Genomic DNA, 72,089 nt, shown 5'->3' on the forward strand with positions numbered 1-72,089 from the left:
CTCGCAAATAATTGCTCAGCCACCACCTCGCCGCGTCCAAGAAAAGCCGAAAGAGAGTGTGTGTGTGTTTGAGAGAAAAAGAAAGAGAAAGAGAGAAAGGTGACCAGCCGACTGGCGCAGCGGGTCCGGACGGAGTCGAGGCGCTGCGTCTCAGCCTCCAGCCCGGGCAACCCCGAGCCGGAGCAGCGCCGCTGTCTCCTTCCTCGGGGCGGGTGGGGGGTGGGGGCGAGCCTGGGCCCGTGGCTGGCTGGCTGGGCTCAGTTCCTGGGCGTGGCCGGAGTAGCGGAGGGAAGTTGAGGCAAAGTTGCCAGAATCGCCTACTCGGCGCTGCTCCCAGGCCCCCGGCCGCTTGCCCGCCTTTCCCTCGCCGCCCCCTTCGGATCCCCGCCGCCAGCCTCCCGCGCCGTCCGTCGAAGCCTCCACCTCCTCCTCCCCAGCCATGGCTGAAGAGAAGCCGCAGGTCGAGCTGTTCGTCAAGGTAAGCCGGCGGAGAGGGAACACGGGAGGGGAGGGAGGGACCTCTCTTGCGTTTTATTGCGGGAGGCGAGCGGGCGGGCGCCGTAAGAGAAGAACGGGAGCGTTTCAGTGGGGTCTCTAACACCCCCAGCCCCCTTTCCTTACATAGAATAAACCACGATTAACTCTTTATCTTGGGAAAGGGGGGGAGTTGAGAAGCGGGAAACCTTGTCTGTCTCTCTCTCTCTCTCCCGCCCACTTCCTCTCCGCTTGAGTAAAGGGGAGCCAAAAACCGAAAAAAAGAGAAAAGTAGCACGCGCGGGCGTATGTCTCTGTGTATGTGTGAGTTTATTATTATGGTTTAAACTTCCCTTAGCAGACTTGGCTTTAGCTTTGCTTGCGATGCCTCGGTTCGGGAGCGCGATCCGGGTTTCAAGGGGAAGGGGCGGATGGCTGGGGGAATTGGGCGAGGGGTGGGGGATCGATCGGAAGTCTCAAGGGAAGTCAGAGGAGACCCGCCGGCTCGCCTCGATCCCGGGGATCCCCGATCTTGGGCGTGATCAGGTCGGAATTCGACCCCGACGCTCCTTTTGATTCCACTTCCGATATGTCAAGTCTTGGCACGGGCGACGATCGGATTTGGAAGGGAGTGTGCGGAATCCCGGAAAGACAAAAGTGAAACAAAAGACGAGCGTGTGGCATCTTTAAGAACGGAGCAATTCAATTCAATTCGAAATAGAGCTGGAAGGGACCTTGGAGGTCTTCTAGACCAACCCCCGGTTCAAGCAGGAGACCCGCCTAGACTATTTCAGACAAGTAGCAGCCCAGTCTCTTCTTAAAAGCCTCCAGTGATGAAGCACCCACAACTTCTGAAGGCAAAGCTGTTCCATTGGTGGATTGTCCTCATTGTTAGGAAGTTTCTCCTTAATTCCAGGTTGCTCCTCTCCTTGATTAGTTTCCATCCATTGTTTCTTGCTTGCCTTCTGGTGTTTTGGAAAATAAGTTTACCACCATCCCCTCTTCTTTGTGGCAGCCCCTCAAATACTGGAATACTGCTATCATGTCTCCCCTAGTCCTTTTTTTCTCTGGATTAGCCATCCCCAATTCCTGCAATTGTTCTTCATATGTTTTTGTCCCCAGACCCTTAATCATCTTAGTTGCTCTTCTCTGCACTTTTTCCAAAGTCTCAACATATTTTTTTTAATGTGATGACCAAAACTGGGATGCTGTATTCCAGGTGTCCTCAACCCCCTACGTGTCAGTCCTTTTCTTTGCTGGTGATAAAAATCCTCCTTTTAGCTCACTTGGGCTAACAGGATGGGTGTTTCAGTGAGCTACCTCAGTTGAGAGCCTAACTTTGGGAAGTAAAGAGCGATCTTTTTTTTTAAAAAAAAATCCTTTTCTAAAACCCTGGTTTAGCTTGCTTCAGAAGGATGTCTCTCAGATGTTGCGGACTACAACTCCCATCATCTGATGAGATTTTTGTAATCTAACACATCTTTCCTGAGCCAGGGTAGTATATGGTGGTGGATGGGTGAGTGTGTGGAGGAGACAGTTTTGACATTTATTGCTGAATTTAGACTTGCTCGAGTTGAGGTTAACCTTACGGCAAATCTAGACAGCATACTAAAAAGCAGAGCCATCACCCTGCCAACAAAAGGGTGTACAGTCAAGGCTGTGGTTTTCCCAGTTGCAATGTATGTCTGTGAAAGTGGGACCATAAGAAAGGCTGAGCGCCAAAGAATGGAGGTCTTTAAATTCTGGTGCTGGAGAAGACTCCTGCGAGTCCCTTGGACTGCAAGGCAGTCAAACTGATCAGTCCTAGAGGAGATCAACCCGGATTGCTCTTTAGAAGGCCAGATCCTGAAGAGGAAACTCAAATACTTTGGCCACCTAAGGAGAAGGGAGGACTCACTGGAGAAGAGCCTAATGTTGGGAATGATCGAGGGCAAAAGAAGAAGGGGACGACAGAGAATGAGGTGGCTGGATGGAGTCACAGTAGGCATGAGCTTAAATGGTCTCCGGGGAATGGTAGAGGACAGGAAGGCCTGGAGGAACGTTGTCCACGGGGTCGAGATAGGTCGGACATGATTTTGCAACTAACAACAAGGCTCTTTATTGGAATAAAAGGAGTTAAGTTTTAGGATTCAGCAAGACTCATTGTGGCTTGTTAAAACAACTTCTGGTGACTTGGGGGGCGGGGAGTAAACACCACCCTCCAAAACGTGGAAGAGGATGAAAATGGTGGAGACTAAACAGACATTCCAACTTTATTGGAAACCTCACTAAACTTAAATAAATGAAGTACAGTTAAGACAGTTTTCCCTTTGTTTTTAACAATTTCCTTCTGCCAAATAATTATTGGCAACTTGGCTTCTGGGTGCTGAATTGAAGGCTTGGCAAGCAGCCACCCATAACTTGGCCTTCTGCATTTCTGTTCTACCATACTGTCAATTTAGGAAAAAAGTTTTAAGTTCGAATGAATCATCGGCTCTTAAGCCTTGACATTTTTCTCTCGCTCTCTCATACTTCATTTCCTTCCTCTTGAAGTGCATACCAATGAACCAAGAAAGGAGAATTTAAAATCTCTTGCATGGTTTGTGGCTGGGAGGGTGGGGTACTCGGATTTAGCTGGTGCCTTTTTAGACTACTGTATAGACTGCTTGTGGTGCCTTTAAGAAAGGTTTTGCAGAAAGGAGCTTTAAAAGAGTTGCTTTCAATGAGATGAATGACTATACAAATTCGATAAATTAATAAAACAAATAGATAACTCCTCTGTGCCTCTTTCTAAAAGCTAGGTTCCCTTCAGTCTTTCAAATTACAGGTTTTCTGAATGTGACTTTTAAAAGGTTTCTACCCTCCCTTTTCATCTGACAAGTGCCTACTTATCTAAATAAATGCATGATTAACAAAAAACACTTAAAGCACAGTTAAAATAATAAATACCTGTACAATCAAACCATTGGCAAAATAAAACAGTGTCATCGCAAGCCATTCATCCGTTCCTTCTATTCATTCATTTTCATTCATTCAAAACATATATTAAGCATATATAAACATATATTATGTAGAGCCATTAAGAACCTGGCATCAAAGTCATTTAAAATATTTATATCATGACTGTTAAAACAACATCAATAATAAAACAATATAATGCATATTATGTTGCTTTATTATTTATGTAGTTTTAACTGTTAGTTGCGATATAAATATTTTAAATAACTTAAATGCACATAATGATATGATGATATCATATATCATATCATATATCATATCATATCTACATACAATATGATGCAAACATGATGTAAACCTACAGTATTGTTCCAGTTAACAACTGACACATTTTGCGCCATTCAGATTAATTCTACAGGTAGCCCTCAGAAAGCACTTGGCCATAATTTAGCTCAGTGGTAGTCAACCTGGTTCCTACCGCCCACTAGTGGGCGTTCCAGCTTTCATGGTGGGAGGTAGGGGTTTTGTCCGATACTAAAGCATTTTCCTTTTTTAAAATTTAATTGACTTAAAAAAAAAAGTCATAGCATTATTTAAAAACATTTTCATTAGGTTTTCATAAAATCACAATTACTGTGGAACCGGTGGGCGGTTAGAAAATTTTACTACTAACAGAGATACAAAAGTGGGCGGTAGGTATAAAAAGGTTGACTACCCCTGATTTAGTTGTATGTGAATTTGGTTGCCTCATCTCAATTAACAGAGTAGCAGAGTTTCAATGGACCTTGGCGTTCATGTACTCCAACTCTCTGCTCAAGCAGGAGGCCTTATACCATTTCAGACAAATAGCCGTCCAGTCTCTTCTTGAAAGCCTCCAGTGATGAAACAATTGGTACACTTTTTAAATGTATCAATTGATATACAATTGCTACACTAAACACAACTGTGCAGATACTTTGTCATCAATGGCATCTGACGATCCAGAGACAGGTGAAGATGAAGGAAGACTTCCTGAATGCTACCTGCTATTTGAGGATGCTCCTTCAGAAAGTTTAAAAATTATGAGTTTGGGGAAGACCAAGGCAGAAGGAATGCCTATATTTCTGATCCAGCTTGATATTTGCATTCTTCAAAAGGCTGAGAACCAAATCTGAACCCACAGAGAAAAAATCCTATGTTAAGCCACACTATTTTTCCTGGCAGTTTATTGGTTGGTTCTTTACTTATGCCAGCCCATAGATGGCTAACATGTGGTACAGGGTAGAGAAGCTTGTAGGATATTTGGAGAACAGTAGAAGTTTTCTTGATGACTTGCAGTGTGTGTTTGACTTACGAATGAATCACTTACTTATGAATCAGATTCATTAATCTGTCCAGTATAGATTTGTGTCCTTGGGCTCCACTGTAATACAATTAGTTTAATGTTTGCTTGGTGCATGGTGTGAATCCAAACTTTGCTATTTGAAAACTGTGGTTTGAATTTTGGGTGATGCATGGAGTTGGACAGCGGGAAGTTACTCCATAAACCACCGTGGACTTCTTAGATTTGGTGGTATTATAAGCAGAGTAATCCATGACTAAATTAGTCATACCTTGATGCATTGTGTAAAGTCTTTTACTGGAGGATGTGTAGGGACTTAGTCCAGAATGAGCCTTTCCTTGAGTCAACTTTTAGTGAAGGTACTACAAAATGAAATTAAAAGACACGTGCTCCTGGGAAGGAAAGCTGTGGCAAATCTAGTTAAGGCTACGGTTTTCCCAGTGGCAATGTATGGCTGGGGAAGAGCCGAGGTGGCGCAGTGGTTAAATGCAGCACTGCAGGCTACTGCTAGATCAGCAGTTCAGTGGTTCAAATCCCACCGGCTCAGGGTTGACTCAGCCTTCCATCCTTCCGAGGTGGGTAAAATGAGGACCCAGATTGTTGGGGGCAATATGCTGACTCTCTGTAAACCGCTTAGAGAGGGCTGAAAGCCCTATGAAGCAGTATATAAGTCTACTGCTATTGCTATTGGGGAAGTTGGACCATAAAGGAAGGCTGAGCACCAAAGAATTGAGGCCTTTAAGCTATGGTGCTGGAGAAGACTCCTGCAAGTCCCTTGGACTGCAAGGCAATCAAACTGGTCAGTCCTAGAGGAGATCAACCCTGACTGCTCTTTAGAAAGCCAGATCCTGAAGATGAAACTCAAATACTTTGGCCACCTAAGGAGAAGGAAGGACTCACTGGAGAAGAGCCTCATGCTGGGAAAGATTGAGGGCAAAAGAAGAAGGGGATGACAGAGAATGAGGTGGGTGGATGGAGTCACCGAAGCAGTCATCGTGAGCTTAAATGGACTCCAGAGGATGATAGAGGACAAGAAGGCCTGGAGGAACATTGTCCATGGGGTTATGATGGGTCAGACACGACTTTGTAACTAACAGCAAGAACACTAGAAATGAGGTCTTTTTCCAGAAAACCAAAAGTTTTTCTGGAGTGCTACATATCTCTTTGATGGTCAACTCCCCAGAAGGAGTTTCTTTCCAAGTTTCCATCCTTTCTCTTTACACCTGCCATCCCTCCTTATCCTATTTTTGGGCAAACTCAGAGGACCATTTTTTTCAAACTTGCTTTTCCCCCTAATGTGTTAGAGAGAGGAAGGAACGGGTTTGCTACGGTCTTGCAGAAGGAATACAAACTGTGAATGAACTTTCAGGGTAAATGTAAAGGTTTCCCTCACACATATGTGCTAGTCGTTCCCGACTCTAAGGGGCAGTGCTCATCTCCGTTTCAAAGCCAAAAAGCCAGTGCTGTCTGAAGATGTCTCCATGGTCATGTGGCCGGCATGATTAAATGCCGAATGCCCACGGTATGCTGTTACCTTCCCCCCAAAGGTGGTGCCTATTTTTCTACTTGCATTTTTATGTGCTTTCGACTTGCTAGGTTGGCAGAAGCTGGGACAATTAACGGGAGCTCACCCTGCTACGCGGTACTAGGGATTTGAACTACCGAACTGCTGACCTTGTGATCAACAAGCTCAGCATCTTAGCCATTGAGCCACTGCGTCCCTAACTTTCAGGTAGCTGAAGGGAAATGTGTTCCCGAGAATTTGTGGCCTCTTTTAATTCATTCCCCTCTTCTGAGTTTCTGTCTGTATTTGACCCTTAAAGGACATTGTCCTTGGGAGAAGCACTCATGAAATATATGTAATGAAGGCAAACATACCTATCCCAGGATAATGTTGCAGGATCCAGTCAGTCTCGATCCCTGGGACCAGAGGGTTTGTTCTTCCAAGCTTTCAGACTCGTGCTGGAGGTCATGCTTGAGAAACTTCTCAATCTGCAGGATATGCTGATTCTGGAGATTGAGAAATTCCCTGAGGATAAGCTCCAGCATGAATCCGAAAGCTTGGAAGAGCAAAGGGTTCTGATTCAGATTGGATCCTGAAATGTACGTGTTTTGAGACTGCTTCATTCTTTTCAATCTTAAAAAAGGCTGGAATGGGTGGAGCAGAAAGTGACAGTGACATAATGCCCCTTGATGCCAGGGCAAGTCACCGTACTTTGTGCAAAGGCTGGTTTGGGCGTTTCCACCCGAGCATTTCCTCATTTGTTACTGATCAGCACTCCGACAATAGTTCTTTTTTCCTTTGCAAACTGCATGGTGATTTTGAGCAGCAGTAATTTATCCTCCCCTCCCTTATCATGGATGTTTCAGGTCCTGAGTGACAATTTGGAATAATTGCTGAAGACTTGAGTTTGCTTTGCTGTGGGGGGACTATGGATAGTCCTTGACTTAACGACCACAATTGAGCCCCAAATTTCTGTTGCTGAGCAAGATACTTTCGTGGTTCAGAGGGTTTTGCTCCGTTTTAAGACCTTTCTTGCCACAGTTGTTAAGTGAATCATTGCAGTTGTTAAGTTAGTAATACGGTTGTTAAGTGAATCTGATTTCTCCATTGACTTTGTTTTGTCAGAAGGTCGCAAAACTGGTTCTCCGAACTGCTTAGAAAGTTACCAACCGGTTCTCCCGAATAGGTGCGAACCGGCTGAATCCCACCACTGCAATAAGGATTGAAAAAGGTACAGGTGTTGAATTTGCTTCACAATATTTTGCAAATTTTTTAAAAAAAAGAGTTAAAAAGCATTGATGAGACATGGACAGGTAGTCCTCGACTTCCAACAGTTCACTTAGCGACCGTTCAAACTTACAACATCAGTGAAAAAAATGACTTACAACCATTTTCCTTACTCACTCACGTTGCAACACCCCCATGATCAAAATTTACATGCTTGGGCAACCAACTCATGTTTATGCAGTTGTCCTGGGGTGACGTGAACGTCTTTTGCGACCATCTGACAAGCAAAGTCAATGGGTAAACCAGACTCGCTTTGAGGTCATGTTACTAACTTAACAATTGCAATGATTCACTTAATGGTGGCAGGGAAAGGTTGTAAAATGGGATGAAATTCATTTAACAAATGTCTCGTTTGCCAACATAAATTTTGGGTTCAATTATGGTCATAACTTAAGGACTACCTGTAGTCTGCTTAGATTTCTCTACTCTTCTTTGGAACATCTTGGTATTATTATTCTTTAGGCCTCCTGCCAGAGGGTGAATATTAATTCTGTTTACTTTGGAGATTAAAGATTAATTTATAACCAGATTTTTTACATGGGTGTGGATCTGCCTGCTCTTTCCTTCTCACATCCATTGTTTTGAGCATGGATCTTATTCAGGCCCAGAATGTGTCCCATGGTGTAAATTTAAAATTCAGCTGGTCTTCCAGCTTCTACATATAAACCATTCTCTAAGTGTCTATGGAGATTCTCAGTCACCCACATCATGGTTGCCCCAAAGTTGCTTTTTCAAGAGGCAAGTGGACTTTCTGGGTTTTCTTTGAAGATGTTTCACTTCTCATTCAAAAAGCTTCTTCAGCTCAAGAAAAAGCACCATTGGGAAAAACATTCTCTAGTCGATATGGCTTCCCAAGCTTGGCAGCATGACTGGCTAGGGAATTCTGGAAGTTGGGAGTCCACTTGTCTTAAAATTGCCAAGTTTGGGAAACCACTCTCTAGCGGAAAAGAGCCTGCTGTTGTGGCCCACCAATGGCCAGCAAAGTGGCAGAAGTTTTGAACAGAGAGGAGGTTGTGAAGGAACATGAGCCAGTCCTGGAGTCTGGGGAAGGCTCTGATGAGGGCTCTGTGTCGGAGGCAGAGAGGGGGCCAGAGTATGCCAGTTGTCAGCTGCCTTCAGAGTCAGACATCAGTGAGGCAGACGAACAGCTGGAGCCTGTTCCCAATGTGTGCATGCGCAGAGTTGCCAGATGAAGGGAACAGCTAAAGAACAGGGGTCGACTTGGGAGAAAGGCCACAGGTGAACAATGAATGGCTCCTCCCAGAGGAAATAAAAGAGGAGCAAAAGGGGAGTGGAGTTTGCAGGAGACAGTTAGTTCGCTTAATTGGTTCGTGACTCTCCGAGACTCCTTGCCAGATTTTGCAGATATTGGCCTGGCAGCTCTCCAAGCCAGATAAGGTCTGTGACTGTAAATCCTCCCTTGAAAGACTTTGCTGGATGTGAATGAGAAGAATTCACAGTAAATTAATAAAAGGGTTTTTTTTTGTCGGGACAAGGAGTTTGCTTCATGTTCTTGGGAAGTCTAGGTCAGAACACCTGCCCCTTCTCAAGGCCATTAGCTCCAGTGTAGCCCAGAAAGCTTCCATAATGATGCTATTTTTGATGTAAGTTCCTTCTTACATCTCTAACTCTTTGATCAAACTAGATAGAAGATTGATCCTCTGTTTGATCCTCTATCAAATTTAAGCTTTTGCTTTCAACATTTCTCTCTGGAAAACCCCCATTCATTCACTTTTCTCAGGGACCACATTTTAATTCTCATTGAAATGCACACTCTTTATGTTAGAAAAAAGATGAACGAGGACAGGAGCACATTGTATAAAATCGTGCATGGTATGGAGAATTTTTCCCTCTCTTCCCCTAAGCACTAGGACAGATGAAGCTGATTAGAAAGCACTTCTCCATCCAGTGCACAGTTAGTCTTTGTAATTCATTGCCGCAAGCCATGGGGATGATCCTTAACCTGAAAGCTCTTAAAGGGGGTTGGATGAATTCATGGAGGGCAGATCTATCAAAAGCTGTTGGTCTTGAAGACTCTATGGAATCTCTTGTTAGGGGATTGTGTGTCTTCAAATTCCAGTTCTTGGAGAATAGTGGCGTAAGAGGGCTTATGTCTTAGTCTTGAGTCCCTAATGGCATCTAGTTGGCCATGAATGGAGGTTGGTCACTCTAGGTCCTCCAGAGGCATTTAATTGGCTACTTTAGGTCCTCTAAAGGCATCTAATTGGCCATGAATAGAGGTCGGCCACTCTAGGTCCTCAAAAGGCATCTAATTGGCCATGAAAAGAGGTTGGCCACTCTAGATTCTCCAAAGGCATTTAATTGGCTACTCTAGGTCCTCTAAAGGCATCTAATTGGCCACTCTAGGTTCTCCAAAGTCACCTTGTGGGCCATTCTAGGTCCTCCAAAGGTAACTTGTTGGCCATGAATGGAACTCACTTCTCAAAGCAAAGTGCTGGGCTTATTCTTACGTTATTTGGTTAAGGCCAAATTTGCATTTTACACATAATTTGGTGTCTATAGTAGCTCACCGGTAGCTTATGGAAATAGTAGTGTTCCATTCCCCCTAGGAGACTTAGTTTGTTTCCATATTACAGTTGTTTCTGTTCTATGGGCAGATAAATGGAACATTAATCACAAGACAAAATAACTAAAGAATGGCCGTTCTTCCTTGACCATTACTGAACATGAATTGGCTGACAGAGAGGTGATGAATTGTCCATCTGGCCTCCAATTCAGCAAAAGAGGCCGCCCTTTTCTTCTCTGCCTTTGAAGGAAAGATGCTTCTTTTCGAGAGTGGAAAACATATGTTGCTTCTTAGCATATAAATAATATATTTTGTGGGCTTGAACGGTCGGCATACTTTATTTATAGGTTGCCCAGGGCTGATTTATGAATTATCTTTCTGATAAACTCTTATTCACCTTTTGCTAATTTGCCTTCTGACATCCCAGGGGAGAGTGCAATGGTGATTGGGGTAGTGAATCTTTTTCCACTTAAATCCCCAAAGCGCATGTAAATTTTGGTGCTTTCATTTAGTTCTGGAAGCAGAAAAGTGACTTAGGAACTAGAAGAGTTCCTTAAATCAGAATCTGTCACCCTCCAGGAATCATAGCTAATGACAAGAGGAGACAAGTTTCTCATCTCTGCTCATTACATTGGGATGAGTATTGCTTGTGAACATAGTTACCAATCACATTAAGCCGTAATAATGGCTCGTTTTAAATAAAAGCCGTTTATCTGGAACGTAGCCAATTGTGGCTGCTTTAATGCCAGGGTTGTATTTTTATATATAAGCGTTCTGATGCTCTTTCGTAGTTAAAATTAAGCAGGCATCCAACGTGGCTTGCCATGGGAAGATCGCTTAAAACCCTCTTTCAAATGTTATAGCATGGCAGTACATAATTTAGAATGGATCCCACAGTAAAATAAAACACTAATTTAGTGTTTTAGAAAGAATGCTGCTCCTGCTTACTTTCTGCTTTTGGGTTTATAGTCTAGGCCAGGGATTTCTAATCTTGGTAACGTTAAGATGTACGGAGTTCAATTCCCAGGATTTTGGCTAGACGGCTGGGGAATTCTGGGAATTGAAGTCCACATGTTTTAAAAGTTGCCAAGATTGGGAACGCCTGATCTAGACCCGTCTTTCTCAAACTCAGCAATTTTAAGTGGCTCAGTTCCCAGGACACTCCAGTCAGCATGTTGGTTCTGTAGTGGTGCATTGGTTAGAATGTAGCATTGCAGGCAAATTCTGCCCGCTGCCAAGAGTTTGATCCTGACCCAGTTCAAGGCTGACTCAGCCTTGTATCCTTCTGAGGTCGTTAAAATGAGGATCCAGGTTGTTGGAGTCAATATGTTGGCTCTGTAAACCGCTTAGAGAGGGCTGCAAAGCACTGTGAAGCGGTATATAACTCAAAAGTGCTAAGTGCCAAATCACCACAGTGACTTTGCATGTTGGAAGCGGCTGGAAATATCATAAATTATAATCAAATAGCCATAGGACACTCTACGCAAGCTGGTTGCCAAGTGCTCAAACTGCAAACGTATAACCACTGTAATCGCTTTATAGTTGATAGTCATCATAACTTTGAAGATGGGTTGTAAGTTACCTTTTTTTTAGCACTGTTGGGGCTCCAAATTATCTTTAAATAAACGGTCGTAAGCAGGGGGGGGTTCCTACGGGAACCGGTACCGGTTAACTTCACGCACATTTTGCTTGCACACTGCTTGCTTTGCGTACACCCCACCTGCACTTTGCTCGCACATGCGCAGTTTACTGTAAATAGTTCTGTGCATGCACGAGGACCATTAAAAGCTAATAAAAATATGACAATGGAGACCAGAACCGGTTCGGGGGCATGGCCAGCCTGAGTGGCTGCCGGTTCTGCGACCCAATCCAGATTACCACAACCGGTTCAGCCGAACTGGGAGCAACCGACCTCTGGACGTAAGTAAGTCAACAACTACTATACCTGAGGACTACTTGTAATTTAAGAAACTTTAATGGGAGAGATTAATTTTCAGCCAGGTCTTTGATTCATTCCAGGTCTATTGTATACCAAGAGCCTGGTGGCATAGTGGTTAGAATGCAGCATTGCAGGTTGACTCTGCTGACTGCCAGGAGTTCGATTCTGAAAGGACTCAAAGTTGTGTCAGGCTTCCCACCTTCGGAGATTGGTAAAATGAGGCTCCAGATTGCTGACTCAGTAAATCGCTTAGAGAGGGCTGTAAAATCTATCGCTTATTACTGCATTCTATACAAATATATCTCCCAGATGAGAGATATCTTAACAGTAGCTGTCCTGGTGTTAAACAGTAAGCCAGAAGGACTGATTTTTATTTCACTTTGATGTAAAGTTTTGTGGTTTTTCCCCACTCCTGTGATGAAAGAGCAGGCTTAAATCTGCGTTCAAAATTGGGAAGCTTTAAATCTCACCCAGTAATTACCTTGAAGGGCAGCAGCCCACAGTATTTATAAACATACAAATTGCTGAGTGGAAAGTTTCTATCAAGTAATATCAAGAAATGATGACATTTCTCAGAAATTAACTCTTGGGTTGAGCAATAAAATCATCAGAAGATTGAGAAACAGATTCTTGGGAACGTGCTGTTGACAGAAAGATGGCAGGTAGTGAAAGTAGAATACCTTCAAAAGGTATCTATCATATGTAGGCCAGGCTAAAATTTGCATGTCTTTTTCTTACTCAGATTTGAAAGCTGAGTAGCAAGTAGAATACCTCTGCACCAACTTAAAACTGTTAAATGCAAATCGGTAATAGTATTAAGTATTTGCATTCCTCAGAGGTTGTGAAGAGGAGCTGAAAAGGAGTGGTGTGATGAGCTGGAGGGCATCTCTGGGTTGTGTTGCATACTGCAGTTTTAACAAATTGTTATTGCGAGTGACTCTTCTTAAATAGGAAATTATGCTTTTTCTGTGACGCTTTTGGAAATGTATTTCCTTAACAGTAACTTAAGGGCTTCATTAAGTACCGGGGCATTTGATACGGCAGGATGTGTGGGATTTGGTTATTTGTTAAAGCTAATTTAGGCATGTTTGCTCAATGAAATTTGTATATATGTATGCAGGCTTCATATATTTGGAAACGTGCATAAATTTGGTGGGTCCCAGCAAGCAGGTGTTCCCGGCTTCCGCTGTGTCTGGAATGTTTTCTCCATTATTTTATTTATTTAATTAAATGTATATGATGTCCTTCTCATGGGGTCTTAATGGGCATTAAGAGCCGTGGCGCAGTGGTTAGAATGCAGTATTGCATGCTAATTTTGCCGACTGCCAGCAGTTCGATCCTGACCGGCTCAAGGTTGACTCAGCCTTCCCTCTGTCTGAGGTTGGTAAAATGAGGACCCAGATTGTTTGGGGGCCATATGCTGACTCTGTAAACCCCTTAGAGAGGGCCCTAAAGCACTGTGAAGCGGTATAGAAGTTTAAGTGCCATTGCTATTGATATATTCACTCTGTACCTCTATATTTTACTTTTTAATATATTTTAATTGTAATCATGATTGCATTCATATAACTTGTTTTTTATTTGATCGTTGTATACGTCTTGTGAAATTTGATAAATAATAAATAAATCATACTGCTTAGGAACAGAAAATCTTTGGAGGCTCTCCATCTATCCTATTCATATCATTCGTCTGGATCAGCATTTTACCCCTGAGTTAAAATCCTTTGTTATGAGGACGCAGATTAATTTGCATTATTTCTTTGTACTTGTGAGACCTGCAGCTGAGGGTGGGTGGGTGGAGGAAATCTCCCCTGGTGCTTGATAAGAGGTTTGTAGTTCATAGTGCCTCCATTTCCATATTCACAATGCTTGGAAATCTCGTATAGGGGAGCCAGAGGGTGGTATTCGCTCACCTTCGCTACCGGTTTGCAAATGTGCCTCTTGAAAAAGCACCTTTGGGACATCATGACAAAGATATTCAAAGGTGGGGGGGGGGGAAAGGATGTGATTTCTCCTGGTCGTGTTTACTGAAATAACATGTGTTTCCTGTGAGTATTTGTTGGGAATATCCTCATGACCCCAGAAGGACATTTTACCATCTACTGCTTCACATAAGAAAAATGAAAATAGAACCAAGGATCTCTTTGTTTTGCCTTCCTTGTGCCGTATGTTTCTTTGTTTTCAGCAAAATCCTCTGTCCTCCACTGAACACAGCTTCCTGTTTGGGGTGGGATAAGGGGAAAGAAGCCAAATATTTACAGGTGTTAATTAGCTTAACAGTATGAGGGTGTTTTGGTCATGCTCGCCGGCCATGCTTGTAGCAAAGGACCCTGATCAGTGGTCCATGCTTGTGCAAATCTTTACCAGGCCATCCCAGTGTCGTCAACATGCGAGGATTCAGGTTTCTTCGGAGCTCATCGGCCAACCAGATGGCCACCTAGCTGTTGGTGTTGGGATCTGGAGACCAGAATATGTAGAAGGCCCTGATGGGTGGCTGAGATCTCAGGGTGGGACCTCACGCTTGGCATGAGAAGGCTTCTACAAGACAGTCACCTGCCTTACCAGTTCGGCAACCACACATTGGAGAGGGAGGGACTTCAATCCCAAAGATCTCCAGCTTAAAAGAATACTACGGATGGATAAAAAGCTTGTGAGAGGGTTCATGACTTGGGAGACATGGTAACAAGGTCAGCCAATGAAGAGACATGGCCACTGGGTCAGCCAATGAGGCCGTTTGGAAACAGAAATAGTATTTGCTGGAGACAGCTAGGAGCCTGGGCGTGGCTTAGCTTACCTTCTGTACTAAAGCTTTGAGTCTGTGCTGAGCTCTAAACTAGTCTGCTGTTCTGAACTAAAACTTAAACTCTTCTCTCCTCTTCCTGTGTTTGCTTGTATTTACTACCACGTTGGAAAACCTGCTTTTGGTTTGTATATTTACTTCATGTAAATATTTTATATATAAAGAGAAGTTAATGAATCCTGCTGAATCAGTTACCTGTGTGTGCTTTCTGGATGTGATTGCTGCAACAAACTCTGACAAAAGTGGCCATAAGTCAAGGACTACCCTGAACTTATAACAGTTCACCATTACAACGGCACTGAAAAAAGTGACTTATGACCATTTTTCACACTTATGACCATTGCAGCATCCCCATGGTTGCGTGATTTACATTTGGATGCTCGGCAAGTGACTCAGATTTATGACGGTTGCAGCATTCCCGGGATCATGTAATCCCCTTTTGCGACCTTCTGACAAGCAAAGTCAATGGGAAAACCCGGATTCACTTAACAGTCGTGTTACTAACTGCAGTAATTCATTTAGCAAATGTGGCAAGAAAAGTCATAAAATGGGACAAAAACTCACCTAGCAGATTTCTCAGCAACATAAATTTTGGGCTGAATTGTGATCATAAGTTAGAGGTCGACCTGTACAGAATTGCACTAAATGCACTATTAACAACTGTCTTGCTTAGCAATAGAAATGTTGAGCTGGATTGTGGTCATAACTCGAGGACTATCTGTATTTAATTTGGAGACGCCATGCATTGATACCACCTTTTTATGGAGCTTCTGTCTGTTACTCTCATCTATTCACTCCCATTCTTTACAGAGTCAGCATATTGCCCCCAACAATCCCCATTTTACCCACCTGGGAAGGACGGAAGGCTGAATCAACCTTGAGCCTAGTGAGAATCGAACTGCCAAATTGCAGGCAGTCAGCAGAAGTAGCCTGCAATACTGCATTCTAACTACCGCACCACCTCGTCTCTTAGTGTTATTAATAATCACTTCTGCTTTTTAACGCATATGGACAGTTACCTACTAAGCAGGTAAATGTAGATCATAAAGTTCTCCTGCATAATTTTGGTGTTGGGGCCCTTTTATCACATCATGCATATTTCTTTTTCAATTGGGCTGAAGTCAGTTGTATCATTGCATTCATTAATTTTAAAGCAATCTTTTAATTACCACAAAATTACCTCCGGCAATAGTTTTGCAAAATGTGTATTAGAGAAATATCACCGTGATAAAACAGTTATTTTATAATGTTATGGTAGTAGAATGTTTGCAGTATTTCAGTGGTATTTCATTAATCCCATTTTTTTTTAAAAAGTCATAGCTGGAAAAAATATAAACTACCAGGTAGTCCTTGACTTATGACCACAATTGAGCCCAAAATTTATGTTGTTAAATGAGTGGTTAAGTGAGTTTGCCCCATTTTACGATTTTTCTCGCCACATTTGTTAAGTGAATCACAGCAGTTCTTATATTGGGAACACAGTTGTTAAGTGAATCTGGTTTCCCCATTGACTTTACTTCTCAGAAGATTGAAAAAGGGATCACATGATCCTGGGACACTTCAACCGTCATAAATGTGAGTCGGTTGTCAAGTATCCGAATATAAATCACATGACCCTTGCGGATGATGCAACAGTCGTAAGTACGAAAAAGGGTCATATGTCACTTTCTTCAGTGCCATCGTAACTTTGAATGGCCACTAAATGAACTGCTGTAAGTCGAGGACCACCTGTAATTACGTAAATAACAAACTGATCCTACGTCAAAAGATAGAGTCCATCTGTCTTATAACATCAAATTTCTTTTAGCCATCTGTACAGTAGCAACTAAATCCTGCCAGATGACCCGGTTAGAAGTTGAAAAGAAGATGACTCTATGGGGGAAAATATGCAGTTTTTCTCCTCGGTATAGTAAATCAGTTGTAATTTTACTTGTCAAACAGCAAAGGAAGAAGGATTAGTGGTAGGAACAACCGGGTGTGGTTCTATCTAGTCAATGGAAAACATGTGTGCGATATGTAAGATTTAGCCTGTCATTTTCTTATAGAAGTGAATTCCAGAGTGATGTGCCACTGTAAAAACAAACAGCCACTGTCACAAAATAACAAAAAAGCAAAAACAAGAAAGGAAGCATAAAATCGAAAGGAGTTGACACCAATGAAGAACATCTCCAACAGCGGTGGCATTCACTTACCTTCCCTACTAGTTCGCAGATGTGAGCACTTGCTCTCTTCGCTCTCATGTGCCTTGCCTGCGCGTGCACACTGCCTTCTGCGCGTGCACCAGTGGTGGGTTCCAGGCGGTACGGCCCGGTACAACTGTACCGGAAATAGCTGGAAGCAGCGGCCACTGCATCTGTACGGTGGCTCGTTTGGCCCACTCGCCCGGGTTCCGTCCTGGTTTTTGAAGCAAACGGGCCAATTGCGCACGCGCGCACAGCACCCAGTGCCTGCGTGACCTCTGCCGAGCAGCTGGGTGTCGCAGGATGGTGGCGTGCGCATGCATGCACAGAGCACATGCCTGACTAGAATGCCTGGCCCCGTGTGTAGCATACTGGTTGTGACAGGATCCGGAACACACCCCTGACATGCGCAGTGCTTTCACATTACATTGGGGCGGGGTGGTGGTGGCCTCCCACAGCCGCCACTATCAGTTCACCCGAACTGTAGAAAACTGGCTGAATACCACCTCTGATCTCCAACCAGTTGGAAATCTAATACACAGGTAGTCCTTGAATTGCAACAGTTCACTTAGTGATCGTTCAAAGTTACATCTGGCACCGAAAAAAGTGACTTATTACCATTTTCACACTTACAACGGTTGTAGCATCCCCATGGCCACATGATTTGCATTCGGATACTTGACAAGCAGTTCATATTTATGACCGCTGCAGTGTCCTGAGAGCATGCGATTCCCGTTTTGCGCCCTTCTGGGAAGCAAAGTCATTGGGGAAGCCAGATTCCCTTAACAACCGGGTTACTACTTCGACCACGGAGCTTAACAAACATGGCAAGAAAACGTGGCAAAACTCATTTAACAAATGTCTCACTTAGCAACATAAATTTTGGGCCTTATTGTGGTCGTAAGTCGAAGGCTACCTGTACCGTATGCATTTCCCAAGCTGGTGCCCTCAAATGGATCAAGTTACAACTATCATCCAGATGGTGATGGAAGAAGAAAAGAGGAGGAAGTTGTAGGCCCGACATGGCTTGGGAGACCTCACACTAGTTACTCCTGTTAGTTAATAGCTCTTTAGTAGCTATTCAGTAGTTTCTATCATCCTGTTGATAGAAATCTTGCAGACTGAAGCAACAATCTGCATATCTACTAGATATGCTGGATATACTCTTGTGAGTTGCTAGGGAGGGTCCCACTTTGCCCTTTTCCTGCATACCAAAGACTCTAAAGTTCATTATCTTTTTGCTCTCTGGGAAATGGCAACTCCCTCCTGGGACTTTGGATTGCATTCCACTACAATTAGTCACCTTTTGTCATGCTAATGGATGTCCTCTGTCAGGATTTTAGATCTGGGTAGAGCACTTATCCCAGTCTTGCTAAATCTCTTGGAAGCTTTTGAGTCCCTTGTCCGTTGAGGTTCTTCTGTACCAGCTTTGGAATCAGGGACATTATTTTACAGTGATTTTTCCTGTTCCTTAATGGATAATTCCAGATGGTGTCGACGGGAGAGAAGTTGACTTGGTGGATACCCTCTTCTGGGATGTCACAGGTGGTGGGTTCCCCTCTTTTTGATATCTCCATAAACATGCTGGTTGATATCATCACTCAGTTTGAGGTACATCATCATCATCATAAGTATGCTAAATGATACTCAGTTCTAGATTTCTACCACAAGTTGCCTTGGTGAGGGCTATTGAGGTTCTGTTCTACTGTCTGAAGACTGTGAGCATCTAAATGGGAGAGAATAGGCTTAAACGGAATCCTAGCAAGGCAGAGTTACAACTTGTCCATCAGGATATTCACATGGTTTCTGTGGTGAATCTTGGTGGGGAAAAAACATCCCCCAAGGAACACGTCTCTGGTTTGAGGGAGTTCCTAGATCAGCAGATGTGAACAAAGATAGCTTCTGGCCAAGCTTTTCCTGGATGCCAACTGCAGCACTTTCTGTAGTGAGAGGACTAGGTCCTCTTTCTACCTTGTTTTAGACTTATTGCAATGTGCTTTGCCTCTAAAGACAATTCAGAAGCTTCAATTCATTCAACATAATCCGGCCAGTGTGTTAAAACAGATTTATGATCCCAAATTATATTAAGCTAAGGGGAAAAAAAGACCCTTGTAAAGCAGGATTGTCAAATTCTATTTCATTGAGGGCCGCATCTGGGTTGTGTTTGACTTTGGGGGGGGGGGAGTGTGTGGCCAGGGCCAGCTGACATCACTCATGTCAGGGGTGCCTTTGGTGGCCCGATCACTCTGCCAGCGAAAGTGGCCTCCCGAGCTCCATTTCCAGCTGTGACGGCCTCCTGTAAACCTCGGCACACACCCTACGCAAGCTCAGTTTTCAGCTGCAGTGGGCTCCATTTTTGCTGGAAGAGGCACCGTGGGACGGTCCTTCACCGTTTCCAGGGTGACCCTGCAGGCCAGATCTAAGCTGGCCCAGGGGCCTTGAGTTTGACACTCCTGTTGTAAAGTATTTTGTGATTTAGTCATGCTATTTTATTTTATTTTATTTATTTTATTTATTTTATTTATTTTATTTATTTTATTTATTTTATTATTTTATTTTATTTGTTTTATTTGTTTTATTTGTTTTATTTGTTTTATTTGTTTTATTTGTTTTATTTGTTTTATTTGTTTTATTTGTTTTATTTGTTTTATTTATTTTATTTATTTTATTTATTTTATTATTTATTTTATATTATTTATTTTTTATTTGTTTTATTTGTTTTATTTGTTTTATTTGTTTTATTTGTTTTATTTGTTTTATTTGTTTTATTTGTTTTATTTATTTTATTTATTTTATTATTTATTTTATATTATTTATTTTTTATTTATTTTATTTGTTTTATTTGTTTTATTTGTTTTATTTGTTTTATTTGTTTTATTTATTTTATTTATTTTATTTATTTTATTTATTTTATTTATTTTATTTATTTTATTATTTATTTTATATTATTTATTTTTTATTTATTTTATTTATTTTATATTTATTTATTTTATATTTATTTATTTTATATTTATTTTATTTATTTTATTTATTTTATTTATTTTATTATGATTTTTATTTTGTTTTATTTATTTTATTTTATTTTATTTTTACTTTCTGTTGGTTCTGGATGTTATTTTTCCGCCCAGATAAGCTTTAATGGGTTTAATGAATATAGTTTTTTTCAACAGGGAAGCAATTAGCACATTTTTTTAAAGTAAATTGAGAGATATGTTGGCAAACGTGGACTTTTATTTTTTTTAAAACTGTGCACATTGCTTGTCGTCTTGGATTTCTCTTGCCACAGAGCATCTGCTGTTTGTCTGTTATCTCTGTTAGACGCCACAATACAGGCTGTTGTCTCAGCTGCTCTCCCCATTATGGGATTCAAGGGGGGGGATGGGAGGGATGGGGAAACCAGAGAAGGAGAAGAAAAAAGGGCAGCAAAACAATATACTTGCTGAAATCTAGATCAGAAGACAAGCTAAAACCTGTATAATTTTTGTGGGATATGCCACCCTGCAGAAAGAAATCCTGGGCAGGTGCATTTTGGCACCTAACACCTGAGAATCAGAAAATGTGTAATGAACCAACTGGGTGTTTAAGAATCATGTATGTCAGGGATGGCTAACCTTTTTGCCATTGTGTGCTAGGAAGCCTCCTAAAGCCTCCGGAGGGAGAAAAACGGCCCTACGGGCAACCCGGAAGTCTGTTCCCAGATGTATGTGATGATGATAATGATGATGTACGTGAACTTAGACAGCATGATAGAAAGTGGATTGTTGCAAACATTATAATGTCCGTATTTCTTGTTATTACTCTTCTGTCTTTTCTGTTATTTCAAAATTACTATTTCTATATTGTAGATAGATTACAGGTAGTCCTTGACCACCGTGGAGCCCCCAAATTTCTTTTGCTAAGCGAGACAGTGAAGTGAGTTTTGCCCCGTTTTTTAATGACCTTCCTTGCCATCGTCGTTGAAATGGATTGCTGGAGCTGTCAAGTTAGTAACCCGGTTGTTAAGTGAATCTGGCTTCCACGTTGAGTTTGCTTGTCAGAAGGTCGCAAAAGGGGATCACGTGATTTCTGGACACTCACTGCAACCGTCGTACAAATGAGTCGGTTGCAAAACATCTCGATGTGGATCAAATGACCATGGGGATGCAGCAATGGTTGTAAATGTGAAAAACTGTCCTTAAGTCGCTTTTCTCAGTGCCGTTTTAATTTTGAGTGGTCACTGAATGAATGGTTGTAAGTCAAGGATGGTTTGTGCTCCCTGTAGCTTGGGGAACTCTCTGTAGCTCCTATTGGATGGCAGAGATGAACCAGGCGCTTTCTGATTACAGGTAGTCCTTGATTTACGCCTACAATTGCAACCAGAATTTCCATTGCTAAACAATACGGCCATTAAACAAATCATGCCCGATTTTATGACTGTTCTTGTGGTTGTTAAGCAAAGCGTGGAGTTGTTAAGCGAATCCAGGTTGCCCCCTTGACTGTGCTTGTTGGAAGCTGACAGGAAAAGTCGTAAATGTCGATCCCTTGACTCCAGGACACTGTAACCATTGTAAATGTCTGTAGAGATTCTCAGTCCTCCAGGTCATGGTTGCCCCAAAGGTGTTTTTTCAGGAGGCAACTGGACTTTCTTGTTTTTTTTTTCTTTTGAAGACGTTTTGCTCCTCATCCAAGAAGCTTCTTCAGCTCTGAAAGCTCTTCCATTCCCCATTATTCCCTCCCAATAATTTGACCAGTGTTCCATCGCTCAGGCTGGGGGGTCAAATTTTATACCCCTCAGAGAGGGTTCGCAACTTTGGAGTCCTCCTGGACCCACAGCTGACTTTCGACCACTATCTGACGGCTGTGACCAGGGGGGCATTTGCCCAGGTTCGCCTGGTGCACCAATTGCGACCCTACCTGAACCGGGAGGCCCTCACAACAGTCACTCGGGCCCTTGTGACCTCTAGGCTGGAATACTGCAATGTGCTCTACATGGGGCTGCCCTTGAAGAGCATCCGGCGACTTCAGCTAGTCCAGAATGCGGCCGCGCGAGCGATTGTGGGCGCACCTCGGTTCGCCCACATAACACCTATCCTCCGCGAGCTGCGCTGGCTACCTGTTGATCTCCGGGTGCGCTTCAAGGTGCTACTTGTCACTCATAAAGCCCTTCATGGTAGTGGATCTGCGTACTTGAGAGACCGCCTCCTGCCAATTACCTCCTTGCGACCAATTAGATCGCACAGATTAGGCCTCCTCCGAGTTCCATCTGCCAGTCAGTGTCGACTGGCAACCACACGGAGGAGAGCCTTTTCAGTAGTAGCTCCGACCCTTTGGAACGATCTCCCCGTGGAGATTCGTACCCTCACCACCGTCCAGACCTTCCGCACAGCCCTTAAGACCTGGCTAGCCCGTCAGGCCTGGGGATAAAAATAATCTGTCCCCACCCGAATGATGAATGAATGTTGTTTACTATTTTACTTTTATGTATTGTTTTGTGTTTGTTGTCTTGTACCCTCCCTTCCTTATTTTATGTAAGCCGCCCTGAGTCCCCTCAGGGAAAAGGGCGGCCTATAAATACTAATAAAAATCACAAAAAAAAAAAAATTATCCTGTCAGAGCTGAAGAAGCTTCTTGGATGAGAAGCGAAACGCCTTCAAAAGTAAAAAAACAAGAAAGTCCAGTTGCCTCCTGTAAAAGCACCTGTTCTGACCGAGGCTTCCCAAGAGCATGAAGCAAACTCCTTGCCAAAACTTGGCAAAGAGTCTCGGAGAGTCACAAGCCAATTAAGTGAACTAATTGTCTCCTGCAAACTCCACTCCCTTTTCGCTCCTCTTTTATTCCATCTGGGAGGGGCCATTCACTGTCCACCTGTGGCCTTACTCCCCAGTTGACCCCTGTCCTTTAGCTGTTCCCTTCATCTGGCAACTCTGAGCATGCGCACACTGGGAACAGGCTCCAGCTGTTCCTCTGCTTCACTGATGTCTGACTCTGAAGGCAGCTGATAACTGTCAGACGGCCCTGGCCCCCTCTCTGCCTTCGACACAGAGTCTTCCCCAGACTCCAGGACTGGCCGATGTTCCTCCTCAACCTCCTCACTGCCCGAATCTGCTGCCAGCTCCGCATCTTTGGGACGACCATTATAAATACATCCCAGTTACCAAGCACCCAAATTTTGATCACATGGCTGCAGGAATGCTGCTATAATTGCAAGTACGAGGATCAGTCTAAGTCACTTTTTCAGCGACATCATAACTTCAAGCAGTTATAAGTCTAGGACTTCCTGTCTTAATTTCCTCTTTTGGTATGTTTGGCTTTGCCTTTTAAAAAAATGTAGCTCAGCAACAAATCACACACTTTGCATCAAGAGTTTCAGCTTTTGTATCTCCAGTTAAAAGGTGATTATGAATGTGGCCTCTTCCTTACCATGAAGGGCCTGCTTCATATAATTAGCCCTGTTTTGTGTCTGTAGATGTTCTTTGTCTTTTTAGAAGTTTGGATTTTAGCTTGCAAATTAAGATCTTGGCCCGCAGCCAATGAGTTGTGGTGCTGCAGAGTGTCAGTTAAAACACAGATTTCCGAGTTTGGTTGATTGTCAGTCTGGGTTTCGTGTGATTGCACAATTGTCTTTCTTATCTGATTAAATTGAGGCAGGCTTTAATAATTCCCCTGAAATAAGAACCAAACTGCTAGTTTCAGACGGGTGTGTCAGGAATAATCCATCATTCAAGTTTTTCTTGCATCAAAGTTGGCATATGGAGTGGTTGTGGTTTGCAATCTGGGAAATAAGTTCAGTTTGTCCTCCAGGCTGAGGGTAAAAATTGACAATCCATAGTAGGTGCAGCGTTTATCCCTTCCTGGGGTCTGAAGATGCTTCCTTACAGAGTTTGAACTGTGAGTCTCAGTTAAGTTTTTCCTGTCTGTCTGTCTCTCCTTACAGCTTGGCTTTCTTCTCAAGGTGGCTAACAGTATTTAAAAATAAAAAGATACAGTTTAAGCGTAAGAGTAACATACATTCACTGGAGAAAGCAATTAGGTTTGCAAGAGTTAAGGATAAAAGGAAACCAGGCTGACAAAGACATGATCGGATTGTTCCAATATCTCAAGGGCTGCCACAAAGAAGGCGGCAGGGGTCAAGCTATTTTCCAGCGCACCTGAGGGCAGGACAAGAAGCAGTGGATTGAAACTAATCAAGGAGAGAAGCAACCTAGAACTAAGGAGGAATTTCCCGACAGTTAGAAAAATTAATCAGTGGAACAACTTGCCTCCAGAAGTTGTGAATGATCCAACACTGGAAGTCTTTAACAAGGGATTAGACAATCATTTGTCTGAAATGGTAAAGGGTTTCCTGTCTGAGCAGGAAGTTGGACTAGAAGACCTCCAAGGTCCCTTCCAATTCTTGTTGTTCTGAACACGGTGGCTGGACACCATCAAAGCTGACATCAGCCACTCAAACTTAGAACAACTCAAAGAAATAGTGCAAGATTGGAAGATGTGGAGAGACCTGGCCCATAGAATCGTCGACAATCAGACATGACTGAATGGATAGCATCGTCATCATCAATGTAAATTAATGAATTAAAAGCTCAGTGAAAGAGACGTATGTGAAGGTACATTCTCCAAGCTTGTGGGTTGGTTTCCAAATGTTTCATTACCAGGTTAGGTAACATCTTCAGCAGAGTGTAGGGCAGGGGTTGGCAACCTTAAACTCTCAAAAGAGCCATTTGGACCTCTCTCCCACAGAAAAGAAGACACCAGGAGCCACAAAACCCTTTTGACATCTAAAATGAAGATAGTACTGCATATATTATTATTATTTACCTTTATGCTATGTATAAAAAAAAATGAAATCAATGAACTGCTACAGAGAAAACAAATGTTTATTTCTGCATGCAACAAAAACATTTTGAAAACCGGGGGGAAAAAAGATGGGTTGAAAAACTCAATAAATTGTGTCCCAGCAGGTATTGCACATAGGCAGTTGTGACACATATTTTAGCCAACAGAGAGCTGCAGCAGAGGGATGAAAGAGCCAGAGCTGCAGGTTGCCTGGCTCCAGAGCTGCAGGTTGCAGATCCCTGGTTTAGGGGATGTCAGAATGAACCTTGACCCTCATCTTACATCCGAACTATAGATATTCTCCACTATTGCAAAGAGAGATATCTTTCATTTTCTTAAATAGTGGGAAAGTAAAGGTCAAAGATATCTCTTAGGAGAGCACATCCCATAACTGGAGAAGACCCTGAAAATAACTGAGCTTCTGGCAAAGGTGTTACCGTATTTTTCAGAGTATAAGATGCACTCCCCCCCCCTTAAAAAGGGTGAAAATTTGGGTGTGTCTTATACACAAATTGTAGCCCCACCCACCTGCCCACCCCCACCTTTTGGCCTCTGCCTCGCAGGAATTTGCCTCCTTGTAGCAAACAGCCCGTTTCAGCTTCAGCGCAGCCTGATTAGCACAAGCAGCTGATAGTCGCTTGGATTGGCCTCCGGCCCATCAGCTGTTTCAGGCGGCAAGGATTGCCATTGCCTATTGCCACCTCAGCACACCCCATTTTCGGCCTCTGCATCCCATTTTTGGCCTCTGTATGCCCCATTTTCAGCCTCCGTGTCCCCCATTTTCTGCCCATTCTGATCCCCGCTGCCTGGAACGGGCAAAAAATGGGGTGAATGGAGACGGCAATAGGTTATGGCAATCCCTGCAGCCTGAAACAGCTTATCGTGGGGAGGCCGATCCAACCGACAATCAGCTGCTTGTGCTAATCAGGCTGTGCTGAAAGTGAAACAGGCTGTTTGCTGTTTGCTGCAAAGAGGCAAATTGCTGGGAGGCAGATTTTTTTTCTTGTTTTCCTCCCCAAATGATAGGGGCATCTTATACTTCGGAGCGTCTTATACTCTGAAAAATACAGTATCTTCAGAAGGGCTTTTCTTGCTCATGGAAGTGTCCCTGCTGGTTGATAGTGGGAGAGCTGCATATGTTCAGTCCTTAAGCTATTTAAGTTATTAAAAGTCAACACAATAGCTTAAACTGTTATATAGACTTGTTACGAGCCTAGATCTTTTAGTAATCCTGCTTAAAAGCACATTGCAGCAGCCAAGAAGGGATACAGTTATGTGGATATATGTCACCCATTCAGGAGGGGCTGCAATGGACGCACTAGTCATACATCTGCAGATGTTCCTTGCACAACTTTGGCCTGCAAAGAGGTGACAATTTGAGGAGCAGATGGCATCTCACCTATTTTGACAATGTCATGCAGGGGAATTCACTGGAGAAAGCAAATATGATTGGAAGAGTTGTAGCAGTAAAAGGAAACCTGGTTACTACAGAACACAGTGGCTGGACACCATCCATGAATGCTAACACTGGCCAGACTGTAGAACAACTCAAGGAAGTTTGCAAGACATGTGGAGGCCTGCCCTATAGAATTGCCAAGTGTTGGACACAACTGAATAGATATCATCATCAAGAGCTGTGGTGGCTCAGTGGTTAGAATGCAGTATTGCAGGCTACTTCTGCTGACTGCTGGCTGCCTGCAGTTTGGCAGTTGAAATCTCACCAGGCTCAAGGTTGACTCAGCCTTCCATCCTTCCGAGGTCGGTAAAATGAGGGCCCAGATTGTTGGGGGCAATAGGCTGACTCTGTAAGAGAGGGCTGTAAAGCACTGTGAAGCGGTATATAAGTCTAAGTACTATTGCTATCATCATCATCATCATCATCATCATTATCCCAGATCATGGAACTAAGGGAAATGCTTTTCTTCAAGACAAATGCCACTTCATCCAGAACAAGCTTCAAAGAAATCTCAAATCCAGTTTTCTTCTCACCACCAACACTTCCATTTGTCTGCTTCCAATTTCAGAGGACTTAGATATGGCCCCTAGGGCTGCCCTGGAAACAGAGAAAGGACAGTGATGAAATTCAAAAAATTTCCCTACCAGTTTTATGGGCGTGGCTTGGGGGGTGTCATGTGACTGGGTGGGTGTGGCCAATTAAAAAAAAACTTTTTAAAGCATTTTTTTTTTTACTACTGGTTCAGACAAAGTGGCCCGAACCGATAGCATTTCACCCCTGGAGCAGCCCTCCCGAATTCCATTTTCGTTAGCAGAGGGTTGCAGGAGGCCGTCACAGCCTGAAACGGAGCTCGGGAGCCCATTTTTGCTAGCAGAGCATTCAGGCCACCACAAGCGCCCCCAACACAAGTGATGTTGAGCTGGCCACGCCCATCCTGGCCTAGCCTGCCCCAGCCCCCCAAGATCAAATACAACCCTGAGGCAGCCCTCAATGAAATTGAGTTTGACACCCCTGGCCTCTTTCTCAGGAATTCACATGGTATCTGTGATTTGCAGAAATTTACAGATAGTCCTTGACTTTACAACCATACAGTAATTGGGACAATAATTTTGACCACTAAATGAAATGGTCATTAAATGAGTCGTCACAGGACCAGACCTGATTTTACAACCATTTTTACTGTGGTCGTTAAGTGAATCTTGTGGCAGTTAAGTGACTCATGTGATCATTAAGCAAATCCAGTTTCCTCTGTTAACTTTGCTTGTCAGAAACCGGCTGGGGAGATCTGCAATTGGGCGATGGCTGGATGATATAACTATGCTGCAACTATGAGCCAGTTACTGGGGTGGGGTGACAGTTGTGTCTTCAAGGACAGATTGAGTGCCATTTTTAGTGCCATTATAACTCCAAAGTTGTAATACCAAACTATTTTTAAAATGAAGGGATCATGGCCATATTTACAGTTACAATCTAGATACAAAAAGGATGCAGAAGAATATGGATTTGATATTCAGCCACAACAATTAGATAAACTTGGTACTTCCAGGGGAAAAATTAATAATCAAAATATATAAATCCTTACTAAAATTTGATAGGGCAGAGATTATAAAAGAACCCATGATTGCCTGGGCCAAAAATTTGGGATATAACATAGAATTAAAAGACGGGGGAAAAAATTGGAACAAAAATTATACAATTACGAAATCCGTGGCTTATAAAGAAAATCAATATAAGATGTTTTACCGTTGGCATTTGGTACCAGCAAGACTGGCCAAGATGTATCCAAATTTAAACCCAAAATGCTGGAAACGCAAACAGGGACAAGGTACCTTCTTTCACTCATGGTGGTTATGCCCCAAAACGAAAAGATATTGGCTGAATATACAGAATTGACTACAGGATTTAACTAAATGTCAAATAGAATTCAAACCGGAAATGTTTCTCCTGGGGATAATTAGGGCGAAATACAATGGAAAGTTAAAGTACTTGATCTTACGCATAATAATGGTGGCAAGGACTGCTTTTGCGCAATGTTGGAAGAAAGATAGTATTCCGCCAGAAAATAGCATTCCAAAAAATATTTGATTGTGCAGAAATGGAAAAACTCACATTAGAGTTAAAGGGGAAGGATAATTGGGAATACTATGGGGTATGGGAGAAATGGTATGAATGGATAGACAATAGAGATAAGAAATGTAAATAGGGTTAGAATGATTGGAAACAGAATGTATATAACAGTGATGGCGAACCTTTTTTGGCTCGCGTGGCATAAGCGGGAGGAGCGCAGGGGAGTCGGAAGTCACTTCTAGTTTGTTCGTAGGGCCGTTTTTAGTCCTACGGAGCCTTCAGGGATGCCGCCTGAAGGTCCCTGTAGGCTCCGGAGGACTAAAAACAGCCCTACGAGCAAACCGGAAGTGACTTCCAGTTTGTCCGTTGGGTCGTTTTTGGTCCTCTGGAGCCTTCAGGGAAGCCTCCTGAAGGCTTCAGAGGGCTTAAACCGGCCCTATGAGCAAACCGGAAGTCCGTTCCCGAACTTCCGGTTTGCCCATAGGGCTGGTTTTTTGCGCTCCAGAGGCTTCAGGGAAGGTCCTGAAACCTCCAGAGGGCCTCTGGAGGGGGGCAGGGGAGGCTGTTTTCGCCCTCCCCAGGCGCCTATAAAGCCTTTGAAGCTTGGGGAGGGCAAAAAATGGCTTTTAAAAAGGCTGAACTTAGCTGGCCAGCGCGCGCATACGCGCTGGCCAGCTGACAGGGCAACGCCTTGCGTGCCCTGACAAATGGCTCCATAGGCTCGCCATCCCAGATATATAATTTATTGAATATTGATTCTAATTGTACAAATAATGCCACAGACCTGTTAAATATGTGATAGAGACATATAAAAAAAGTGTGCAATAAAAATATTTTTTTTAAAAAAAAATGAAGGGACCAGATGCCTTGGAATTATGTGCATTACAGAAGTTGGTTTTTGTTGGTTTTTTAGATTTATTGCATAATATAACACAACTTTATCTCCTTTTTTCCGCTCCCACAGTTCAAACTGCTTATTAGAATCATTCTCACACTTACAGTTGGATCCCATCACTCATAGATGTCTTCTTTTTCGTTCCACATTCCTGGTTAAATGTCCCAAGCATGTTTGATCTGAGCCCTGATTATTGCATAGGTGTGGCACTGAATGAGGAACTAGTAGTATGAAATTGGGGCTTTTATGAGGCAGGCTAAAGGCTAAAATGTGCACGGGGTGTAGTCAGCAGTGAATTTTTGTTCCTATTTAGCAGAGATAGATTATACCAACTATGGAACAATAATAGGGAATCTTCCATCAGTCCCAATTAACCAGGATGGTGTTGTTGGAAGAAATATCCTTCTGGATTCAGTTCCAAGTGTGGGGGAAAGACACTGGATTCATGGAAGTTCCTTGTAAAGAAAGTCTATTGATTGTGAGATGCGATCACATGGTTTGAGGTCCTGGGGGAAAAGGGAGAATCGCATATCTTGAAGATCTTGAAGAAAAAAGGCTGAGAGGACCTGAGTTTTATACCCGCTCTTGGGCTCCATCTGGGAGCTTCCTGTTCCTGTGTAAGAAATGTATTCTGATTGGTGGCCAGACTCCCAGAGTGTAGTGGTCTTAGCTAACTTTGTAGGCTGTCAGTCGGTCCCAGGTTTGGTTGAGCCTTGCTGGCTGATATAAACTTTCCAGGTGCCATGTGGTGAGATGGGTAGAGGGCTAATCCTATCATGTCCTGAGGCCCATGTCTTTTGTGTTGCAGATGAGCTGGCTCAGGCCTTAATGGCCCATTGACAAAGGTGGTCGGGAGGTGGGGAGCGGACTAAGTTTCTGCCTCCCTTTTAGGTGAAATATTCTGCCCTTTTTAATATTTCCTAAAATACTTCATTTTCCTAGGAGAGGGGTGGGTGCTAACTTCCTACAGTGTTATGAAGCTTGAACAGACACAGAATTTACTCAAAAGCAAGTGTTTAGAGTAGACCGACAGTACATTGGTTGGGGATAAACATCTTGCAGATATAAGTTTAAAAGAAATTATTCTTTTTCTCCAAAGTACCAGAGGGCAGGATAAGAAGCAATGGGTGGAAATTTGTTAAAGAGAGATACAACCTGGAAGTAAGGAGAAATTTTCTGACAGTGATCATAATTAATAATGGAATAGCTTGCCTCCGGGAGTTGTGGGTGCTCCAACACGAGAGATTTTCAAAAATAGACAGGACAACCGGGATGGTATAAGGCAGGGGTGTCAAATTCAAGGCCCGGGGGCCAGATTCGGCCTGTGGGGTGCTTAGAAATGGCCCATAGGGCTGTCCTGGAAACAGTGAAGGACTGGCCTGCAATGCCTCTGCCAGTGAAAACAGAGCTCAGAAAGGCTGCAGCGGCCCTCCCAAGCGCCCTTTTCACCGACACAGGGTTGCAGAAGGCTGTCGCAGCTGAAAACGGAGCTCAGGAGTCTGTTTTCATTGACAGAGCGTTCGGGCCATCACAAGTGCCCCCCAAATGAGTGACATCGAGCTGGCCATGCCCACCCTGGCCACACCCACCTCAGCAGTGGTTGGATTCAAAATATTTTACTACTGGTTCTGTGGGCGTGGCTTGGTGGGCATGGCAGGGGAAGGATACTGCAAAATCCCCATTCACTCCCCACCCCACTAACCTGCTTTCCAGCTCTGTTCTCCTGTTCAGGGCAACAAAAGAAGATCAACTGGGAGGCAGTGGGGGCGGGGCCAGCCTATTGCCCGTTCTCTGAACTATTCCAAATTTCCTGTACTGGTTCTCTAGAACCTGTCAGAACTGGCTGAATACCACCTCTGCACACCAGGCCCCCGAGGTCAAACACAACCCTGACGTGGCCCTCAACAAAATCGAGCTTGACACCCCTGGTATAAGGCCTCAGATCCCTTCCAGCCCTGTGACTCTGTGTTTTATGAAATACAAAATATTCACTGATTCTATGTAAGGAAGACATTTGTATAGCTGGAGCTAATCCAGTAGAAACTACTTTGTTGACATAATGGAAAAAAAGTAGCCCGCATGCGAATAAAACAGTATTCCACTAAGGATTATCTGTTTTTTTTATATACTTGTTCTTCATCTGGTGCTATTTTTCAACCACATTAAGTTGCTAATTCTTAAGTCAGAGTGTAAGAAGAATTATTCAGGCATAATACTAATCTGGATGCAAGATCAGTGGCGTTTTAAATCATTTAAAGCCATCTGAGCAAAAACAATCCAGATAGAATGACTCACTGTTTGTATTTGTGCAAATAAATAGTTACTTGTTCCATGTCCTGATTTTGAAGTTCTTTTTATTTTTTTGTACTGTATGATGCCAAGGGTGGAACTTCTACTGGTGACAAATAAAAGGAGGTGTAATGAAAGAAAAACGAAGGTCTCATATTTGCTAAGACACGATTAACTTCGGAAGTACCAAAATACAGAGTCAACAGAAGCTTAATAGGATAGAATTAAATTGCTGGGCTTGTATGTCAGGCTTCCTGAATCTGACCTCGGATCCTATTAAAACGCATCTAAGAACAATTCTACATTTTTGGCAACGTGTCCGTCAGTGGTCCAGCTCCTATATAATCATTTCTTTAGTTATACTAATCTGGGAGTGCCCATTTCCACAATGCCTGGGAGGATTGCAGGAAATTAAAATCATATCCGGCTGCTAAGCCTAGTTCAGGACCAGACAAAGTAATTGGTTGAGGCTCTCACCAGCACATGAAACCCAGGAAGACTAATGTTTGATGTCTGGCATACCCTTTTCGTTGCAGCTGTCACACCCAGCAAAGTTTCACTTGGTCATGTCCTGTCTGCTGCCCACAGTTACCCTTGACTTCAAGGATAGGGGTAATGGACTCACACTTTTCCTTCTGACAACCTTCTGAGGTGGGTTAGTTTAAGGACACGGGTCTGTCTGATGCAAAAAATCCAAACAACCACTAGGTGGCAGGAGAGTATCAGCTGCTTCTGTTCCTCTTTGCTGCCACCTAGAGGTCGTGATCCAGATTTTTTGCAGCTTAGAAATGTTAGGAAAAAAAAAAACAAGTACCCTGAAAGTAGTAGCAACTTAGCTTCAGGACAGAGATGGATGATAATAGAATAATTCTAGATTAAGGAGAATGATTGCAGTCAGATACCGTGCAGAGAGAGGATCTTATGTGATTGAGGAATAAGCAGTAGGGGTTTGGTTTATACACAATAGAAATCACAGTGGTAGGTTTCACCCATCGTAGTACCACCCGTTTAGGGGTGAACTTCAAAAATCGCAGCAACGGGTTCGTGGCCCCATTTCTGGGTGGGCGTGGCCTAGTGGGCCTCCTACACCTTGGCAGGGGGCGTTTTTCACCTTCCCCAGGGTCGGGAGGCTTCCATTGAACCTCTGGGAGGACGAAAACTGCTTCTCCCGGGCTTTGGAGACCCTCTGGAGGCCAGAAACAGGCCCGTTTCTGGACTTCCAGAACCTCCAGTAGGTCCATTTTCCCTCCTCCCTGAGCCTCCACGTGGGCCCTGCACTTATCTGGCACAGGCCGCATGGAAACTCTGGGGAGGGGCAGGGCGGGGTGGAAGGGGCATGGCCAGCCAGGGATGGTATTTGAGGGTTTGCCAGACTGAGCAGAATCTTAGCTACAAGATGGCCCGAACCCAGCATACCACCCCTGTACTTATTGTAGTAAGCTGAAAAGAAACAAACCCTGGTCTAACATCTGCACTCAAGACAACAAGGGTCCCCGTTGCCTTCTTCCATTTGGGGCATCTGCCTTGAGGGTGGGAAGTGTAGTCAGGATAAAGGATACAAAAACTAAGGCAAGCAGAGTGTGAGGTTAATAGGATCTACATATAGCAGGGGTGTCAAACTCAATTTCATTGAGGGCCACATCAGGGTTGTGTTTGACTTCAGGGGGCCGAGTGGGCGTGGCCATGGTGGGAATGACCCAGTGGTGAAATTCAAATTTTTCCTCTACCAGTTCTGTGGGTGTGGTTGGTGGGCATGGCTTGGTGGTGGTGGGATCATGTGACTGGATGGGGATGGCCAGTTTTTTTAAAAAAAAAACTTTTTGAAGCATTTTTAAACTATTGGCTCTCCTGAACTGGTAGTTAAAAATGCTAAAAATAGTAAAACAAAAAAAAAATTCTGACAATCAGCTGTGCAACAACCAGCTGTGCTACGTGATCGTTGGAACTTTTTTTTTTACTTTTTAAAGCATTTTTTTTTACTACCGATTCAGGCGTACTAGCAAACTGGTAGCATTTCACCCTGGACATGGCCAGCTGAATGTCACTTGGGGACACCTGTGGTGGCCTGAGTTCTCAACCAGTGAAAACTGAGCTTGAGAGGACTGTGCAAGTCCGCTCGAGTTCCATTTTCCCTGGCAGAGGGTTGGAGGAGGCCGCCACAGCCGAAAACGGAGCTGGCAGAGGCACCGCAGGCCAGTCCTTCGTTGTTTCCAGGGCAGCCCCGCGAGCCAGATCTAAGCACTCCATGGGCCGGATCCAGCTCACGGGCCTTGAGTTTGACACCCCTGACAAATAGACATTAGGTTCTGCTGTTCCAAGATTTCATCCTAGTTTGAAATGTAAACACATAAATATTAGATTAGAGACAAGCAATGGGCCAGCTTGAAAAAGAGGTGGAGGTGAGTTCATGGGGCGGAGGCTGAGAATGAAACCTCCGTACATTTTTCTTCTCCATTTGCACAGATGTAAATGCACGCGCACATACACGCACGTGCAGGGAACTGGGGAAAAAATGGGGCTCCTGGTTCCTTGTTGATGTTATATTTAGCAACGTTGAAGTGACACGCCTCCAGAATCGTCTTTGTCTTCGAGGGTTTTGTCATGCCACATTCTTGGAACTGGCTCCTTCTTTTAAGCATATGTTAAGCCTAGTAGGCTGCGATCCAAGTATTTGTGGACAAGTTCTGCCAGTTGGGGCTCTCTGGGGTGCCAAACAAAGATTAGCTCTGCTTGCAGCTTCTCCTGAGCGAATAAGAAACCTGCTGAAGATCTGCCACTTTCAATTATGGACCTTCTCCACCCACTTGTAGCTTAAGCTAGATCTTTGGCACACTGATTGACAAGGCTTCCCCAGTGAGAAAGAATCAGGAATTAAGAAGTTCAAAGTTTAGAAGGAATCCGCAAAAGGTTATAAGGGGAAGAGAAGTAACCTGGAGACCTAGAATTGTATGGTCTGTGGCCAAACCTTCAGCATGATTTTGAAGTCCTGCCTGAACATTGAGTTCAAAAGATATCCATTGTGGGTGCTGTTTGGGAGAAATTGCATAAAAAAAGAGAACTGGGTACTACACAAAGAGAAAGATGTCAATTGATTTGAGACTGATTCTACCCAATCCTTGCTTCAGCCTTTAGTACCATCTAATCTCAGAATAACCACAGTTGGAAGAGACTTTGGAGGTCTTCTAGTCCATCCCTCTGCTCAAACAGAAAACCCTATACCCACGATGGCCAACTTATGGCATGCGTGCCCAAAGTGGCATGCAGAGCCATGTTGCCTGGCACATGCAACATCACCCATTCCTCTTCTGGGTTTCTGGTGTGCATGTGCACGCAAAGATCATCTGGCCTTTGTGTGTGGGACAGTGCCAGAAACTGGAAAAGCTGGTTTTCCATTTTCTGATGTGAGCATGCGCGCCAGCCAGCTGATTGGCATGTGCAGCAGTAACAGGAAGACTTGTTGGTTGGCGTGCATGCGCTCCCCAGAAATGTCTTCATTTTCCAGCGCGCGCGTGCCCCCTGAGCAGCTCCTCTTCCTTGTCATGGCCCAGAGGAGGGCGTGTGTGCAAAGTGCTCCCTTTTCAGCCCTTGGTGTTGTGCGCCCACACACACTTCCTTTTCGGCACTCAGTGCTGAAAAGGTTTACCATCACTGCCCTATACCACTTCAGAAAAATAGCTATCCAACATCTTCTTAAAAACTTCCAGTGTTGGAGCATTCACAACTTCTGGAGGCAAGTTGTTCCACTGATTAATTGTTCTAACTGTCAGGAAATTTGTCCTCAGTTCTAGGTTCCTTAATTACTTTCCATCCATTGTTTCTTGTCCTGCCCTCAGGTGCCTTGGAGAATAGTTTGACTCCCTCTTCTTTGTGGCAATCCCTGAGATATTGGAAGACTGCTATCATGTCTCCCCTAGTCCTTCTTCTCATTAAGCTTGACGTATCCAAGGAAGGTATTTATAGAAGAATAAACCTTGTCCCCCTCTGATGTAAGGCAGAGGCGTTGAGATGTAGAAAATATCTGTCAGGTTCCAGAAAGAACTCTGACATCTAAGACTTTGAACATCTGAATGGACTTTGCTTTGTAGTCTATGGAATACTATTGAACTCCTGCTTGTACTGTAGGTAGAGCACTGATTTTTCAAAGATGGCAACTTTGAAATGTATGGATTTCAACTCCCCCAATTCCCCTGCTTTGGGAGTTGGAATCCACACATTTTTAAAGTAGCTGAGTTTGAAAAACACTGGCGGAGAGATCGTCCTTGACTTACAACCACAGTTCTGGGACCAGAATTTCCTTTGTTAAGTAAAGGGGTCGATAATTGAGTCTCATCCAATTTTATGACCTTTTTTGTTAAACGAATCACTGCAGTTGTTAAGTGATCCCACTGTCGCTAAGCCAATGCCGCTCCCCCCCCCATGACTTTGCTTATCCAAAGCCAATTGGGAAGGTCACAAACGGCAACCCCCATGTAAATACATGGTAGCTGCCAAGCGCCTGGATTTTGATCACGTGACTGTGGGAATGCTGCCGCAGTTATAAGTGCGAAGACTGGGTTTAAGTGACTTTTCAATGCCGCTGTAATTTTGAGTGGTTGCTAAATGAGCAGTTGTAAGTAAAAGGGACATGGTGGCTCAGTGGCTCAGACACTGAACTTGTCAATCAAAAAGCTTGGCAGTTCAAATCCCTAGTGCCACATAACAGAGTGAGCTCCCGTTATGTGTCCCAGCTTTTGCCAACCTAGCAGTTTGGAAGCACGTAAAAATGCAAGTAGAAAAACAAGGACCACTTTGGTGGGAAGGAAACAGCGTTCCGTGCACCTTCGGCATTTAGTCATGCCAGCCACATGACCACGGAGATGTCTTCGGACAGTGCTGGCTCTTTGGCTTTGAAAAGGAGATGAGCACTGCCCCCTAGAGTCGGGAACAACTAGCATATGCGAGGGGAACTTTTACCTTAAATTAAAGACTACCTGTAGAGCAAGGGTGTCAAACTCAATTTCATTGAGGGCCCCATCAGGGTTGTGTTTGACCTCAGGGGGCCAGGGTGGGCATGGCCAGCTCAATGTCACTCGTGTCGGGGGACGCTTGTGGCCCGAGCGCTTTCCTAGCGAGAAGGGGCTCCTAAGCTCCCTTTTTGGCTGCAATGGTCTCCTACAACCCTTTTCCAGTGAAAACTGAAGTCAGGAGTGCCGTACGTGGTCCTTGCGAGCTCTGTTTTTGGCTGTGACGGCCTCCTGCAGTCCTCTGCCAACGAAAATGGAGCTCTGTTTTTACTGGCAGAGACACCAGGGGTCAGTCCTTTGCTGTTTCCAGGCAGCCCCGCGGGCCAGATCTACGCAGCCTGCGGGCCAGATTCGGCCCCTGGGCCTTGAGTTTGACACCCCTGCTATAGAGTGTTAGATAATTCTGGTACAACAATTTGAATGGTGTTCTTCATCTTCCAGCCGTTCTTTAGCAAAACAAAGGGCAGGTTCAGGGAAACTAAACTAAAGGCTAGGACCTTTTGGTGAGGTTGGGAGGAACCTGATAAATTAGAGAGCAGGATTGAGCCTTTTTGGCTGTTTTTAACTGTTTTAAATAGTGGAAAGGTTTTGATTGTTGGTATAACGTGGCCAGAGCAGTGGTGAAATTCAGTCAGTTCTATGCGGTTCGGGTGAACCAGTAGTGCTGGCGGCAGGAGGCTCCGCCCACCCGCCCAGACATCATCACATCCCGTTTTTGACACTCTGCTCATGCGCAGGCATGGCGGCACATGTGACCAAAGTGAGCATGTGCACACGCATGCTCACATTTGTGAACCGATAGTGAAGGTAAGTTGATTTCACCCCTGGACCACAATCACATGCAAGAGAGATGGATACTCATATGCGCTAATCGAATAAACAAATCTCATAGAATGAAGAAGTTGTTAAATACAACGGGGAGCCATACTGATACTTGTTTTCAATCACAACATGAACAACATTTTTGTCTTGGCTCTGTCTGTGCTCCGTTGCAGGACCTGTTTATTTTTTTGGGCTGTAGCCTCTGATTTGTCACTTTTGTTGTGATTTGCCCCCCCCCCCCCCCCCCGCGATTCAGCCAAGGCAGTGGAATGGTTACAGGCTGATGGAAGTTGTGTTGCTTGTAAAAAACGGAGTGAAATGGAGTGAAATGAATAAAGATAAGTCGAGGGCTGGGCCCATAAGCAGCTTCTGACGGCTTAGAGTGGAATTTCCTGCCTATAAGGCTGAATAGAAATTCTCCTTTTTGGCAATCCTTCTCGAGTCTCGGGATGAGATCAGCTAGGGAAGCCCCCACCCCTGTCTTCCCCCGATGAGACGAGACAGGCAATGAATACAATAATTCAGTTTTAGTTCGAACATCTTCCCCTGCCTTGGGTGAAATATTCACGCAGCCCCTTTACCCCAGGAGTTGATTGAAATCGTAATTTTATGGCTCATTCTCGCTTGATCAAGTTCCAGGAAAGGCATATTTTCTCCATGTAAAGATTTGCAGTTTGGGGTTGGGTTTCCCCCTCACCACCCCGCCTTCCTGAGCCACTGCAAGAGCCAGTTTTAAATTAAAAAACGAGTGGTTCCTGACAAAGACAGATGGCGATTTATAACTGGTGAACCGTAAGGGAGAAGAATGTCCGTTTAAAGCTCCTTGCAGTGGTTTTTGGCAGAAAAGGAGGGATCTGGGGAAGATTTCCCCCACCCTTTACTGGTAAATTCCTCCTAAGAAATCCCAAATTAAAAAATAATCATCTTAAGCTGTGTCCAGTCATTCTGATACATAATCCTCCACAGAGGGGCATTTGGTAAGTATTCTGCTTCTTTCTTTCTTTCTTTCTTTCTTTCTTTCTTTCTTTCTTTCTTTCTTTCTTTCTTTCTTTCTCTCTCTCTCTCTCCCTTCCTTCCTCTCTCTTTCTTTCTCTCTCTATTTCTTTCTCTCTTTCCTCCCTCCCTCCCTTCCTTTCTTTTATAAATTTATTCATATTATGCCACATTTATTACTTTAGAAAGAACTCAACTCAATGAACATATCTAATACTCCTCCCTCCTTCTATTTTCCCCACGACAACAACTTGTGAAGTTGCGGGTGGTGGTTGTGGGGGGAGGCAGAGAAAGACAGTGACTAGCCAAAGATCACACAGCAGGGTTTCATTCCTTAGTCTGGACGAGAACTCACCATCTCATGATGCCTTACTAACTAGACCAAACTGGGACCCTTTATAGTTCCCAAATCCCCTTAAAGTGGGCAGGACCTGAAATTTTGATTGTGGGTTTTTCCTTTCCTTTCTTTTTCCTTCCTTCCTTCCTTCCTTCCTTCCTTCCTTCCTTCCTTCCTTCCTTCCTTCCTTCCTTCCTTCCTTTTTTTTTTGCATTTTGGAAGGGGTGAAATGGGCTTAAAGGATTTAAAGATAGCACTTCATCCCTTAATATCCATGCTCCCTGGAATCATTTTTCCATATTTTGGAAGCTCTCAGTGTTTTAATTCCCCGGGTTCATCCAAACTGCTGAGCTGCAGATGCTGGGAGCGGACAGCTGCTGAAGGTTGCAAATAAGCCACCTGCTCCTGCAGCATCTTAATCCAGCCAGTAGCATCTCAGAGATTTTCATGTTCGCATTTACTTTCTTCATCCCCACAATATCAGCGTGGGAAGGGCTAAAATAACCGTGACTCTTCCAAAGCTCTCCTGGAGCGCCTCGCCCTCCGCCACAATTCTGCCAAGAAACGGCCAACTCCCTTATTCTTTGCACAGGCTGGAGGGCCCATTCATCCCAATGACATGGGTGGCAGCTGTAAGGCGGCCATTTTGCCTCCCGATTTGCTCCTTGTTTTTGTTCTGTTTGAGCGTCTCCGTGGCAACCCCGCAAGACCACGGATGCAAATGCTGTCCCGATGCAAATGTTCTCTGGGTGCAAACAGTCTCTGTGGGCTCCAGATTAGCTTGTGGATTTGAGGGGAACCCAGTCTGTTCCCATAGCAGTGGATTGACGACTGTAAACCTTTGGGGGCAGTGTCATTTGTCTACGATTGCTGTATAATGACCTGGCCGATTGCCTCCAGTCCTTGGCAACGGTTGCTAAGAGAGTTCCCCATGGTCTTGGCATCCTCCGACTGTCCCCATGAGAGCTGTCTTGTGGATCAAGCAGTCAGAAGGATCTGGAAGCAACGCCTTCTTCTTTGCTCTTGTTGTTGTTCTGAGTTATCAGTCGTTGCCAGCCCTGCTATAAATCAGGTCTTAAGTAGCACATTCGATGCACATTAGCACAAAGTGCCCAACTCCAAGAAGGATTTATTTATTCTACCAAGCAAAGAGCAGCGGAAAGAGTCAGGCTACAAGTCTTGAAGTGTCTAAAAAACTTGGATTCTTCTCCCGGAAGGTTGAATCTCCTTAAGTGTTATTCCCAAATTGTCTTTTATAATGTGAGTTAAACATTAACTCACATTAATTATTTTATTGATTGATTGATACGATGTATATGGCCACCACCCACATCACATAATGACTCCGGGTGGCACATGACGTCAAATAAAAATGTGCACAATTAACAAACTTTTCAAAATGCCGTAAATTAAAAACACACAGCGGCTGGTGAATCATAAAATGGTTTTTCAACATGGTTAAGAAGTGGGCTCAACAATCACCTTTATCTCTCACACATACACACTTCCTTTGTTGAATTGAATAATTCACTAATAAATAATCAAGTAGAAATTAAACATATGTGGAAAAAGGAAATGCCAGTTGCTGCACTTGGTGCTGTGCCAAAGATTTGGAAAAGCTCTTGGATACAGTCAGAATGGAAGGAATCTCAATTTGTCAATTACAAAAAGTCGCAGTATTTGGAACAGTGCATATATCCGTGATGTCGAACCCGTGGCACGTGTGCCACAAGTGGCATGCGGAGCCCTCTGTGTGGGCACGCGAGCTGTTGCCCCAGCACAGCTCCACCGTGCATGCGCGTGCATCTCCTACCAGCCAGCTGATTTTTGGGTCTCTGCTGTGCATGCACAGGGTGCATGCAGGATATGTGTATGCATGCATGGGGGTGCATGCGTGGGTGGCGTGGGGGTGTGGCGTGGGCCCCTGCAGCCCATTTTTGGTCCCAGGAGGCTGCAGGGGGGAGGCCTGCTAGGCCCAAAACGGGGCGCGGGGGAGTCGCATGTGCGGGGGTGGGTGAGTGAGCATGGGGGAGTTGTACGTATATGCACAAGGGGGCGGGGTGTGCAGGGAGTATAGTATGCGTGTTGCATTATGGATATGGCCACGCATGCTGTTGCATGCACACACCCGCTTTTGCCATGTGACCACAAAAAGCTTAGCCATCACTGGCATATATTATGACAATGTTCTTTAGTTAACCTACATCTGATTGTCAAAAAATACTATATCTAATCAGAACTATCATAGAAAATGAAGAAGTTAAAGTGCTGTGGGATTTTAGAATTCAAACAGACAGCCACCTACCACATCACATGCCAGACTTAACAGTTGCTGAGAATGGGTGGTGGTGGAAAGTCTGGATTGTGGATGTGGAAGTACCTGGAGACTGCAGAACCTAAGAGAAAGAACTGGAGAAGATAACAAAATACGAAACCTGCAAATAGAAATAGAATGACCGTGGCAAAAGAAAGCAAATAGTAATAAGTGCCTTGGGTGCAATCCCAAAATAACTGGAGCACCACTTGAATGCCATGGCCACTGACAAATTCCTCACCAGTCAATTGCAAAAGGCAGCTTTACTAGGAACATCTCCTATCCTGTGAGAATATCTCTAACACCATCAAACATCAACATCTGCCTATGCCTGGTCCTTAGGAGGAATTTGATAGGTGGATTAAAAACACCAAATCTAGTCTGAACATCTGGCTGACTGTGCAGTGAACAACAATAACAAATTTTCGCTCTGGTCCCTCTAGATCAGGGGTGTTAAACTGGTTTGCTTGGGGAGGGGGGGCGGATTAACATTGTAGTTGTCCTCCGCGAGCCGGGCAGGGTAGAGGGTAGAGGAGACAGGACAGACTGCCTCCTGCAGCATCCTGGCAGCCAAAATGGGCCACAGTGGGCCACCCCCGAACCTCCTCAAAGTGCTGCAGGAGGCCGTCCAGGCTGAAAATGGCATGCACAGGGGGGGGGGGCACCCTATCTTTATTAGCAGAGTCACTGCGGGCAAGTCGTTTACTATTTCCAGGTCGCCACCGCAGACCAGATCTAAACCTTGAGTTTGACACCCCTGCTCTAGGTTTTCAAAATAAAGCCCCTGGCATTCCAAATGCCATGGCTGGGAGAGGGAGGGGGGCAATTTAATCTTCTAGTAAAAGAAACTAAAACAACTACAGATCTAGCAAGCTTGTGGTTAATAAGGCTACTTCTCGGAAAAGTGAAACTTTAGTGGCAGTTACACTGTGTTTTACTGGAAGAGGCTATGCTACCATGAAGATCATATCACCTGGTGATTAATGCTGAATTTGCATCATAAGGAGAGCTCTGCATATTTATGGGGTGGTGTTTGCAACCTTTGTGACTGCAGAGATGCCGTTTTTCATGGTCACAGGGGAAAAAAACAAAAACAAAGTCCAAAGCAGTTCCTTTATCGGGAACTGCAATAGTTGAAGTGGAACTATGTTTTGGTAGAGTTTTCTGAGTGACATTTGTTAAAAATTGCCAGTATTTCTGACTCGTGGGAAACGCAGCCGCCTTTAACTCACAGGAGGGTTATTTCGGTTTCCTCTTGCATCTTGAGGGTTGGCTGATAGACAAAGTAGCTGCATCACAAAACCCGCTGGGATATTTTAGGCTCTAAAAAGGCTTTTAGATTCTACACTTTTAGAAGGATAATTCATGGATGAGATATTTGGTCTTCTGCTCCCCTTGGCTGCACCTATTTCCATCTCCTAAATATGAGCATCTCTCCCTCCCTCCCTCTCTTTCTCTCGACCTGGCTTGGTGTTGGCCCTCATGGAAAAGCCTGGGTAGAACCTGTTCTTGTCTGTGACATGTTTGTGGTTGTGTCTATTGTCTGAGACTGTAGTTCTCTGTCTCCAGTATGAACAAAGAATAGAATTGCACACATACAAATCACATTATGCTTTGGTTTATTTTCGAGGTATCCTTCTTTTGCTCTCTTAAGTTGAACAATCACTTTAATACAGGTAGTTCTCGACTTGTGACTGTAATGGACAGTAATTACAGCCACAAGTTGTTTGCAGTCATTAAGCAGGTCACTGGACCTGTTTTTTTGACATTTTTTGCAGGAACTGTTAATATGGAGGTTGTTAAATGAATCCATTTTACTCAGTGGATATATATATTTAAATATATACCTTTCACCTGGCTTGGCTGATAAGGAGTCGAGCTCTGTAGCTCAGTGGTTAACACATCTGCCTAAGAGACAATACAGCACAGGCTCGATTCCCAGTAAGGGTATGGCTAGCTGATGAGAGCTAAATAGCTTGAAATAAATCTATACTAGTCTCCCTTTATTTATTTATCAGCAGAAATATAACAAATGTAACAAAAAGGCAACAGTAAAAAATATTGGGTTTCTGTCTGGATGGTCTCTTGTGACGAGCCGAAGGACAGAGAATGGAAGTAGTGATCTTCCTCCCATATTTGGGCATACCAGGGGTTGTGACTTTATATGTATATGTGTGTGTGTGTGTGTGTGTGTGTGTGTGTGTGTGTGTGTTGCTAAAGATGAGCTAATTGTGATTGTGATGCCATAAAGATTCATTGGTTGCCATGTCTCCCTCCCTCCCTCCCTCTCTCTGTTTCTTTTTCACGCTCTCTGTATCTTCAAAATCAGATCATAAATAACTTTTTCCCGGGTGTGTATGTGTCCTGTAACTTTGAACAGTTGCTAAGTCCAACACACTTTCCTCCTTTTATGTTCTCTACAACAGAAACTCTGTGAGGTGAATTTGGTTAAGAAAGATTCACCCAGATGGCTTTCATGGCTAAAGAGGGACTAGAACTCACAGTCTCTTGGTTTCTAGCCTGGTGCCTTAACCGCTAGACCAAACTGGTGCTTTATAGTATATGCAGAGAACAAGAAAACTTGTTTTGTCCAAGGAATTTATAGTATATTTGGAAATGGAGAGGGGCCCCTCCCCACTGTCTCTCCAGTTGCGCCTCCAATTTGAATTCCAGTTGAAGACGTTTTGCTTCTCATCCAAGAAGCTTCTTCAGTTCAGGGTAGAACTGAAGAAGCTTTTTGGATGAGAAACGAAACGTCTTTAAGAAGAAACAAAGGAAGTCCAGTTGCCTTGTGAAAAAGGACCTTTGGGGTTGGGTAGTGCCATGTTATGGCTTTGAGCCAAGGCAGATGTTATTTCTATTCTTCTCGGGTTTTGGGGAGGAATTTTGCAGAGTCTTAAATCAGAAAATTATATTAACATCGGGCTTAAACTCATTTAACTCATTTGGGTGAATCTCCTGCCTCTGAAAGATGGGAGACTTTGCTGCTGTTTTTCTGCACTTGAGGTCAGAAACCTCAGTGGGCTGGAGGGGAGGAAAAAAGGTGAAGGGGCATCAGCCTTGCTTGATAAACCAGATAGGAGCAGATGAGCTAATTCCACTTTATTGTAGAACTACATTGACAAAATCTTGATACTCTGAACGTATATAATTCCCTCATCTCCCTTATAGTCTGAGACACTGGGGAAGGGTAGTGTCTCTTCTCATCCTCTTGCCACACATCCATGATCCACTTATGGCTTAGGCCAGGGATCTGCAACCTTAAACACTCAAAGAGCCATTTGGACCTGTTTCCCACAGAAAAGAAAACACCCGGAGCCACAAAAGCTGGCTGGGCGTGGCCAACTCAACATCACTTCCACCCAGTCACACCTACCCAGGTTCTGTGGCCCTGGGCCTGTCTCTTATCTGATTGATCTCTTGGTAGACTCACTTCCCCAAATCTTTCCCACATGCCTTTATATAAATTAGGCCTGCGCAAGTATAGATTACCCACCCCTGATGAAACGGAAAGGGGGATCTTAGGAGGAGCAATTTGGATCTAATGAAAAAGCCGGTGACAAGCAGCCAAGATTTTGTTTTAGCGTAGAAGGAAAAAAAAATGATGGTGGAATTAAGTAGAAATAGAAGGTATTTTGGAAGAAGCAAGAAGGAGTGGGATAAAAGTAAAAGAAAGTATGTAAGAAAAGGGAGAGGGAGAGCAGGAAGGAAGGAAGAAGGAAGGAAGGGGGGAAAAAAAGAAAGAGGGAGGGAGGGAGAGAGAGAAAGGAAAGAAAAAAGAATAAAGGAAGAAAGAAAGAAGGAAGGAAAGAAAAAATAAAGGAAGGAAGGAAGAAGGACGGAAGGAAGGACGGAAAGAAAGAAAGAAAAGTAAACTTTGGCTGTTCCTGATATAAAGCAATTATCTGAGGATTGTCAGCCTATTTCTGTGAAATGGCAGCACCTAGTGGTGTTGACAGGGATTGCTGACTTTTCCCACCCATCCTATCTGTTTGAGGAAGGGAGGCCCTGCCATTCTCCTACCCAGATAAACGAAGCTCTTGTTACGCTATTTACTGCCAATTCCAGGCCAATGCAAACTATAGACCCGGTGTGATTTCTGCTGAACTGTGAGTTACTGTATCTAAGCCTCACTTTTTGGATTGTGCTCTTGCAGGCTGGCAGCGATGGAGCCAAAATTGGGAATTGCCCCTTCTCCCAACGACTCTTTATGGTTCTCTGGCTCAAGGGAGTGACCTTCAATGTCACCACGGTGGACACCAAAAGGTAAGTGAGACACCACTAATCCTGTCCTATTCTCCCTGATGCTATTGATCAGTGGAGACTAAAAGATACTGAGAGACCGCCTCCTGCCAATAATCTCCCTGCGTCCCATCAGATCGCATAGAGCGGGCCTCCTCCGTATTCCATCCGCCAGTCAGTGCCGACTGGCGACCACCCGGAGGAGAGCCTTCTCAGTTGCTGCTCCGACGCTATGGAACAATCTCCCCGTGGAGATTCGTACCCTGACCACAGTCCAGGCCTTCCGTACAGCCCTCAAGATCTGGCTAGCCCGTCAGGCCTGGGGATAAACTCTTCTGCCCCTCCCGAATGCTGAGTGAATGTTGTGTTTTAGTACTTTTTAGTTATTTCACATTTTTTTTTCTGTATTTTGTCTTTCACTCCCCTTCCCTTACTATTGTAAGCCGCCCTGAGTCCCCTCAGGGAAAAGGGCGGCCTATAAATGCTAAATAAAATCTAAAAAAAAAAAATCTAAAGATACGAAGAACGGTTGCAGGAACTGGGCATGGCTAGTCTAGCGAAGAGAAGGACCAGAGGAGACATAACAGCAGTGCTCTAATATTTGAGGGGCTGCCACAGAGAGGAGGGGGGATCAAGCTATTTTCCAAAGCACCTGAAGGCCAGACAAGGAATAATGGATGGAAACTGATCAAGGAAAGGATTAAGGAGAAATTTCCTAGCAGTGAGAACAATTAACCAGTGGAACAGTTTTACTTTCAGAACTTGTGGCTGCTTCATCACTGGAAGTTTTCAAGAAGAGACTGGACAGCCACTTGTCAGAAATGGTGTAGGCAGGGTGTCCTGCTTGAGCAAGGGGTTGGATTAGATCAGTGGTCTCCAACCTTGGCAACTTTAAGACCTGTGGACTTCAACTTCCAGAATTGAAGCTTTGCTGGCTGAGGAACTCTGAGAGTTGAAGTCCACAAGTCTTAAAGTTGCCAAGGTTGGAGACCACTGGACTAGATGATCTACAAGGTCCCTTCCAACAGAGTGGATTTGATTCAAATCAAGTTGATTTAAATCATGATTTAAATCACTAGTAAAAAAGGCTTGATTTAAATCATAATTTTTAAAGAGGAACTGTCATCTCTGTCCCGCAGCAGTTTCTCCTCTGACCCGCTGTTGACTTACTGACAGTCCCAATATTGCAAAATATACAGCTGCATAGCTAAGCACCATTTCATGCTGAATAAACTAAATTATTAATGTATCTTAAATAAAAAACTATCTTTAGATAGATTTTGTTTTACTCCAAAAGGATTTTATTGAAATAAATTTGATAAAAATAAAAAAAAATCAGACTGTAATAAAAAAATCCGATTTAAATTTTTAAAAATCTGATTTCATAGATTTTTTTTTAAACATTTATCTACCCAGCTGCCAACTCTGCTAATCTAATCTAATCTAATCTATTCTAATCTAATCTAATCTCTCAACATTCCCAGCTAGATCCCATTCAGTTCTGGGAACTGAAATCCCAAACATATGGAAAGAAATTGGTTGGGAGGTCTGGTCAAACTCATGAACGTATCCAATTTATGTTACAGGTTTAGTGGTCTTTTGAAATTACAATATCCCTGGGGAAAAAGTGACTGATGACCTAGTATTGACACTTAAGCAACCATTGCTAATGTGAATTCACAACCAGCAACGTCCCGGCAAACAGTCTTTCAAGGGTGAATTGACCACCACAGACCTTATCAGCCTTGGAGAGCTGCCAGGCCAATATCTTCCAAACGCAATGCTGTACAAAACAATACTTGGCAAGGAGTCTCTGAGAGTCAAGAACAAACCTTCACACTAATTAATCAAACGAATTGTCTCCTTCAAACTCCTCTCCCCTTTCGCTCCTCTTTATTCCCTATGGGAGGGGCCATTCACCGTCCACCCATGCCTTTACTCCCGAATCAGTCCTTGTTCCTTAACTGTTCCCTTCTAGCCGCTCTGCACATACACACATCGGGAACAGGCTCCAGCTGTTCTTCTGCCCCACTGATCTCCGACTCCAAAGGAAGCTGATAAGTGTCGGATGGCCCTGGCTCCATCTCTGCCTCTGACGCAGAGCTTCTCATCCAAGAAGCTTCATCCATTCTGATGGCAGACGGGGGTGGGGGGAATGGAAGGTATAGGTTCCGACAGGATAGAAGTGTGTGTGTGTGTTGAAGGATTGTATTTCTTTGCAGTCATTTGGTCGTTAGCCCTCTCTCTGTTGAGAGCTGTTGAGGCCACTTGGGGCTTCATCTGTATCTATTTTTCATTCCTGGCTTATGTTTCTCTCTTTTTTGTAGGAGAACCGAGGCTGTGCAGAAGCTCTGTCCTGGAGGCCAGCTCCCATTCCTGATGTACGGGACCGAGGTCCATACGGACACTAACAAGGTTGAAGAATTCCTGGAAGAAGTTCTGTGCCCTCCTAAGTATGAACTAAGCAAAGTGTTCTGACCTAGGTTTCCCAAGAGCAGGAAGCAAACCCCTTGTCCCAACAAAAAAACCCTTTTATTAATTTACTGTGAATTCTGCTCATTCATATCCAGCAAAGTCTTTCAAGGGAGGATTTACAGTCACAGACCTTATCTGGCTTGGAGAGCTGACAGGTCAATATCTGCAAAACAAGGAATGTCGGAGAGTCACGAACCAATTAAGCGAACTAATTGTCTCCTGCAAACTCCACTCCCCTTTCGCTCCTCTTTTATTTCCTCTGGGAGGGGCCATTCATCATCCACCTGTGGCCTTACTCCCAAGTCAACCCCTGTTCTTTAACTGTTCCCTTTTTCTGGCAACTATGCACACACTGGGAACAGGCTCCAGTTGTTCCTCTGCCTCACTGACGTCTGACTCTGAAGGCAGCTGGTAGCTAGCATATGGCCCTGGTCCCCTCTCTGCCTCTGACACAGAGCCCTCATCAGAGCCTTCCCCAGACTGGTTGGTTGGTTTATGGTTGGTTTATTAAACTTGTATGCCGCCCTATTCCCTGGGGGGACTCAGGGCGGTTAACAAACTCATAGGGGAGGGGTAATACAAAAAACAAACAAGACAGAACAAAACAAAACTCCAGGACTGGCCCATGTTCCTCCCCAACCTCCTCACTGTCCGAATCTGCTGCCAGCTCTGCTGGCAGGCCACAACACAAAGGGTGAACTTTGAACCAAACCTGGCAGCAGCCATTTTTCTGTTCCTCAGTTGCCACACTGAGGAGGAAGGGGGAAGGAGCCATCAAGCTGATTGGCAAAGTGGATTTGGGGAAAGAATTTCACATTATTACTATCAAATTCCATGGATTTTTTTTTTTTTTTTGTGCTTCTTCCTTAGGTATCCAAAGCTGGCTGCTAATAACCCTGAATCTAACACAGCTGGCCTTGATGTCTTTGCCAAATTCTCTGCCTACATCAAGAACTCAAACCCATCTCACAATGCCAGTGAGTATCTTGGACCACAAGTCCCGATTGCTGTTCTTACGTGATGGCTTAACTCTTGGGAATTCCTTTTCCTTGCTTCTTGGTTGAATTGTGTCCCTCAACCTTGCTTTTTTCACTTTCTTCTTTCTCTTTTGGCTTCTCTTCTTCAATCCAAAATTCTTCGGCTCATTTCTCACAAAGTGTCACTTTTACAATATATGGATAACCAACAGGAGAAAGTAAGTACGTTTGTGGGAAACCTTAACATTCGTAAAAGAGTCTGGTGGCTGTATGAAGGTTAAGGAAATGCTCTCAATTGGGGAAAAGAAAATAAGGCCAATAAGGAAATGCCTATTTAAAAAAAAGGGAGGGGGAAAAGGAGTGAACAGAGGGCAGAATGGAATAGATCGGCGTGAAAATGGGCGTGGCCGGCCAGCTGAATTCTAAGAAAATAGCAGTCAACGCTACAATATTTGGTAATAGCTCCCAAGTGGAGCTTCTCATTTTTTATTTATTTTTATTTATATGAATTTATAAGCCACCCAGTAGCTCCCAAATAGAACTTCTCATTGGGTGTATGCTTATTTATTTGTATTGATATGAAATTATAAGCCACCCAAGTCCAATGGATTCTCAGCATTTCTAACTTTCAACTCCATTCTCATCGTAACGTAACGTTCTTTGTGCTTGACTTGCAAAAGTTGTGCTTCGACCTGCAAAATCACCTGTCAATTACTTCATTTCTTGTTGTCTTTAATCTTTACTAGCTAAATCTTTTCCTCCGACATTATTATTATTATTTTTACGTGCATACAGTTCAGAGGCTACCCGACTCCAAATGATTCTGGGCAGCTTCCATTAAAAAAAAATAAGAACAATTTTAAAAACGAAACAAAAAAATCATTGTTTTCCATTATTTAGTTGTCCCTCATTTCCCACTGGTTGCTATGATGCCCCATTTTGAGTTCACCCCAAAATCCTAGAAGTGGAATCCTGTTCCTGCCCTCTCACTAATGTTCTTCTTTTTTTCTAGTTCCATATCTTGAATCTCACTGGCCCTATTTGCTTTCTTCTTGGATACTGTCAAGCTTGCAAAGTAATCCAGACCAGAAGTAGATCCAGGATTACTAGCTCCATCTTTATTGTAAGGTTACATTAACAGAATCTTTCGAGTCTGAAAGTACCCCTCCTTTCCCTCTCCTTTCTTCCTTCTTTTTACGACCTTGTAGTCCCTTAATTCGGGGTAGAGTCAGGGCAACTGGATGGAGCTGAGCATTTACTGGCTGGATGCCCTTCCTGATACCTAGATGGTGTTCACAGCAGATATTTTTTTCTTTGCGCTGTAGGAGAAAAACACCTGCTGTTACCTAGGGATTGAACTCTCAACCTTCTGAGTGGGAGGCGAGTGTCTTCATCACTAGGCCACGATGCCACTCAATCTCTTCCCTCACTTTCACTTATGTTCCCCCAAAATTAGGGAGGGTCCCTTCTGAGTTGCTTTTGCCACCCCTCCTGCTTTGAACTCAAATTTTGTTTGTCGGGCTATTATCTAGGCTGCGACTCTACCTTCTCTCTTCTATTACTGTTGGCTTCCTCTCTGTATCTCCTTTGTTCGCCTTGTTCTAAACCTCCTGAGCTTTTTCCCAATTTGGCGACCGATTGAATCCTTCCAGCTGCGTTGACGTCTCCTTTGGATTTTTCACTGGTGCCTCTTATCCCTCTTCCTTCCTGCCCCACTCTTCAATTCCTAGACCTTGAGAAGGGTTTGCTGAAAGCCCTGAAAGTGCTGGACAATTATTTGATGACACCTCAACCCGAAGAGGTGGACGAGAACAGCGCAGAGGACGAAGGCCAGTCCAACCGCAAATTCCTTGACGGAAATGAACTTACGTTGGCTGACTGCAACCTGCTGCCCAAACTCCATATTGTCAAGGTGAGAAACTTTTCAGAGACAGGCTGCCTGTAAATTATGGATGGGGAAAAGGAGCTGAGGGGGTGATTTACTCCACGCCCTATCTGAAAGCTTCCCAGAAGCAAACAGTTTTGAGGGGAAAATGCTGGAAGAATGAAATTTTTGGTCGCCTGGTTTTATAGAGGTAGTCCTCGACCTACAACAGTTCACATAGTGACCATTCAAAGTTACAACGGCAGTGAAAAAAGTGACTTGCGGCCATTTTTCACATCTACGACAGTCCCCATGGTCATGTGATTTACATTTGGATGTTTGACAACTGACTCACATTTATGACGGTTGCAGTGCCTCAGGACGATGTGATCAAGAGGTGGCCTTCAAAGATTTTAGCAAGGGATTCTGTGCCAGGTTGCTAGGTGCGTGTGGCCATGGTGGGTATGCCCTAGTCGGCCTCCTGCACCATGGGTTTCCTCGAGCCTCCGGGAGGGCGAAAACAGCCTCCCCAGGCTCCGGAGACCTTCTGGCGTCTGGAAATGGATTTCTGGCCTTCCTGAACTTCCGGTAGGCCCATTTTTTGTCCTCTCCAAACGTTCCTCAATGCTTCTGATGGTAAAACAGAGGCCAGGGGCACTCTACGTGAGCAGCGGCAAGTAGTGGCAGAAGAAGTGGGCCAGGAGCAGCCACACAAGCGCCTGCTGGGTGGGACTGTAGAGGCCGCCAGTGTGAAGTGAGCCAGTGCAAGACATCTCCCAAAAATAAGACCTATTAAGGCCTGTTTTGGAGTTAATAAAAATGACCAGGTCTTATTTTCTGCTGCATGATCAAATCAGAAATGGTGTGAACTAAATTGGATGCTTCAATCAGTGAACTGAATGGGTCCTCTTTAAATCAAATGATCACATGACATTCCAGCACATGAGAGCACATGAGGGAATGAAGAGACCATGATACTGAAAAAGAACATTGCTAAGTAGATTTTCGGCTATAACCCAACAAATGACAGGATTGTATCTATCAGAATTAGAGGATAGCAATAGCAATAACACTTATATACCGCTTCACGGTTCTTTTCAGCCCTTTCTAAGCCGTTTACAGAGTCAGCATGTTTCCCCCAACAATCCAGGTCCTTATTTAACTGACCTCGGGAAGTTGGAAAGCTGGGTCAGTCCCATCGGAATCGAACTCCAGGCTGTGGGCAGAGTTTGCCTACAATACTGCATTCCAGCCAATGCACCACCTTCCTCACAGAATTCTTCCCTAAAGAATGTACCGATTGATCAGCAGGTTGAAACTGCAAAATAATTTATGGTTTTACACCTCCCAACAGGTGGTTTGCAAGAAGTACCGTGATTTTACCATTCCTGAGGAATTCCGCGGCATCCATCGCTATCTCAAGAATGCCTACGCTCGCGAGGAGTTTTCCAGCACCTGCCCAGACGATGAAGAAATTGAACTAGCTTATGAGCTGGTTGCCAAAGCTTTGAAGTAGTAAACTTCTAAAATGTGGAGAAAGGGACACAGGGCTTCGCTGGCAGGGATTCGTGGTTTGGGGCACCTCCGAGGGTATTTTAATGTTTGTATTTGTGTCTGGCCACCGGAGGGTGGCGGGGGGTGGGGGGGAATGTCTTTTTGAGGGACAAAATGATTCAAATTTAAATATGAGCAAATATGAAATAAAGAAAATACATGTTTTTAAAAATAGGAAGTTTCTTGTTGTACTTGTTCGCTGCCCAAGGGAGGGGCAAATAATTACAATGTGTTGCATGATACAATGGTGGCTATAGGAATATTGGGTTACTTCGGTAGTTATGAATAATTCTGCAAACCAGATGGAGCAAGCTATGTATGAAACCTGACTTAGGTTATTCAACATTTCATGCTGGTTGCTCAGAAAAATGGGCAATGTTGCTTTGACAGTTCAGAGGTGAAGCAAGGTTGGGCCTGTTGAGTATGCAGAATAACAGAGATAGAAAGGACCTTGGAGGTCTTCTAGTCCAACCCACTGCTTAGGCAGGAAACCCTACACCACTTCAGACAAATGGTTATCCAACCTCTTCTTAAAAACTTCCAGTGTTTACAACTTCTGGAGGCAAGTTGTTCCACTGATTAATTGTTCTGTCAGGAAATTTCTCCTTAGTTCTAGGTTGCTTCTCTTTTTTATTAGTTTCCACCCATTGCTTCTTGTCCTACCCCAGGTGCTTGTAGAATAGGTTGCCCCCCTCCTCTTTGTGGCAGCCCCTTTGATATTGGAACGCTGCTATCATGTCACCCCTAGGCCTTCTTTTCATTAAACTAGACATGCCCAGTTCCTGCAACAGGTGGTCTTATTTTTTTAGTCTCCCTAATCATCTTTGCAGACGAGAGACTACCAGCCAACACCAGATCTGTAGGATAAGCCAGGAATGGAAGAAAGCAAGACCAAGTCCTTTTCAAACTGTTGTCAAAAAGTGTGCAAATGTAGCCATAAAGTCACGAGTTAATCCTGATTCTCCTCCACCCAAATTTTACAGTTGAACAGAACATTAAACATGTGTGACCCAGGTCAGAACTGATCTGTAGTGCTTCCCAATGAACCCTTTGGCTATATGGGAGAAAAACTCCAATTACAGGCTTTAATATATATTCTAGTTAAAATTTAAAGAACATGAATTCTTTAAAATGCCCCCAGGTACTATTCTTCTTGTCAGTTTGGAAGATGGTTTTCATTACCCATCAAATAAGTCTTCTGTGGCTTACAAAGACTATTGTGGTCGTAAATGTTATTACATTATAGCATCTTAGCTAGAGGGTAACCAATAACTCTCAGATTGCAATATCGTTTGTAATCAGGTATCAGCTGTAATTTATGGACAAGGTGGCTCAGTGGCTAAGACACTGAGCTTGTCAATTAGAAGGTTGGGAGTTTGGCGGTTCGAAACCCTAGCGCCGCAAAACAGAGTGAGCTCCTGCTACTTGTCCCAGCTTCTGCCATCCTAGCATAAAAATGCAAGTAGAAAAATAGGAACCACTTTTGGTGGGAAGGTAACAGTGTTCCGTGCGCCTTCGGCATTTAGTCATGCCGTCCACCACGGAGATGTCTTCGGACAGCACTGGCTCTTTGGCTTTGAAACGGAGATGAGCACTGCCCCCTAGAGCCGGAAACGACTAGCACGCATGGGCGAGAAATCTTTACTTTAATCTATGGATTCTTGAATAACAGTAAGAATATTTCCCAGCTGATGTGGACTTTAACTCCAAGATCTTGAGATGATGAATATTGCCTTGAAGACAAGAGGCTGAGAAAGTTTGATTTTGGGCAGTTATTTTTGCAACGTCGGATATATCTTTTGAGAGATTGCCTTGGCCTAAAATAAGATAATATCCATGCTTGTTAATCTAAAATAATGTTTCTTTGAGTTCTGCTTTTCATCAGTTAAGGGATTTGTGTATTTTACAAAGGTGGGAGGCATTTTCCTTAAAATTTATGTTTCCTGAACTTGTTTTCTTTTCTTGGCAAGCTTGGGAAAGCCTTCATACAACCTGATTTTTTTTTTTTTACATGCATGTTGGACCAATCTCATCCATCTTCATTTTTTCTAGCCCCTTTTGTCTAATGCAGTGTTTTTCAACCACTATGCCGCGGCACACTAGTGTGCTGTGACATAGTATAAGGTGTGCCATGGGAAAAACACTTTATATATAGTCAATATAGGCACAGAGTTAAAAATTTTTAACATTTTCTAATGGTGGTGTGCCTCGTGATTTTTTTTCATGAAAAAAGTGTGCCTTTGCACAAAAAAGGTTGAAAAACACTGGTCTAATGAAACATTCTTGAAACATGAAGCCTTGCAGTAGATTTTTAAAATCTAATAAAGATGTTGCATGCTGTGAATTTCAGATTCCTTTCCTGCACAGTTCTATCACCTCTTTATGAGATGTTAGGTCACTGACTTTGATCACTGTTCTTAAAGATGTCATAATTTCTCTAACTGTTTCTCTATTGGTATTACTTAGCAATAGCCCTTAAAATGATATAATGCTTTACAGTGTTTCACAGCCCTTTCTAAATAGTTTACAGAGTCAGCCTATTGTCCCCAACAATCTGGGTCCTCATTTTACCCACCTCAGAAAGAGGGAAGCCTGCGTCAACCTTGAGCCTGGTGGGATTTGAACTGCCAAATTGCAGGCAGCAGAAGTAGCCTGCAGTACTGCATTCCAACCACTGCACCACCGTGGCTCATGGTTTTACTTAGCAGTTAAACCACCATCAATCCACTTGAAATGTGTTATAATGTCAATAAAGATTAAATACCCAAAAGAGGTCCTTCCCCTTCCCAGAATTGTTGAGAATTGGGTGGCAATGCAAATTTGATGAACAAATAAATACGTTTACATTTCAGATGTAAAATTACGATAAGGATAATGAAATAAACCAAAGGAATAGTGAACTCTTCCGGTTCCTTTATCGCCCTTCGAAAGCGTTTCCCTCTCCTTTTTAATGAAATGGTGATAGAATCAAGCAGATTATAAATTCTTTATTTCCCCCCAGCAAAATGGAGGAATTATCCCAAGATAAGGAAGCAAGAGGATGTGATGTGTCTGGGTTCCTCCTATGTAGCATTTTGGGGCTCCCAGGTCTATTGAGTTAAATACGAGGTGATAGTTACAGATACCAATGAGTTGTAGTGCCATCCCTTACCATTACACGAGGCTGCTTTCGGAATGACTCAACAGAGATAGAACAGCATGAACAGAAATGGGATGAAGACCAGCAGCCTCCAGGAGGTATTGAACTCTCCAGCCACCCCATTGCACAGGTCAGTGGAGCAGCAGAAAGTGCTGTAGGTAAAATTGATCCCCAATATATTTCGAATGCCCCGAACTCCACACATGGACGGATCCCCACAGGTCTTCTCATGGATCACCAGTTCAAGGGCACCTGGAGAGAGAGAGAGAGAGAAATGAGAGTCAAGGCCGGATGGAAGGTCAATCACAAATACCACCCTTGCCCAATCATCGCCTTTCCATTTCATCGGCTATTGAGTTTGACCAGGCATGGGCTTCAAAAATGTTAGCAATGGGTTCTCTGCCTGGTTGCTGGGTGGGTGTGGCCATGGTGGGCATGGCCTAGTCAGCCTCCTGCACCATGGCGGGTGTGGGGGCATTTTTGCCTTCACGAGACTCCAGAGGCGCTCTAGAGGCTGAAAATGGGTCTGTTTCTGGCCTTCCGGAACTTCAAGGAAGCCTCTTTTTCACCCTCCCTGGGATCCAGAGGTATTCCTCAAGCCTTCGGGAGGGTGGAAACAGCCTCCCCTAGGCTCTGGAGGCTCCCTGGAGGCTTGAAACAAGCCCAATTCCAGCCTTCCGGAGCCTCTGGGAGGCCATTTTTCACCCATCCCGAGGCTCCATGTGGGCCCTACACTTACCTGGCATCCACAACGGGCCATGTGGAGACTCCTGGGAGGGGCGGGCGTGGTGGGTGGGGCCAGCCAGGAGTGGGATTTGTGGGTTCGCCGAATCATGCAGAATTTTCATTAGAGGATTGCCCTAACCTGGGCAAACCCAAAGCAGCCCACTCCTGAGTTTGACCCAATCTTTCTGGTAGGACCACATGGGAAATTTCCCTCAAGCATTTGATGATGTGCCTCCCATTTCTTGGGTATCTTTCTGGTGCCCATTTGCATTGACCCAATCAAGATGCTCAAGCAAAAGAGCCAAAGGGGTGAGCTTAGTATTAGTATCTAAGCTGCCCCTCCTTTTCTTTCCTGGCTTTTGAAGGAATAGGATCTAAACGTGAAACATTTTTGCATAAGCAACGAGAAACATGGCGGCATCACCTCTATGACCATTCGCCACGGATGTGAGACACTTCTGCGTTGGGCCACACGGTGTGGCAAACTTCAAGCAATCCAGCGGGGAGATGGTGGGGAAGAGGCAAGTGTAACATCGCAGAGGGGATCCTGGAAACAAACAGCAGTGGAGTTTTGTCTGCCACAAAAGTTTGTAATGTCACAAGACAGAATTAAAATAGTTCAGCGGAAGCATCAGATTTTGTTGGGAGATAAATAGAATCCTATGAAGCACTCACTCTAGAGCACACTGATATCAATCCTTTTTCTGGAAACCTAACCTATCCTATTAAAGCAAAAATCCCGATTTTTAAATGTTCATTGTTCATCTCAAAGAAAAGGACAGAATTTTGTTTTTCATTATTTTGGTTCACTGACAAAAGGGCAAATGACAAAACCACGCCTGACTAAACTGCGGGGACAAAACCGCGTGTTCTAAAGCGCTCTGACGAATGAGCGCTGAATCACGCCGACAACAGCGCAGCGACAGAAGCGCGCTGTAAAACTAAACCTAACCCTAACCCTAAACCTAACCCTAAACGTAACGCTAACCCTAACCCTAACCCTAAACATAACGCTAACCCTAACCCTAAACATAATGCTAAACCTAACCCTAAACCTAACCCTAAACGTAACGCTAACCCTAACCCTAAACGTGATGCTAAACCTAACCCTAAACCTAACCCTAAACCTAACCCTAAACCTAACCTTAAACTTAACCCTTACCTTAAGTTAAATCGGCTTTCTACCGACGCGCTGTTGTAAAGCACCCTTCTGTCTCCGCGCTGTTGTCGCCACGCTGATGATGTTGCGGTTTTAGCGACGCGGTTTAGTCGGGTGCGGTTTTGTCGTTCGCCCTTTTGTCGGGTCACTGTCTTTTCAGCTCAAGATTGGGTACTTAATACGTAGGTAGGTGGGCTTCAACAATTTCAGCAATGGGTTCTCTGCCTGGTGGCTGGGTGTGTGTGGCCATGGTGGGTGTGCTCTAGTCAGCCTCCTGCATTACAGCCGGGGGTGTGTATGTTTTGCCTTCCCCAAGCTCTGGAGGCTTTCCTCGAGCCTCTGGGAGGGCAGAAAATGGCTCTCCGGGCTCCAGCAGTGGTTTCTGGCCTTCTGGAACTTCCAGTAGGCCCGTTTCCCCCCTCTCCGAGCCTCCACATGGGATCTGCACTTACCTCGCATCCAAAATGGGCTGCATGGAGACTCCGGGGAGGGGCATGGTGGGCAGGGCCAGCCAGGGGTAGGATTTGAAGTTTCTCCGAAATGGCCATAATGTTAGCTACAGGTTCTCCTGAACTCGGGCGAACCCTTAGCACTCCACCCCTGTGTAACGTAGAGATGGTGACTGACCCAAGTTTATCCAATAAATGGAAAGTAGAGCTGACCCTTCTCTGTTCACTTTCACTATTACACTAAATGCCGGCTCAACAAATTATGAGCAGAATCCAGAATGGAAAAATGCTTCCAGAGAAGTACCAAAGAACTTGGGCAGGTAGTCCTCAATTTACGACCGGTTAATAACCCCAGCAGTTGATTAATGACTGCGCCATTCACTTAACCAGTTCGTAAAATTGGACACAGTCACATGCTGAGCTGCTTAGCAACCATATGACATGATGGTATTTGCTAGCTCAATTATGGTTGCAAGTCAAGGACTACTTCTGAAGAATTAAGAAGCTGACCCGATGAGACATTTAAAGTAGACATGGTTCCTAGATCTGCCACCAAAGAATTAGTGAGGTACCCCAGAAAATAGCCCAGGGATGTCAAACACAAAGCCCAGGGGCCGGATCCAGCCCACAATGTGGTTGGATCCGACCTGCAGGGCCATATAGAAAATGTAAAGGGCTGGCCTGCGTCGCTTCAGCCTGGTCTACCCAGTGCGAAGAGGAAACATGCCAGCAGTTTGGGGAGTGGCGTCATGCCCACCCAGCCGGCCATACCCACTCCGGCCTCCCGAGGTCAACCACAGCCCTGATGCGGCCCTCAACGAAATTGAGTTTGACACCCATGAACTAGCTCTTCCTACCTCAAATGCCTAACTCCCCAACATTTGACCGGCAAAACCGGAGACAATTTTAAAAATTCTTAACTGCTCAGGCCAAACCCCAGTCTGTTCCAGCTATATGTTGCTGAAGCTCTGCTCTTTCAAATTGGTTTTTTTTTTTTCCTTAGGCAAGTTTGTTTTTTCAGCCAAACGGAAGTTATTCTTCTCCAGGTAAAACAGATTTAAATTTTATACGCTATCTTATCATCCCGTTGACATACAGAAGAGCTTCTGAACACTTCGCAAAGCCTCTGGTTTAATCTGCTTGTTTGACGCAAAGATCTGCCATCTTGAGATGGCTATCTAATTTCTGCTTGAAGTCTTTCTTCAAAGAGTCTTTTCCTCCCTTCCAACATTTTCTCACTTTTAAAGAAGTTACTCTCCAAAGTTTCTTCGAAGAGATTTCCAGTACTGATCTTGTTATCGAATTGGGTAATGAAATGCCTTATAAGCAAACAACCGAGATCAGAAAGCCCCAATAACTCCACTCTCTTCTAATCTTCACCTCTTGAACTTAAAATGAATAAGGTTTCATCTACTCCTAACCGAGAGTTTTGCCAAAATGCCACCACATCACATTTTTATCTCTAATATTTTATTTGTTACTAGCCGATAACCTGCCGTTGCCCGGGTATTTATTTATAGGGGGCAAATGTCCGGACTAAACATAATGTCTAATGTTGGATTTTCCCCCTTATCAGAGGGAGTCTCCTTGTGGAATACTGTGAAGCCGTTACCATGGCAACTCCACTGCACCGTACAGTAGAAGCCAGTATGGCAGTACAGCAGTATAGCACAACAGTATATTAACAGAACACCCCCCCCCAAGGAGTGTTAGGGGTATTTTACCCCCACAGTATTTTTCTCCAGAGGGTACCAAGTTTGGTTGAAACTGCTCGAGGCACTCCAGAGTTATGCTGGAACACAAACACACACACATACACACACACACACACACACACAGTGTGTATGTGTATGAAATGAAACAGAACAGACTCCTTTTTTGCAAACAATTTTGGGGAGGTTCAAGGAACGGAAAAGTGGAATCCGAGGGCTCCACCCCAGTTCTGTTTCAAAAATGTCTTCCATCTTTATTCCTCTTGGCTTTTTCTTGTCCAGTCTAGGTTTTCCCACTTCAACTGTTTTTCTATTGCCTATCTGAACTCTTAAGTCCAAATGAATCCAAGGGCCATTAAGAGGTAGAGGTTTTAGGACCCGCAAGGGAAAAATCTGAACCCTGTGTTATAAAACCTTACATCTAGAGCAGGGATATCAAACTCAATTTCATTGAGAGCCGCATCAGGGTTGTGTTTGACCTGGGGTGGCCAGCTCAATATAACTCATGTTGGGTGCACCTGTGGTGGCTAGAGAGCTCTGCCAGCGAAAACACATTCCTGAGCTTGCAGGGAAGAGGCATAGAGCAAAACTTGAGGAACTGTCACAAAGAAGAGGCCAACGATCTATTTCTCTAACTCTCAAAAGAGAAAAAAATTGACAACCATTTGTCTACAATGGTATAGTGTTTCCTGCCTGAGCAGGGGGTTGGACTAGAAGACCCCCAAGATCCAGAGGTGGGTTGCTACTGTTTCGCACCGGTTCGGGAGAACCGGTAGTGGTATGTTGGCCTGAGTCTCAGAACCGGCAGTGACCCAGGCTGGCCACGCCTCTGCACTGATTCCCCAGTGCCCACACTGTTGCTGGCATGTTTTTTGTCCTTTTTAAGTGTTCTGCGCATGCACAGAACTATTCATAGGCAACTGCGCACGTGCGTGAAGCGAGCGTCAGGTATGCGGGCGAAGCGAACTGGAAGTAACACCAGAGCAACCCAACCCTGCCAAGGTCTCTTCCGTTATTCTGTTATTCTGTTCTGACAGTCTACATTTTGAACTGCTCCTACTTTAATAGTTTGTTAGCCACCTTGAAAAAGCCTGGATTATAAATCAAATAGATCAATAGGTCATAAAACCAAGAAATCAAACTCTCTTTCCCTGAAAGCTACATCGCCCCGGATATTTCCACTTACCTGGGGGAAGGAAGAGGAGCAGTATTGCATAGCCAGCTAAGAAGTCGATTTTCATGTTTCTCCGTCCTTGCGGGTCTGGGCTAGGCAAACGATCCTCCCTTTTAAACTTTCTGCTCCGGTGATTAGCAGCAGCCTTCTTTCAATTACCTTTAATTTCATAATCATCTTTTTTTTTTTAAAGGAAGAAAATAAACTGATTTGGACATGTTTTTCCTGCAAAAATATGTACCGAAGAATCTCGGTTTTTGAAAAAGTGGGTAAAAACCTCAGGAGCACCATGTTAATGCTTGCTTACCCAGAACACGTCTCACTGGATACTACACTACTTAACATGGATTTGAATTATTTACTAAATGTATTAAATTTATATGCAGCCCCACTCACTCTCGAGCGACTCTGGGAAGCTATTATTTAGGATCATAATCTTGTGCATGTTTATGATTTCATTTGTTTCCTACGTTTGCATTCCCCATTTTCTCCATTTTTGTGCTCTGAAGTAAAAGTATTTTTTAATTTGTTCATTTATTTGTCTTTTTGATGCCTTTGAATCAGGGTTAATTCCTAGCGACTGCCTGGACAAATCTTTGCAGGTTTTCTTGGTAAGATTTATGAAGTGGTTTGCCATTGCTTTTTTCCTAGGGCTGAGAGAGACAGACTGGCTCAAGGTCACCCAGCTGGCGGCATACAAACTCAATAAATACAAACTCAATAAATACCCTCCTCAAGCCTCCGCATGGGCCCTGTACTTCCCTGGCATCCCAAAGGGGCCGTGTGGAGACTCCTGGGAGGAGTGGGCTGGGAGGGGCAGGGCCGGCCAGGGTGAGATTTGTGGGTTCACTGAACTGGGCAGATCCGTAGCTAGGGGATTGCCCGAACCCATGTGAATCCACAGTAGCCCACCCATGTACACCCCCAAGGCGGGCCGCCAAGCTGCAAAGGTTGGCGACTGCTGGACTAGATCAGATTAACAGAGTTAGAAGGGACCTTGTAGGTCATCTAACCCAACTCCCCACCCAAGCAGACCCTACACCATTTTTGACAGAACTCACAATTTCCCAGTTTCTTGCCTGGTACCTTAGCCAGTGTATCACACGGGTTCTTGAAGTGAATTCTATCGAGCACTTAATGCAGGAGTGTTCATCCTCTGGAGTCCATTTAAGTCATGCCTACTGCTTTGGTGACTCCATCCAGCCACCTCATTCTCTGTCTTCTTGTTCTTCTTTTGCCCTCAATCGTTCCCAGCATTAGGCTCTTCTCCAGTGAGTCTTTCCTTCTCATTAGGTGGCCAGATCTGGCCTTCAAAAGAGCAATCAGGGTTGATCTCCTCTAGGATTGGCCTGTTTGATCACCTTGCAGTCCAAGGGACTTGCAGAAGTCTTCTCCAGCACCAAAGTTCATGAGACACCCCTGATTTAATAGAATTTAAGGAAAAAATTCCTTAGGTTGCGTTTCTGCCTAAAAAAAAACCCCTTTGGAATGGCACAAACCTGGATTATCATATTAGTTAACCTGCACTTTACGATATATAGTTTTAAAACTGTAAAACAGTCAAAAATAACAAAGAAAAATCCAGAACCTATAAATACAACATTTCAAAAGAAGAATTGGAAGAAGTAACTTCAAAGACCTGAAGAAATCAACCACTTCCAAATAAGCATCAGAATGGATATAAAAGGGAAATCTGTTGGACCTTTTAGTGAGGGAAGTTTTGAAACTTATCTGTGGTCCTGCTTCATGTTCCTGCAAAGACATGGACCTATTCATCTGTGGACAGTGGACAGATTTTTAAATACAGCTAGTCCTCAACTTATGACCGGTCTCTTAGTGATCATTTGGAATTTATGGTGGATTTCCCCCCCCCCCAAAAGGTTCATATGTCCTAGTTCTGAAGTTCTGATAGATGCCCCCAGTCACATGACTGCAACCCGGCCCGTTTTTATGGCTGTTTGCAGTGTCTCACAGTCACATGACCACAATGATGATGTTTTTTTTTGTGGAAGATTGGCATTTACTTCCAGTTTTGGGCAAAAATATCCCATTAGGTTCACTTAATGCCTGCAACATTTTCGTAATCTCTCTGACGTCTGCTTTACGTCTGCCATGTTTGTTTAATAACCACTGCAAAAAAAGGGGGTAAAATTGGATTGTTCGTGTGAGCAAACAAAATGCATAGGTACAGTATAGGTGGTACCTTGCTCAATAGTGGTAACTGTGAGAGGGATCTTGGAGTCCTAGTGGACAACCATTTATATATGAGCCAGCAGTGTGCAGCAGCTGCCAAAAAAGCCAACACAATTCTAGGCTACATAAACAGAGGGATAGAATCAAGATCACGTGAAGTATTAATACCACTTTAAAATGCCTTGGTAAGGCCACACTTGGAATATTGCATTCAGTTTTGGTCACCACGATGTAGAAAAGATGTGGAGACTCTAGAAAGACTGCAGAGAAGAGCAATAAAGAGGATTAGGGGACTGGAGGCTGAAACATATGAAGAACAGTTGCAGGAACTGGATACATCTAGTTTGATGAAAAGAAAGACTAGGGGAGACATGATAGCAGTGTTCCAATATCTCAGGGGTTGCCACAAAGAAGAGGGAGTCAAACTATTCTCCAAGGCACCTGAGTGTAGAACAAGAAGCAATGGGTGGAAACTAATCCAGGAGAAAAGCAACTTAGAAGTGAGGAGAAATTTCCTGACAGTTAGAACAATTAATCAGTGGAACAGCATGCCTCCAGAAGTTGTGAATGCCCCAACACTGGAAGTCTTTAAGAAGATGTTGGATAGCCATTTGTCTGGAACGGTATGGGGTTTCCTGCCTAGGCAGGGGGTTGGAATAGAAGACCTCCAAGGTCACTTCCAATTCTGCTATTGTATTGTATTGTAACTGCTTTATGACTGTCGCGATTTATGATCATAATGGGCATTATGGCTGTAAAGTGGAGAACTACCTATACTATCTATATTCCTTGACTTACAAACAATTCATTCAGTGACTGCTCAAAGTTACAATGGCACTGAAAAAAGTGACATGATTACTTTTCACACTTACACACTTGTAGCAGCCCCATGGTTCATACTTATGACCGTTGCTGTGTTCCAGGGTCATGGGATCTCCTTTTGCGACTTTCTGAGTCAATGGGGAAAAGTGATTCAATTAATAACCATGATACTAACTTATCAACAGCAGTGATTCACTTAACAACTGTGGCAAGAAAAGTCGTAAAATGGGGCAAAACTCACAACAAATGTCTGACTTAACAACAGAAATTTTGGACTCAATTGTGGTTGCAAATCGAGGACAATCTGTAATCTGATTTCAAGTTTTATTCAAATCAAATCGAGTCTTTTTTGTTATTGGTTCCTGCATTTTATGCTTCTCGCAGGGTCTAACTCTGAATTTTCAATAATTACTTCACCTCCTTTTGTGTTCTGATTTTAATTTGCTTTAGATTAGAGGAATTGGCATTCTCAATATGAAATCTACAAATCTCTCCTATCGGTGGAAAAAGACATTGGCTTGCAGAACTATTCATTCAGGTGGATTTTAATTAAGGGAAAGATAACAGATGTATAAATAAAAGAAATGCATATACAGGAACAGTGGAGAAATCCCTTTCCAATTCTATAAGTATATTGTGCACAGTATTAAATTATTCTGACTATTTCTAATGGGGAGGAAAGGATGAGCTACCGGTGACATAACAGTATTAATTATTCTGACATTAAAGTTGTGAATTAGACACGGTCAGAAGTAATTGCATTTGTGAACAATAGAGGTGTACTGTATTCAAAATATATACTAAATGATAGAGTTATCAGTTAGTCCTTCCAGCCTAGAACTGTGTCCTTGAGTGTGTAGTAGTGTTGGAAGAAATGTCCTTCTGGGTTTAGTTCCAAATGGGGAAAAAGACACTGGAAACATGGAGGCTGCATGGAAAGATGGTTTAATGGTGGACAGGATCACATGGTTTGAGTTCCTGAACAGAAAAGAGGGATCACATGCTTCAAGATTTTGGGTGAAGAAGAAAAAGAGACAGAGATGCTGAAAGTCCCTGGTTTTATGCCCTCTCTGGGCTTTGATCTTGAGCTTGTATTCTGATTGGTTGTCAGGTTCCCATGAGGCCATACAGGAGCAACTCAGTAAGCTGTGCTTTGAGTCCAAGTTTGGTTGAGCATTGCTTCTTCCCAGGCACCCTGTGGTGAGATGGGTAAAGGGCTAATAATATCATGCCTTAATCCCATCACCCTGGAACTGAAGGGGGGGATATTTGTTATGTAGAATAGACTGGCTCAGGCCTTTTAATGGCCCATTGACAAAGGTGTGGCCTATTAAGAGTGAGTCTATTTCCTACCTAAACACATTTCTCCATTTCTTATCCAGGGAAATATAATATTCTGCCTTTTCAATACTTCCCAGGATATTTCATTTTTCTACGAGAGGGGTGGGCGCTAACTTCCTACAAAGGCCTGGGTCAGTCTATTCTACATGACAAAGATCTACCTCCTTCAGGAAGAGCTATGGTAGGAATCCCAAAGCCCTTTCATTACATCATCTCCCCACAAGGCTGAACCAAACTTGGAACTCAAAAAACAACCTACAAGCCTGGGACTCAAAACCCAGCCTACAGAGTTGCCCCTGCATGGCCCCATGGGAGTCTGACAACCAATCAGAATACAAGCTAAAATTCAAAAGCCGAGAGAGGGCATAAAACCAGGGCACTCTCAGCATCTCTTCCCTTTTTGTCCAGGACCTCAAACCATGTTGTCCAAGACTGGACTACTGCAATGCGCTCTACATGGGGCAGCCCTTGAAGAGTATTCGGAGACTTCAACTCGTCCAGAACGCAGCCGCGCGAGCGATTGTGGGTGCACCTCGGTACACCCACGTTACACCTATCCTCCGCGAGCTGCACTGGTTACCGATCAGTCTCCGGATATGCTTCAAGTGCTAGTCGTAACTTATAAAGCCCTTCATGGTATTGTATCTGGGTACTTGAGAGACCGCCTGCTGCCAATTACCTCCCACAGACCCATTAGATCTCACAGGGTTGGCCTCCTCCGGGTTCCATCTAGCTAATGCCATCTGGCTACTACCTGGGGGAGGGCCTTCTCTGTGGCAGCTCCGGCCCTCTGGAATGAACTCCCCGCAGGGATTCGGACCCTCACTTCTCTCCAGGCCTTCTGAAAAGCCGTCAAAACCTGGCTTTGCCGGCAGGCCTGGGGGTGATGAGTTCCCTCCCCTCTCGACTTGTATGATTGTGTGACTCTTGTTTATTTTAATTATTTGTATTCGTCTTATGTTCCCCTTTTTCCCCTTTGAATTGTTTGCCGCCCTGAGTCCTCCCGGAGAAGGGCGGCATATAAATAATAAAATTCATTCATTCATTCATTCATTCATTCATTCATTCATTCATTCATGTGATCCTGTTCATCGTTAAACCTTCTTTCCAAGCAGCCTCCATGTTTCCAGTGCCTTTCGCTTGGAAGGGAACCCAGAAGGATATTTCTTCCAACACGCTGTTTCTACAGTTGAGAATCAGCTCATATTTGCGAGCCAGGTTTAAAAGCTCCAGAGATTTGAGATTCACAGAGAATTGATTTTGGGCGGAGCAGGCTGTACATGGAGCAGAGTCTGCAGAGATAAACGGTCACATCAGGAGAACTTCAACTGCTGCCTTCAATTCAGCCAATTTACACGGAAATTGTGTTGAAGCTGCCGTGCCGAAGTTGCATTGGAGAAATGTAACCCTGGGAGCTCATGCAGTGGGCCAAGGAGCAGAACGTATTTTATGCCTCCCCCGCCCTCCCCGTTTCAAGCAAGCAAAATAATTCGGTATTCAGACACAAGGGACAGCTAAACACAGTATCCAAGGGCACCAAATTGCACCCTGCCTGCTGAACATTATTTTTAAAAGAGGAAAGCAAAACTAGTTCTGCAAACAACAGTTCCCTGCCTTTCGCATCGTATTTCTTTGCAAGGATCCCTTTGGGATTTCAAGAAATCCCATCAGCCGGGGCTGACACAATATTTTCTGAGCTAAGAACCATTCTCAGTTTTGCAGCAGCTTGCCCCCCCCCCCCCCCCCCAAAAAAAAAAAAAAAAAACATTCCCCAAAGAGGCGCAGCCAAGTCAAAAATTAAATTTGGGCTTCATTTCATTTAGAGTATATCTTAATTAGAAAGGAATAGAATCAGTGCAGTGACTCTTCTGCTCTTTAGTGGGTTGAGCCTTTCCCCTTTCTGTTACATTAAAGAAAAATGCATTTTTAGGAACAGCTGTTAGAAAGTTCTGTAGGAAGTTCGCACCCACCCCTCTCCTAGAAAAATGAAATATTTTAGGAAATATTAAAAAGGCAGAATATTATCTTTCCTTGGATGAGAAAAGGAGAAACATATTTTAAAGACAAAGCAGCTCCCTGCAGCTTCCTGCTCCCCCTCCCCTTTGTCAATGTACCCTTAAGGCCTGGGTCAGTTTATTCTACATAACCAAGATCTATCTGCTTTGACCAGCTGTCTGCAAGGAATGTAAGTTCTTCCATTCCCCACAATCCAGTCAGAGTTGAAGAAGCTTCTTGGATGAGAAGCGAAATGTCTTCAAAAGAAAAAAAACAAAACAAGAAAGTCCAGTTGCCTCCTGAAAAAACACTTTTGGGACAACCATGACCTGGATGATTGGGAATCTCTATAGACTTTTAATCACATGCATAGTTTTTTTCTTCATAATGATCTGTCTTTCAAGTATTCCAATGGCGCCACATTGCCATTATATCTGCATCCATCGCTTTCTGCTGGTCATCTTCTTCTTCTCTTTCCTTCTTTCCCAGGACTTCTCTAGAGAGCTTGTCTTCACATAATGGAAATTAGCACCCACCCCTCTCCTAGAAAATGAAATATTTTAGGAAATATTAAAAGGGAAGAATATTTCCCCCTAAAAGGGAGGCAAAAACTCACCCCCCCCCCTTTGTCAATTAAGGTCCGAGTCAGTCTATTCTACATAACAAAGATCTACCTCCTTAAGGTAGAGCCATAATAGGAATCCCAAAGCCCTTTCACTTCATCCTCACCCAGCCACAGCTCAACCAAGCTTGGGACTCAAAAGACAACCTACAGAGGTGTCCCTGCATGGCCCCATGGGAGACTGACAACCAATCAGAATACAAGCTGAAATTCAATAGCCCAAAGAGGGCATAAAACCCAGGGACTCTCAGCATCTCTTCCCTTTTTTTACTTCGAGATCTTCAAGGTATGTGATCCCCTTTTCCCCCTAGGACCTCAAACCATGTGGTCCTGTCTACCATTAAAACCATCTTAGAAAAGAAATACGAATAAAAGAATATAGATTAAACAACCCAGATGACACATTGCTAAAAGAGGGGGGGGGGGAAACAGAATAGTATTAATATACAAATATATATGTTCAAAAGATGATATAAGTGGAATTATTGCAATGTAAAATGAAATGAGGAAGAAGGAATTTAAGATTGTTATTTAAATATAGAATCGGGTTTGCTCGAATGCCATTCCAAAAATACACCAGACTGAAGAGGAAAATATGTAAATACAACAGGAGAAGGAGGGAAGGGAGAGAGAAGAAGAGAGAAGAAAGGAGGAGAGGAGAGGGAAAGAAGAAAGGATAAAGGAGAGGAAGGGAGGGAGGGGTAGCAAGAGTAGGAGAGTGGGGAGGAAGGTGGAAGCAGTGGGGGAAAGGGAAGAAGAAATGAGAAAGGAGTGTTGAAAGAAATGGCCTTCTGGGTTCGGCTCCAAGTGGGGAAAAAGACACTGGAGACATGGAGGCTGCTTGGAAAGATGGTTTATTGGTGGACAGGACCACTTGGCTTCAGCTCTTGAAGAGAAAAGGTGATCACATGCTTCAATGTTGGTGGAGAAGAAGAGAAGGAAGGACTGAGATGCTGAGTCCCTGGTTTTATGCCCTCTCTGGCCTTTGATCTTGAGCTTGTACTTTGATTGGTTGTCAGACTCCCATGGGCCCATGCAGGGGCAACTCTCTAGGCTGCGTTTTGAATCCAGGTTTGGTTGAGTTCTCAGATGCCGTGTGGCAGTTGGGTAAGGGCCAATATTATCATGCCTTAATCCCATCTCCCTGGACCTGAAGGGGATAACTCTTTATTATGTAAAGTTGACTAGCTTGGCCTTCTTAATGGCCCATTGACAAAGTGGGGATGGGCAGAAAGCTACAGGGAGCTATTCTGTCTTTTAAAACATGTTTCTTCCTTTTCGCATCCAGAGAAATATTCTGCCTTTTCAATATTTCCTAGAATATTTCATTTTTCTGGGAGAGGGCTGGGTGATAACTTCCTACAGGAGGAAAAGAAGAGAGAAGAAGGGAGGGCAGGGGAAAAAGAAGTAGGGTTGTTGTAAAACAAGATGGATGTACAGAAAAGCAATCTCAATTATACTATTAAATTTGTAGGGGGAAGAACTGAATTGTTATAAATGTTAAAAGCCAACACATAATATTGATAATATCTCTAAGAATGTATATTTGTGAATGTATGTCTGAGAATAAAAAAAAAACTTTAAAAAAAACCATCCCACTATCTTTCCAAGCAGCCTCCTATTTCCAATGTCTTTCTCCCCACTTGGAGCTGAACCCAGAAGGACATTTCTTCCAACAGTCCGAAGTAGGATAATTTACATTTAGTAATTTGTACTGTTGGAAGAAATGTCCTTCTGGGTTCAGCTCCAAGTGGGGAGAAAGACACTGGAAACATGGAGGCTGCTTGGAAAGATGGTTTAATGGTGGACAGGACCACATGGTTTGAATTCCTGAACAGAAAAAAAAGGGGGGGGGAAGGTGTCACATGCTTCCAGATGTTGGGTGAAGAAGCGAAGAGAGCGAAGAAGGCTTACTGGGTATTTTATAGTCTGTTCGGCTCCACCTCTCTGTTTCTTGTTCCTGTGTAAGAAATGTATTCTGATTGGTTGCCAGACTCCCATGGGGCCATGCAGGGGCAACTCTGTAGGCTGTCTTGAATCCAAGTTTGGTTGAGCATTGCTTCTTCCCAGGTGCCCTGTGGTGAGTTGGGCTAATACTACCATGCCTTAATCCCATCACCCTGGAGCTGAAGGGGGAAACTCTTTGTTATGTAGAATAGACTGGCGAGCTGCACTGGCTTCCTATTGGTCTCCGGACGCGCTTCAAGGTGCTAGTCGTTACTTTTAAAGCCCTACATGGTTTAGGACCTGGCTACCTGAGAGACCGCCTCCTGCCACTTACCTCCCAACGAACAACAAGATCGCACAGGTTGGGCCTCCTCCGGGTGCCGTCAACCGGACAATGCCGGCTGGCGACTCCCCGGGGGAGGGCCTTCTCTGTGGCTGCGCCGGCCCTGTGGAATGATCTACCTGCAGAGATTCGGACCTTTACCACTTTCCCGGCCTTCCGTAAAGCCGTCAAGACCTGGCTGTTCCGGCAGGCCTGGGGCTGTTGGTTGATATCCAGCCCCGCTTAGATGGAATAGGTGATGTGAATTTTAATACTGTATTTTTTTTTTATTTCTATTTTTTAAATTTTAAATGTTTCTTGTCTGTTGTGAGCCGCCTAGAGTCCCTATGGGAGTGGGCGGCATACAAATTCTATTAAATTTGGAAACTTGGAAACTTGGCACGGGCATTTTAATAGCCCATTAAGGAAAGTGGGAGCTATTAAGAGTGAGTCTGTTTCCTGCCTTAAAACATGTTTCTCCATTCCTGATCCAGGGAAATATGTTCTGCCTTTTCAATATTTCCCAGGATATTTCATTTTTCTAGGAGAGGGCTGGGTGCTAATTTCCTATAGTACCTTGTATGAGAACCCCGAGTTGGTTTCTTTGAAGATCGATTTGTTTGTTTGGCTTTCCACAGTACTCTCGGAAGTCTTCTTCAACACCAAATTTCAATCCAAACCTCAATACTTTTCATGTCCTGCTTCTTCAAAATCTTTCACATGCATAGAGTAGTGGGGAGGGAGGCTACCCTTGACCAAAGATAAACCTTCAGATTTTAGTTGGATGGGAAGACCTTTAAATGATTTATAATCTGATTCTGAATGAATTTGAATGGATCATACATCTTGCATTTTAAGGGTTTTGAGTGCCTGCACCAGGGGTGGGTTCCTGCCAGTTCTAATTTCTTCTATAGAAGAGGTTCCACAAATCTACAGTGCTGTTTAGAACCGGTTCCAGCTCCCTCCCCCCCACCGTCCACATATCAAGATGAAGAGCGAGAGGAGGAATTCTGGGTTTTGAAGTCCACAAGTCTTAAAGTTGTCAAGTTTAAACACCCCTGGGATTTTTTTTCTAAAGGGTTAGGGGTGCAAGGGTCTTGTAACTTGACAGCTCTAAGACTTGCATGCTTCAAATGCCAGAGTTCCTGAGCCAACATAACTGGAGGAGGAATTCTGAGAGTTGAAGTCCATAAGTCTTAAAAGCTGTCAAGTTTGAACACCCCTGGGGTTTTTTTCTAAAGGGTTAGGAGTGCAAGGGTCTTGTAACTTGACAGCTTTAAGACTTGTGTGCTTCAAATGCCACAGTTTCTGAGCCAACATTTTGGTTGCTAAGCAAGAGCGTTGTTAAGTGAGCTTCCCCACATTTTACAAGTCGGTCATGCCCACCCAGTCGCATGGCTGGTAAGCCACTCCCACCTGGTCACATGGCTGGCAAGCAACTCCCACCCAGTCACATGGCCAGCAAGCCACTACCACAAAGCAGGCCACACCTACAGAAGAGGTTCTAAAAATTTTTGAAACCCACCACTGGCCTGCACCCAGTGGTGCCTCCTGGTGCTGTTGTTGAGTTATGGTCTCCTCTGCTGATTATGATTGACTTTTCAATGTACTTTATAACAAAGACCACAATACAGATAGTCCAGGGATGAAATCCAGCAGGTTCTAGAAAATCGGTCGCCGAAACTTTGAGTAGTTCGGAGAACTGGTAGCAGAAATTTTGAGTAGTTTGGAGAACTGGCAAATGCCATCTCTGGCTGGTCCCACAGTAGAATAGGAATGGAGATTTTGCAGTATCCTTCCCCTGCCATGCCCACCAAGCCATGCCCACAGACCTGGTGATAAAAAAATTGAATTTCACCACTGAGGTAGGTCTTCAACCTATGACCACAATTCAGCCCAACATTTCTGTTGCTAAGTGAGAAGCTTGTTAAGTGAGTTTGGCTCCATTTTACGACGTTGCTCTCCACATTTTGAATTGCGCATGTGCGAGACCGGAAGATGGCGCCCAGGCGTTCTGCTCCGTTTTGACGAGGCGAGCAAAACGCTGAAAAAAGCCGAAAATTGAACAACTCCAAGCCTCGAGGAGGGTCCTGGGGATGTCCGGAATCCAGGGGACCCGACGAGCTCAGACCTTGGCGGGGGTCGCCGCTTCTGGGCGACCCCGGACTGGACAACTCCGGAGGTCTGTTCTGCTTGCTGGGAGCGGCCTGCGTTGTCCGGCGGTGGGGGGCGGCGGCGTTATGTCGGCGTCTCCCAGCGCCCTAGACGATTTCATCAGGTTTGAAAGGGAGAGAGAACCAGCTGAAGCAGCCCAGACCTTTGCGGGGGTCGCTGCCTTTGGGCGACCCCGGACTGCACAACCCCGGTCTGTAAGCCGTGAGCTGCTTATATTTCTCGGTGGGGGGGGCGGCGCCACGTT

The 72,089-nt window shown here is 44.1% G+C and overlaps 1 protein-coding gene across 1 annotated transcript; it reads left to right on the plus strand.

Moving 5' to 3' along the window:
- The first annotated feature begins 262 nt into the window (after positions 1-262).
- CLIC1 (chloride intracellular channel 1) lies at positions 263-52,220 on the plus strand. Its single transcript, XM_032211880.1, has 6 exons — positions 263-478; positions 45,114-45,223; positions 47,527-47,652; positions 48,545-48,651; positions 50,382-50,563; positions 51,870-52,220. The coding sequence occupies exons 1-6, from the start codon at positions 440-442 to the stop codon at positions 52,029-52,031; spliced, it is 726 nt and encodes a 241-aa protein (XP_032067771.1). The 5' UTR covers positions 263-439; the 3' UTR covers positions 52,032-52,220.
- Positions 52,221-72,089: the final 19,869 nt, after the last annotated feature.

Source organism: Thamnophis elegans, chromosome 2 (assembly GCF_009769535.1).
Source record: "Thamnophis elegans isolate rThaEle1 chromosome 2, rThaEle1.pri, whole genome shotgun sequence".
In the NCBI taxonomy this organism is placed as follows: domain Eukaryota; kingdom Metazoa; phylum Chordata; class Lepidosauria; order Squamata; family Colubridae; genus Thamnophis; species Thamnophis elegans.

Bases quoted from the DNA above. Each gene is read 5' to 3' on its own strand.
- CLIC1 (XM_032211880.1), top strand. From the start codon at position 440: ATGGCTGAAGAGAAGCCGCAGGTCGAGCTGTTCGTCAAG. The intron at 47,653-48,544 runs GTATGAACTAAG...CTTCTTCCTTAG, and splicing joins GAAGTTCTGTGCCCTCCTAA to GTATCCAAAGCTGGCTGCTA. The intron at 50,564-51,869 runs GTGAGAAACTTT...ACCTCCCAACAG, and splicing joins CCAAACTCCATATTGTCAAG to GTGGTTTGCAAGAAGTACCG.